The sequence below is a fragment of the Drosophila busckii genome, unplaced genomic scaffold (genome assembly GCF_011750605.1).
Source record: "Drosophila busckii strain San Diego stock center, stock number 13000-0081.31 unplaced genomic scaffold, ASM1175060v1 chrUn_07, whole genome shotgun sequence".
NCBI lineage: Eukaryota > Metazoa > Arthropoda > Insecta > Diptera > Drosophilidae > Drosophila > Drosophila busckii.
Window position 1 is genome coordinate 1101641 of NW_022872723.1, and position 72089 is coordinate 1173729.

A 72089-nucleotide genomic window follows, 5' to 3' on the forward strand; every position below is an offset into this window, starting at 1 on the left:
GAGCCTCCAGCATTGAGTACATATCAGATGTTATATCTATTCTAGCTACAACTTATGTATATGCAATTGAGTTTTGGGGTATACCTTAGATTAATTAGGCATTCTTAGATTCAAGTAGGATTTACATATCATATTGCTAATGAAAGTCTCTCAATGTGAGCCTCGCTCGTTTTGAGTTTTCTTTGTCTCCATTTGGCATTTGCATAAGAAAAATTGGTAGCGTTTTGGATTAAGTTTGAGCGTACCTGTCGTGGAGAAAGGGATAGAGAAGGTCATTGCAGTGCCCCCCCCCCTCTAGACAAGTTCCTGGTGTTATTTTTTTGAGCACATTATCCTGGAATGCGTTACAAGCTATCGACTAGATTTAGATTAATCTGGGGAGAAAGCGCATCTAATCTCAGCCTTTCATGCCCAGATCGTGGAACAGATGCTTCCTTATCACGTCCCCCTCCTCTTCAGCCAGCAACTGAGCAGTCACAGTATTGACCAAGTTAAAGGCGAATGCAAATCCACTAAAGGTCGTCCACACACCCAACGCTAGCCAACGCAACAGTCGCGGTCGAAGACTCCCATCCAGTTGACGGAGAAGCAGCAAGCCCACGCTCAGTCCTGCCAAGGCTCCGGTCATGTGTGCTATGTAGGACACAGAGATCGGTGGCGAAGCTGTTGGCACTAGCCCGACCAAAGCCGTTTGTTGTTGCCTGCTGTAGAGTGCATAACCCATATCGCATGACACTAGAGAACTGGCCGTTAGTGAAGCAAGTAGTGCAGAGACATGAGAGTGGGCTACTTACCAAATATTATGATTGCCAGCATCTGAGCAAGTCTATGTCGTAAATGGCCAAAATTGAGCAGCATATTCGCCAACTGAGCACCCAACAGAGCATAGACGCCTCCACTAGCACCCACCAGATATACCGTGGAGTCCACAACGCTGGTGCCCAGTGATCCGGCCAGCACTCCAGCTACATAGACAACAGCCGTGCGTCCGGAGCCATGCTGAAGCTCTAAAGGTAAGCCATAGAACAGCTGAATGATTATGTTGAAGCCAAGGTGCATCCAATTGGCATGGAGTAGCATGTAGCTAAGGAAGCGCCAGAGCTGCAGGCGGCGATCCGGGCGGTAGATGAGCAGGGAATCTTCCGGCGGTGTTGAGCCCACGCATAAAAACACGACCAGCTGCAATAGGGGAATCAATACAAATCACTCGGCCGACTGGAGCTTCTTATTTATAATCCTGCATATATTATGAGACAACTTAAGCCATCTTACTTTTCGACGTCAATGTCGCGCCATGCTGATAGGGAAAACCAACAAAGCGAAAAGCCAAGCCAAAGAAAAACTCAAAGCAACCCCCAGTCAGAGATGTCAGTCGGAACTGAGTGGAACGAAACGAAAGTTTCAATAGACAGCGACGAGACGACGACGCTACTGTCGCCGGCGCGGCAAGCTGCATTTCTCCCCTTTGCCCTTTCTTCCATATATTTTTGGTGGCTGGCGGCGTCCAGTCTGCGTGTGGCAGACGCGAGCCCAGACAACAGCCGCAATGTCAGTTCCGAAGCGATTGCGAATTGTCAGAGTGTTGGATTCTCTCACGCACTCTCTGTTCGTCTTGTGTTTCACCCAGTGTTGATATATCCTTTACCCGGAAACCAAATGCCATTTGCAAAAACCAATTGCACCTCGTCCCTGTCGTCTGTCGAAGAGCGGCCGGCCGGCCGGCAATTTGTTTGGCTCAAAAGTCTAGGCAGCTCACGCCCAAGTGTGTGCACGTATGAAGGGTACTAAACAGAAACAGAACGGGGCTGAAATATTATAGTCCATTGTTTTTATAGCCTGACTGGGACACCCACTTGGAGTCCAAACGAGCCAGAGCCACCCTTGTCACACTAAGGGCAATAACTTGAGATGCTCAAGACCAGAAAAAGCCGGCAGGGGAGCAGTCAGGCAACAGCTGTTACTGAAGCTGAAACTGGAATCAACTAAGTTTCAGAGGGTCTTAATAAGCGGCATATGGCAAAGACATTGCATATTAAGCAGAGAAAACAATAAACCCTGCTCCAAAGGTAGCCTTAAATAAATCTAATTGCGAACGAATAACTCGGATGCCTTAGGCCACGATCTTGAATTAAGCAAGCTATGGTACTACAGTATATCTGGAAAAAGTAATTGTACTTGATTTGATTTCCAATTACATTATTGGGTTACAATGGATACAGGTATGGCGACCCCAAAGGCATGCCAATGTTTGGCTATGTGGACGAGACGGTGTCATGGCAACTTCGACCTCGGCTATCGGCGGAGTTGTGTGGTCGCACTCAATCAACCCCTGGCCTTGGTTTGCTTGCAATAAATGTGAGTTGGTGAGTCGGAACATAAATAGGGGATGGGACTTACCTCCAGAAGTGAGATGAGTAAAATAAAACAAGGCGGAGGCGAACAGCGCTTAAGTCGACACGCCAACGGTTTCTCAACTGACTGCTTCTTTGTTGTCATCAGTGGGCCGGATGGCGGGTGCAGCGAGGCACATGCTAACGGGTTCTTTGGCATCAGCTGGTCTAGACAAACGACCAGCACTAGACCGCTACGGCACTGGGATGGTGGCATCTGCAGCGTGATCTCGGGCAGCATTGTCAACTCGTTGCCACTTCTATTTTTGTGGCGTCTGCTTTGTAACGGTGCCCCACTTGGCGCCTGTCATGATGTTACGAGGAATTCCGTCGGTCACCCGCCGTGGCCTCTGAAAAGAAACACATACACAGATATATGGTGATTCAGCCCGAGAATAGGAGAGGGGATAAATAGATATGCAGAGCTAGTGCTTGCCAAATTAGCTCAAGGTTGCATGTCCAACAATTTCCACGTTCCGTTGCCTTTGCGACAACTGCAGCGCAATTATTTCTCACAATCACAGCTCGATTTGGCAGTTGTCGGCGCAGCCAAGTCGCCAGTCAGCCAGCACCCAAGTAATTCACCGCAACCCCCTTTCCATGACCGAGGCCATGGAATGTCTCTGGTAATGCCACTAGACGGCAATAAAATTGTCGGAATTTATTTCTTGCCTAGACGCCGCATTTTTCTATAAGCAAATTTATTTCCGCTGCACATTATGACTGGAAAAAAACTCCCAAAAAAAGCAATCTACGAGTCAGCCAGAGCGAATCCCCAAACCTACGTTATGTGCACTTAATCATAATCACTTAGTCATCTTTATACTAATATTACAGCATTAAAAATATTATGATACTTTTAAAGTATTAATCCAATACTTAAAAAAAAATATATATATAATATATATATAAAAATTCGGCCACTACAATTAATTTGTTATATCTTTTAACTGTTTTAAATATTAATAATCCCGAATTATTACAAATATTTCACCAGGATTTTATATACATATAGAATTTATATATATATTTTCCGCACACACTTGAATTATGATACAGAAAGTTAAGTAAAACAATTAATTTATATTTGAAATGGACTATTAGCATTCAATGTCTTTTTAGAAGAGATAACTGAGAATCCAACTCAACTAAATCCAGATGCATTGTAACCCCTTTGAGAATCCTTCATATAAGCCGATACAAAGTTTCAGTACATGCTGTTAGACATAATTGACCTTATGGGCTTTATGGAAAAGAGCTGTCAGTTGAAAGTTAATTGTGCCTCAAATTGAACTTCATGCTGCCCATAAAAGAACTAAATGTGTTTTTATGAGGAGCGGTTTGCCGTTTTCGCTCTGTTCAGTATACGGCAATGCTCTGAGCGTGTAGCACTCTGTAGATAGTGGCGTGCTGGTGCCTCGTGCCTGTCTGTTTTTTCAGTTGTCCTTGGTAATGAGTTTTAATGGTGATTACCTTTTCAGATCTGCCTGTGCTGTTCTCTTCGATTCTCTTCAGGTGCAGCAACAGCATAGGTCGAAGCAAAGTCGATATCCAGCGAACGGGACCTTCTGTGATGGCTCTGCCAGGTGGCTTTGCTTGAAATTGGGACATAGGGCGCATGATACTTTGTTGCAAACGAGTTTTGCGAACGGAAATCCTGCGATCCTTTGCTTGCTTGGACCGGTCTATAAATGTACAGAAGACCAAGCATGGCCAGGGCGTCTTGGCTTGTTTTAATGAAACTCGAACGAGCGCACGCCAAACTGTACAAATATCGACAGGTGCATGTATGTCCTTAATGTCCTTAAACATAATTTCTTGTTTCGTAAGCGATTTGCTTTTGTTCACTTTTTCACAACAGTCCGTTTAATTCGTTTGCTGTAGTATTTATTATTGTTGTTTTGGGTGGTTGGCCTTCGCACGCAACTTGTTTCCTTGCTCAGCTCGTCAGGACACGCACATATCCTTGAAACAACAATACGTAGGCTGGCAGTAAAAGTCAATTGCAACTTGGAAGCTTAACCACACACACACACACGCACACACAGGAAAAGTGTGTCCGCATTAGTGTATTATGCAAGTGGTCGGACTCGCAGGACAAACTCCTTGAGTTGAGTGCCTCCTGCTGCACTCGATTCGGCTTGAAACTAGCTTCTACTTTCTGTTTTTGTTTGCAATGGCAAATATTTAATTTGAATAATGTTGACTATTTGTGTTTGCATTATTTACCCTTCTATATTTAATAATATGTTCATACCTATGTGTGTTTGGATGAGAGAGTTTGTGTGTCAGTGTGTGTATAACCATGGGTGGTATAACCATTCTTTTTCCAATACCTACTGGGTATATACACATATGTACTTTCATACATGCATGGAATTTATTGATCCATGCGTTTTATTTAGTATATATGTGATTATTTTAGTCAAGCAATTATTAATCATATTAAATCGAAAAAATAATTTTTTTAAATATGCATTAAGCTTTGAGATTCTTATAATCTTTATCTTTATATGTAATAAATATGAAATGGTGTACTAGATATCACCATTAATTAGTATGTATATGCATAAGAGAGCGCATAAATCATTCAATTCCTATTAATTTAATTGAGAATTTTGAAACAAAGGCTGATGTTAGTATCCACCACTTCTTTTCAATTTTCTTTATAAAAATATGTACTTCCACACATTACTGTGGGTTGGTTTTTTTAGCTTCTATGATCTCTTCGTAATGCACCCAATTTTTCTATACAATTAAATCGTGAACTGATCGAATTACCTAAACATCTGTTTATTTGTAAAATGTGAAGCTCAAAAAAAATATGTTTGTTTATGCAATATCCACTGAAATGCTATTATCAATAAATTTATGGAAGTCAATTAATGTATCGACAGTTTGAATTAATTCTGAAAAAATATTATAGAAATATGAAAGTTTTTAATAAAAAGTGAAAAAGAGAGAGAGAGATGCAATTCTCTAAAAATTATTGCATTGCGAATGCAGAGAAATTGGTTGAACAATGCAAAGCAAAATTTTAATTACTTGCGCCGCGGGTAGTAACGACTAACCCCGCAGTGAGCGCCATAGACAAAAACCGAGACAGAGAGAGAGAGAGGGAGAAAAAGAGCCAGAAAGCGTAATGTGCATAATTATTATGACTAAGATTAAATGTTAGTTTCAAGAAACTTGTGAAAAGTAAACACACACATAAGAAGTATAGCAAATGAAACTAAAGAGCTGGCAGCACTTCACGACGGCCTTGGAGCGAGTGGGTGGTAATGTGAAGCATTCGGGCGACTGCAAATTATGCATAAAGAAAGTTTCATTACCGACAATAGCATACACAAACAAAACACGTTAGCAACAATGACGAGAAAATTGCTTAAAACTATAAATGAAAAATGCTCGCCGAAAAGGGCAGAGGGAAAGGCAGAGGCGACTGCGACAATCGAAAGATGAAGACGAACCTAAGGTCGAATATTTGTCTGGGAAAGGTTTCACTTTTTATGGTTAAAGCTACTTGCGTAATGATAACATACATACATACGTACATACATACATATGCATAGAAACAAACACATATACATACAATATTAAAATTATATCTGCACTGTTTTCATACACTTTGTCCAATTGAAAAAAGGGTATCATGTCTGTCTTCATGAACAACAGGAACTCTGATTGTGAGACTATAAAAGCAAAAACTCCAAGTTTTATTTGCACTTTGTGCTGTTAAGTATATATGTGAGTGCGTGTGCTTGGAGCGATTACTTGTTATAGTGTATCGAAAATAATAGTCACATTTTTCTTTTCTTTTCAGTTTGCAGCAGCATTAATGAGAGATATAGAGTAGGAAGGCGGACCGATGTTGGGATTGGGATTGGATATGCCGGGCATGGGGGGTTACTTAAACGTCCAAAGACGTCGCTCATTTCACAATGAAATTCCAGCAATTGAAACGAATGCGATTAAAAGCCGCGCGTCATGTGAGAAAGACAAGTGCGGAGCCAAAGCTAGAGAAGCTCATGGCGATGTAGATGAAGATGGAGATGACGATGACGATGGCTGAGCAAATGGAGCATCGCGATAGAGCACTGAGTACAAAGGAGGGGAACGCGAAAGAAAAACAATTGCAGCCCACGCGACGCGACGCTCTTGGCAGCTGCTCAAAGTTCACTTCCATTTGGATTGCATGCCTCGCCACCGTCTCGGAAAAAAACGGGCAAAGTAGGGGAAAGCAGACTGAATCTCTTCTTTTGCCTGCTTTCAATTTAATTGTAATTTCTTTTGTGTTTATTGCGCTTGCCTGCTGCTTACGTTTTAATTTTATTAACTCGTGTTTACTGTGTGAAACAATTGCCCAGACCACAAAACTCTGCTAGTACTCCCCGCCCATCCGCTTTCCCCTGCCCAGCCCTGCACACTAATCATGAAATGTTTGACATAAAACTTAACCTACAAGCAGCTGTTTGTAACTTGTACTTGAATCTGCATCTGTGTATCTGTGCCAGCGATTTCAACAGAAGCTGCTTGACAGCTGATGAACTTCAGATTCAGATAAACGGACCCACTTTCCCAGGTGGTCGCCACACATTCTCCGTGTTGCACAATCAATGCAATGCCAACGCTCTGAATACAGCTTGACAGAAGCCCGAACTTATTTTAAAGCCCCGACTAGAGAGGCTCCCTAACGAATTTATTGAGATTTTTATATCACCTTGTTTTCCGAAAGTATTACTGTCGAATGCTTCTACGACTTCGCGTCAATGCGAAAATCAGTGACAAATAGCCAACACTCCACATCAGCCGTAAGGTGTAATCACCCTGCAGCAGAGGGAGGCTATGGAAATAGGAACAGAGGCACAAGCAATGACATCGACACCTGACCACGCGGCAAGTGTTGTTGGTTATTTGTTGCCGGTAACTGGCTGCCGGCTGTAGGTTGCTAGTGTTACCCAAACAAGTGCAGCACGTAACCATGTTTATTTTACGGTTCAACGATTATTACTAGTAATTGTCTAATGCGACCATAAAAGGGGTACAGACCGCTGCCCGGACTTAGGGGGCGTCAGTGGCTTTTGAACTGGCTAGTGGGCAGGGGCTGCGGACAAATCAAGCGAAAAGAAAAATCGTCAATATGTGCAGACAAACGGCAGACAGGCCAGAGTGGTGGCAACATGGGCAGCCCTAGGTGTTGCTAAATTATTTTTGTTGCCATTGCTACTGATGTGCAGTTGCAACCACCATCGGTTTGCTGAGTATATTTTTAGCTGTTGCTATTGGTGTTGTTGTTGTTTGTGGGGTCTGCACTTGCTATTAATATTTTAAACACGTTCCAAAACTTTTGCCTTTTGCGGCGAGTGTTGGGCGGAGCTGTGCAAGCGGCGCAAGCGGAAGTTCACACGGAAATACTATATGGAGAAAAATAAAAAGAAAATAAAAGCCAGAAATAACGACGTCGATACAAACATTATGTTCACCAAAAAAAAAATATATATAAATATAATAAATAAAGTAAAAAAAATCTAAAATAAATATGAAAATGAATCATGCAACGCGATAACAAAAAGAAAAGACAGTTTCGTTACATGAGTTAGCGGCAGTGGTATCATGTGTAAATCGATGACAATATGAATCCAAAATAACTATTTGGGAATCACAAGCTTTGACCCGAGTAAGTTTGGTTCACCGATCGACTAATGCATCTCACGGCCAAGCAGTGAATCTTGCGTTAGCACATTGCCAATCTGTTTATCTGCATTGCAAATTTCTCTGGTTGATCTAATAAAGCTTAAGAAATTGCAACACGAACATGAACTCGATAATTAACTTCAAAACGCGACTGTATGCAAAAGATACAAATGCATCACACACACATGCTCTGAGAGACAGAGCAATCGTCACTGATTGCCGATGAGCGCGGCAATTTAATGCAAAAGCCGTCAATTAACCCGCTTTCCAAGTGGCTGCCACAACAGCAATAGCAACGTCAGCGCCAGCGCGAGATACAGATACAAAACTATCTCAGATGAGTCGGCAATGAACCACAGCAGCAAACGGTTAAACAGCCATTAACAAGATGCAATGATTTGCACGTAGTTCCGTTAGCTAATTGGTTCATGACAGCAGCAGCCCCGATACCAAACTCCTCTTGCCCCCACCCGCTCCCTCTTTCTCTCTCTCCTTGATATCTTCAGCAAGAAAACACTTTGCTTTACCACCTGTTCGCTTCTTGAGCGTCCTGAATAATTAATTTCTGACTTAGCTCATTGTAAATCAAAAGAATTAATGTAACCTCCTACCTTTCCCTCGATAAGGAACAGCGGCAACAACATCCAAACGCAATTATGCCTTTAAAATGGGTGGCAGAGCGTCGCGTTGGAACCGCCCGATTATGGTATTAAAAAACAGCCAAATCTTTGTCAAACTCACAAAAATGTTGGTCTGAATGGTCTGTGACACAGCAGAATGCAATTGAGGTGAAATTCAAACCCTTTCAAGTGATTTCTGAGGCACTTATTCTAATGAATTTTTCTTCACCTCTAGTTGACAATGTGTTGATCTCGATCGATCAAGCTTAATAAACTAAAGGCTTAAATGCTTAAGACATTTATAATGTTATTCGCGGCTATTGTCGTTTTAGTGCGGTGTAAGGTAAGGTGAGAGACTGTTTGTCGCTTTGGAAAAATGCGGCGGGGTAACAACCCATTAATGAGTTCAATAGCTGCAAAATGTGCAAATGATCCGCAGTCCTTTCCCCTCCCGACCGGTGAGCTGAAGCACATTGAACCGATATTGAAGCGCCGAGCCCGATTAGAGACCTGCCCAGCCACTGGTGTTCATAAGCATATTAGCACTGCTGGCATTTTTCCGCTTGTTGCTGTCGACCCACCGACCACTGACCTAAGCATGGAGAGATCCACATTCATATTCGAAGTGTTAAACATTCACTGCGCCAACAACTATTGTTAGTAGCAGGGTCTTTGACTGAACCGCCTCTTGGACGGCGCCTTACCTCTTCGCTGCCGCTGCACCTTCCAAACACCCCCTTCTCTTCATGAAGTAGCGTGGTAATTATTCGCGCTCAGCTGACTGCGCGAGTCTACAAAGCGTAACTTGTAGCTTGTAGATACACTCACTTATCTCTATCGCCAGCTCTTCCTCTATTGCTATTTCTATATCTTTCTCTTTCTCTGCCCATGCCTATGTCTGTATCTATATTTGTATATGTATCTGTATCTCTGGGCACGCATCTACATATGGAAAGCCCAGTGTTTGTGGCTGATGCCCCACTGTAGCCAAGAGTTAATCACCGTTGCCGTTTAGCTCACTGAACTGAGCTCCTGTTGTTGTTATTGTCATTGTTGTTGTGATTGCTACTCTTATTGTTAGAGCGCGCATAGCTTACATTTTATAAGTTAATTGAGTTAACTGTGAATCGCAGCCAACTGCTCTGCTATCTATGCATCTTTCCTGTACTCATTTGCTAAAGCACATTTGATAAATATGTATAGCAAATATGTGTATAAAAAAATGTGATTAATTTTAAATTGCCGTGGGTATGCTAATCGTCAAGAAGGCAGGCCTGATGGATGTGGTAAGAGTTGTAGGTTTACAGTTATTCTCGTGCTATGTTATGTTCCTCCTATTAAATCTTGTTGTCGCTGACGCATTTGTCACACTGTGCACACTACTTTTTTACCTTGCGCAAACCAGAAATTAAGCATAAGCATCAAATAATGAAGTTATTCGAGAATTCGAGACTTTATACAATTCGAGACTTTATTTAATTTTGAAAAACCCTAACTGATCCATATTTTGTAATTATCTGACTAAATTTGCATTGATGTACATATTTACTTTGCTCATAGACTCTTATAGTTAGATTCTTATATAAACAGACACAATAAAGTCCATATTCTTGATAGCGCTCTCAATGTAAATTGATATAGAAAAGAAGTAAGATAAATGCCAACTTATTTGGAAGTTTCGGATAAACTTCTTAATGTCTTTCAGGATTGAATTCCGATTCGATATTCAAGTTTTAATCTCCAAGAAATAGCGCAAGAGCATCGCCATCGATAGCTAAGTTGTCTTAAAGAGGGACTTCGAAAATTTAAAAAAAAAAGTCTGAAAAATTGCATAGAAAAGATTTAAAAATATGATAAATGAAAAATATTAGAAAAACGGGCTTAGTCTTCTGAAATTGTCGAGATTAGTACCGCCAACATTTTTTGTATGATCAAAAAATAAATTTCAAATATGATGTCTGTGTATTAAAACCTCCTGAATAATCGAATGCAATTTATGTAATTGTTAAACAGTTTGCTAATATCGTTGCTTGGTATCTGCTGAGAGTTGTAAACAAATTAAAACTATCAGAATGCTCATTTGGCCTATAGCTCCGACTTGCTAGAAGTGCGAGTCAGAAACAAAGCGGACTTAGATCTAATCCGGCTCGTGAAGTGAGATAAAACTTGTTTCTGGGGTCGGCGTCGATACATGGATAACCCATAGCGGATTTCAAGTAGTAGCTGTGACGACGCATTGCGTGGGCATGACGTATTTGACTTAATTCTACATAAAAAATAATAAAAATCCACACATGCTTGGTCGCTTGCATATTCAGCAACATTCATGTGTTTGCATTTGATTGTAGTCGTGGCCCTGACGTGGGTGCCGTTTCACTTTTCAATAATGATTTTTTACTTTTTTTTCGCTATTTTCTTGCTTGTTTGCTTCGCTTGGCCTCAACTATTTTAACTATTTGGCAGCTTCGTGTTGAAGCACACATAGATACAATTGTATTTGCAAATGTATTGCCAGCTGCAGCTCTTTCGCTTGGCATTTCTCTGTTTGTTTGGGCAGTGCGTGTGTTAGCTGCTTGGCTACTCTGTTTATCTTGCGTCTACTCGAGCTGCTCGTCTCGTTTGTTTTAGTCGCGCGCACAAAATTTCTTGCCGCGCTGCATCGCTGAATGAAACGCACTTGCTAGTTGGCGGACGGTCGCGGTGGCGGGTGTGGTGTGGAGTGCTCCGCTCAGCGATAAGCGCTAAGCGTTGACTGCGCGGAGTTCCCTTGACTGTGTTGATTCATGTGATTCATAGTTTGCATTCGCATTTCGTATTTCGAGCTTTGCCTTTGTGAATCGCTCGCTGGTTAAGCATATTCTTGCTACAATCTCTGCTGACGTTAACGCTAGCGTTGGTGTCGTAATTTGCCGCACGCTTTGTGTGTGTTTCTCTGCGTGTGAAATATTCACGTGCAGACAAATGAACATACATTCATACATATGCACGAGTATGTACATATGTATGCATACAACCATGAGCATTTCTCGTCTGGTCGGTGAAAAACACTTTTCCTGCCTGCCATTTTTACCCACATTTATTTTCGTTGCATTTCCGCCGCCTTCCAACTACCATGCCCACTCCTCCCCTTCACCGCTCCACCAGAATGTTGTGCCGAGCTCACCTGTGATAAACAGCTAGCTGGCAAGAAAAAACAACGAAATAGCCAGAAAACTAAAAAACAAGATGTTTGCCAGTTTTTATTGTGGGCCCTGCCTACGTTGCTTTATTTTTTGGCGTAAACACTTCCCTAACTTTTATCTAATTCAACAAACTGCAGCTTAAGCAACGACAGCAGCAACATCTTGAACCAATTCACAAGATTCCCAAGACACATTTTCCAGCCATTGTTGATGCCTTCCGCCACTTCGTCTTCGCGCTTTTGTTTCTGGCCTTCTAGTTTTGTTTTTGTTTTTTTTTCTATCTCGCTTTTTCAACGTGTTTTAATTTGTTATGCATTCAACTTTTCACATCGTTTTTCTCTTCTCGTTTTTCGCGACCCTTTTCGCGCTTCTGTCCCCTATCTTCAAACTAACGATATGTTTCAACTTTGATTTCGTCTTGTAGCAACTCCAACTTCTCTCTCAGTGGAGCGTTTTCTCGATGGGGCTAAATTCTTATGCAAGAGTCTGAAATATTTATTAAATTTCTTAAGCATAAAGTGCACTAATTTATTACCTATTTGGTCCTACCAGGCGGAGTCTCGGCACCTTAAACTGAAGCAACTACTCTCTATGAGTCGCCTCGCCCCCACCATCCCCATATTCTGCTCTAACGCACCACCTACTGCAGCTGGGTGGTGACTGAGGAATGTTTACTGATAAGGCCACGTATGTACTACATATCAGCATGCAAATTGGCTGTGATAAAAGAGCAGCTCTAATAACTCATCAGAGATATCCGAAAGAATTCCACCTGATGAGATTAGGCACTTATAAAAGTTCCCCTGGCCCTCCGTCCGATTTTATTATTTGATCAAGTTTCGGCTTGCTGGTAACTAGCTACAATGACCCATTCAAAATTTTGGTATTTGTGTTGCAAATGAGCCATATTTGAGTTCTAGTTTTTAAACGGTTCACACCTCAATGTAAGAAAAAAGAATAAAAACCAAAGCCCAAAAAAGAAACAGAACAACCCATAAACGAAAATAAACAAACCATCTCTTGAGTTAAAAATTCTAAAAGTATATAGAGGCACAGCCGACAATGTAAGACTATACTTTATTTAAATTGCTAATAATTAAATCGCCATCACTTCTTGTATGAGTTGATAAAATCTAATTTCTTATGCAGCCAAAATACATTGCTATATTAACTTGATCAAGACTATGAGCTCTGTTACAATCTTCTTTAACTACACCGTAAGACTATTGTACATTTTTTTTCCAGAGTCCAAAAAGCAAACTTGACATAATTACAAAAAAATATTTACAAAAATTTGTATAAAAATAAAGTGCAGTGCGTACAATTTTTAAAAGCAGCAAACGCAATTATTTTTAAAGTGTTTTTTCTTTTTAATTGTTGTGTTTTCCGCGCACTCTTGGCTATAACAGAAGCAGCTTGCCAGGTTATGTACAGACCAGGGGCGAAACGATGCAGGCCGTGGAAATTCAAGGCAGCGCCGATCAACAGCAGCAAGATCGTGTCGCGACTCTGTCTGACCACAGTCTCTCTGTCTGTTTAACTGTGATGTCATGTTATAAGCCAAAGTTCTTTTGACTTACATATATGTGTGTGTGTGTGTGCGTCTGTGTGTGCTGTGTCTGTGTTGTTATTGCTGCCGTCGCACGCAAAATTTGCATGCACTTTTAGCGGGGCAGACAGATTGGAAAAAACGCTAAACAAGTGAAACACAGGCTGTGATGGCCACGCCCACGCACAAAAAGGTAGTAAGCCTTGTGAATGAATAAATCGAGCGATTAATAAAAATACATAAATAATTTTAAAAAGCAGCTGACAACAACGCAATATGCAAACATTGAGATTCGCGTTCGAAAAGAAAATGAAAACACACACAAAACATCAGCGAGTAAATAAAAATAATTGCTCTTTAGTGAATGAATGAATGACTGAATAAATAAATCAATAAGTCAAACTGTAAACAATTAAAATAGTAAAACAAAGGCACGCAAAATAAATAAAAGTTAACTTGAATTACAATTTTGAATTATGGTTAAGCCTAGTATTCGTGAAATTTACCAATTGATGGAGTAAACTCATTTATTTATAATTAATATGATATGCTAAGAATCAAAACTAATTTGGCTATGAAGAAGTATAGAACAATTATCTCTAAGCTATCAATTAATTTAATACCGGTAAGTGTGTGTGGTACGTAGAAACAAGGTTTCAGGAATAATTTGTTAGTTTCAAATAACTCTTAGAGAATAGAAAAGACTCACATTCGACAAATGAATGAAGTGTTTGTTTAGCAATCACTAACCATAAGTAAGGTTTGATGAACTATTGCAAATAAAAGAAATTTTTCTGCCTAATCGAATATTCTTTTCAATTAGTTTTATTTGAAAAATATTGATCCATACGACTTGCTTTGAATGGTAATCGCGTGGATGCTTGGCTACGAATCGAATCTAGCTTCGATGCTATCTTAGAGCTCTTGATACGTATTTGGAAACCCCTGCGAGCGTGCTGCATCCCACACAATGACCACATTCAAGAAATTCAAGAAATTTGTATTCAAAGCCCATTCAGAGGCAGCCTCCGTTGTAGTTGGCATTGTAGTTGTAGTTAAAGTCGTCGTCGTCAGTCCTTCCTACACAAAAAATATGTATGCGGCCAGCAGCTTTTGAGTATGAAATTTTGGCTGGCAGCAAGTTGAATGAATCAAAACAAAACGCCAAGCACAAAACATAAATAAACTGAATAAGACCAATAGTAATGGCAAGCGCCGAGAAGCTAAGTTGGCAAGTAGCACTTGGATGAACGGCTAAATTGAGAAATGGAGCCGCCCACATTAGGAATTCGAATAAATCGAAACCCCATTGACTGTCTGAAGCCAAAAACAGAGTGTGCAAACAGAGTGAATGTAAACATGAGGAGAACACGGCTTGCTGCAGCTGACATGGCGTATACGCAATGTTGCACAGCACCGCAGAAGGTTCAAACACGGATGTTGCATGGAAACTCAGACAAATGCAGCTGCCGTCTGTTCCACGAGAGGGGGAGAACGGCCCTGATTTGTTGACAGTGCTCTGCAGCGCAGATAAATTTACGACACTTTTGCATCAAACAAACAGAGACAGATGCGTAAGCACTCCAAGCTGCTGATAAATTCATGTGCATATGGGTGGGTGCACTCACCAGCCTTGATGTCGAGTTACTGCCTAGCAGTTAACGCTTCAAATGGAGCTCAGCCCGCTGCGTGGCCTGTCCTCTTTGTGGCTTACTTGATACCGTTAGGCGTCGCGTTTACCGTTTGCCGTTAGCCGTTAGTTTGCTTAGCCGCTCGTTCGCTGCAAAGTGCCGTTCACTACTGAGCTCGTTTTTTATGCGCTCCGATACTTTTATAGATTCGCAATGTGCCCCAGGAGACGGCCACAAGCGGCAAGAGGGCAGGAGGAAGATGAGGGGGTTCAGAGGGCTGGTTTGGTTTCAGCGAAGGGTAGCGCGGTCTTTCGCTGGCTTTCTTGTTTGGCTTACCACGTTCGCTGTTGCCGTGAGCACTGTTGCCACCGTTGGTTGAACCCCTTTTAGCCGGCATTCGGCTGGCCGGCCGGCCACTTAGTCAGTCAGTCAGTCAGTCTGTCTGTTAGCCACCAAACGGCAATAACAAGCAGCAAACGGAAATCACCAACAACCACCCAAAATTCACCAAGAGCCCGACTTCCCCCTTGGTGCTCCTCTCCCAATAGGAGTCCACCTGATAGCAAACTTGTTCGAAGAGGTTTGAAGCACGTTGCCAAGCTAGCTGTTGTTTTGGTCAACACATAAAACACAAAGAGAAAACCGAGATGGAGAGAAAGGAGATAAAGAGAGAGAGAGAGAGAGAGAGAGACCGTCATAAGCCGGTTTCAGCAGCAGGTGCAATTGTCCAGCTTGACAATTAACGAGTTTCATTACTCAGTGGCGTGCAGCTGACTCCTTGACCCCCTTCTATCTAGATTCAATCCACCCCGAGCTTGTGTCAGATTCAAAATCAGAATATGCCGCCTTGGCATTGGGGTCAGGCGCTGCGCTCGCCACATGAGGATAATCGGCGCTATTATCCAATTTAAGCTGGGAAAATAAGTAGCTGGCGGGTTATCGGGTGTCGGCCTCCCAGGCTTGAAAGATTCTCGTCAGCTGCCAAGTGTAAACCCAAGCGCCACCATCAAAAATCTCAATTAAATTCGACAGGCAATTATGTGGTTTGGCATTGCAAAGAGAGGAGAGAGGAAAGGGAAAGCGACACCCTCTCAACCAGCAGCTTGTCAGAGCTAATATTAAAGGTCGCCCAGCTACTTAATTCTGCACTCGAAATCATTTAAATCAAATCTATTGAAATCATTTTCGCGATGCCACCAACAATAGGCACCAATAACTACAACAAAAACAAGCGTTGTAGGCTGCTGCGGTTAACGGCTCTCAGCGAATCGGTGGCCGTCGTTGGCCCTCATCATCTGTCAGCAACAGCAGCGGGAACGTCATCTTTGATGATGTTAATGTTGGTGTTGATTTTGCCGTCGATGTGTACCCTTGCCTGCCCTGGCCCTTTGCCTTCTCTGCATTTACTTCTTATTGACTATTGTTATTTCAATTGTTGTTGTTTGTATTTCTACTGCCGCCGCCGCTGCTGCTACTGCTGCTGATGTTTGCTGATGGATTTGTAGTTTTCGCTTGCGGCAGTCTGTTCCAGGCAACAACTTGATTCGTGTTCCGATAAGTAACAACGCATTAGATTTTCGATTGATAAGCCACATTGCTAGGCTCATTAGTAAGCTGTAATTGAAACTGCAACATCAGTCATTATTTGTTTATGCATATATGCAGGTACATAAGTTGAAAGAGAATTTTTTACAGAGCAAAAAAGCCTTAGAAATTAACAGTTTTTTATATAAATTCACTGTTGATATCTACCAAAAAAAGGATTTTTTGACTCTGTACAGACAAAAACTGAAAAATTACTAAAAGTTACTATTACTTTTATTATGTTTTTAGAATATATATTTGTATCAGGGACCGTATAACTTGTGCTGTAAACATAATTTTATAAAAGTTAGGCGTTTTTGTCCAGATAATTGTTTTATTTTGATTTAAAAATAAACACATAAAATAAATTACAGCAAGTAAAATTAGATAAGACTGGAAAAGAGTAATCCACCTAATTAATGGGATGGTCTTTTCAGACAGGCGATTAATACAACTTTTTCCCTCTGAAGCAGTTTAAAAAAGGACAGCTCACCGGAGAAGAGGCTAAACCAGCAATAAAATTTACAAAAATCCTTTAACTTACAGAACGCTCTCTGTCCGCCGTCGGTATAAACAACTAGAAGACCTATAGAAGCTTATGTACGTGCATCGAATATGCTTTTGACTTTGATATATGCTAACCTATTTTAAACAAATCAAGGAGAACTCTAGCTGGCGAAGCTTGGGACATGAGAAGCTCTCAGTTAAGTTATTCGATGAATCATGATGGAAATGCTGTCCCGAACAATTAAGGTCACAATTTTTTACAGAAAGAAAAAAGCCGCAAAAAGTCTCCTTCCATAAATTCTCACCTCGGTAATCGTCTCTTAATTTGTCAACTCCCACTCAGTGGGATTAAGTCTACAGTGTGTTCCCCGAAAGACTTCGAAAAAAAGTGAATAGTTGTATTAGAAGAGAAAGGTCAGGTAATCACTTTATTAGTCAAGAGCTGTAAATATTTTTCAATGAAAACTGTTTCGGTAAACAGAATTCATTGTGGATGAGTACATGTGTAGGAAAGAACACACAGTTGGGTATAAAAAAGACAGTGGCAATTAACAATTTTCATTCTCACTTTTTCACTCTTACTTTTAATTGCCAAGCCAGCAATAAAAATTAAAATTCAACAACAAAGAGAACAGAAAGCCGAAAACGGTGCAAGATTATTACGTAAACAACAATTACAGAAACAACAATGTAGAAATGAAAAGAGAAGAGGATTTATGCAAAAAGTCGATTGTGTGGCAGACAGGGGTAAGGCAAGAGAGATTGAAGACCTTTGGCGATTTGACGCACAATAGGAGACCCAATAAGATGGGACTCGGCGAGAGGAACGACGGATCGGGGATAACAGCTTGATGCTTGCAAATCAAAACAGATGTGCGACAGGATAACAAAACAACAAGAACAACAGTTGCGCCAGCAGCGAACTTATTCGCAGACACAGACACACCAACAGACACGGACACGGACGAACAGAAAGAAGAGCAGAAAACAGAAAGAAAGAAAGATACATTCTCGTGCCACACAAGGCAACAGACGGCAGGCAACTGACAAAAGGGTAAATGTGCCACTGCAGGTCGAAAGGCAAAGCAAAAGCTAAGGCTGCCGAACAAACGGGAATTTGCAGTGCAGCAGGCAGCTGCAAGGATTTTAGCCAACTAGTTGCCCCAAGGAGTGCGCCGATGCTCACCTGCCACTGCTGTCGCTGTCGCTGCCACATGCCGCATGACTCAAATTACGCTTCCTTTTTGGCAATACAGCGTTTCATAATTTCCCTTCCCCTATCCCAACCCCGTAGCACCGTAGCCTGCTTCCGCTTTCCAATACGACCACGACAATAGAGAGCCAACATGCCACACGCTTCTGCTACTGAGCAGGACAAACAAAAAGAATAGCATAGCTGCAAATATCGCCAATGCCAATGTGCGATTTTATTCGTTATTACTGCTGATTGTGATTTTGATGCTACAAACCAAAGAGTTTATGCTCTATTTGAAACTAAATTTATTTATATAGAAAATGCATTAAATTTTAAATTTACGGTCAATAATTGCATTTCAAGTTCTTTCTTTTTAAATGCTCTGAAATTTGTCACATTTCAAAAGAGTTTCGACTCATTTGTTTCATGGCTCAAAGACGATATTATGTACAAACCTTGTCCCCGCTCTCTTAGACAGTCGCTCTCTTATACAGAATGTAGCAAACAGCTGTTCGAACATCGAACATATGTTGCGTATAAGAGATCCGTCTCAGGCAACATGTTGCGTAGAAGAGAATTTATAAACATTTTTCTTTCAGAAAAGGGAGTATAAGAATGGCCAATTGCATTACAAATAAACAAAGTTAAAATATTTTCATGTTTGGTTTTAAGCTGACAATGATTTTAATCAAACCATAATTAATTATTTTATCTAAAAATACCAGCCCTTTAAATTGAAATAATATTATTTAATTTTTTAAGCCTGAGCGAAAAAACTAAAAATTGGAATAATTGTTTTTTTTTTCATTTCATAAGACCCTACTTTTGATGGGAAACTCTGTTCATATGCAATGATTAGCAGTTTGTCACAAAAAACAACATGAAACTTATTGGTCTAATTATAATAATGAGAAAAAATTTTACAAGTAATCCAAGCCTTGGGTATAAGAGATTGTGAATCATTTTTCTGTTGGTTTGATGCAATTTCATGATCGCACTAAATTAACTTTTAACTGTATAATTCATGCCTAATGTTTCTTCTTTGAATTGTACGCGTAATTCCCAAAGTTCAGTTACTACTACTACTACTAATACTACTACTCAATAGAGGTCGCTCCGGGCTTAAGCCGACCCTAAATCCTTTGGAGTTTATATTTCAGCCATTTAATGTGAATGGCACCACACACACGCACTACATAACGGACTCCAAAGCCCGAGGCTCAATTTGAAACTAGCAAGGCACACATGGAATTGCTTGCAATTGTCCCTTGCCTGTCCCGCTTAGTCAATGCCATTTGGCAAAGCTCATCCAAAAACATCTGCATAAGATTCAAAACTGCAGGCAAGAAACGTGTTACTCTCCGCCCAACCCCCCCACACACACACCACCCACCTCCCTTCCGTGCTCACTACTCACCCTCACGCGCAAGCCACAGAATGAAATTGCAACTATACGAATTGTAACCAAATAGCAGAGAGACCCCCGCATCTCTTACCGGGAGACGGGGAGCGTGGTTAGCCTTTTGGCAGGCAAAGTTTGGCACGCACTCAGTGCCAAATGGGGTTCATATTTTACTTGCTTGACCCAATACTTTCCTGTTCTCCCCTCTGCTATCTAATTGCATGAAAATAGTTGATTCGTTCGTGTGCCAAATGCATATTTAAGCCAGGCAGCATCTCTGACATTGCCACTCAGATTGATCAGGTATAGCGCATTGTGCCACAAGCACTGCCTGCAACTATACTTCTGACTGGATTATTTGTGCCTCCTGTTTTTGGATAATTTAATTACATCAAAATAGCTCAGGGCCATACACGCACTTGGGAACGAGAGTAAAATCGTTGAACATGAGTCTGGGCGTGGCATCGATCAATGCAATGGCGGCATTGACCAAACGCCGACGCTCTTCTAGGTCAAGCTGCGAAACCCGTTCTAAGTTCGACTGGTTTGCTTAGCTGTGATTGGAGGAGGCATCCGAGCCGCGGCTACCTGCTAAGACGTAGCCCGGATCGGGCAGAGACTGCCTGTTGCCTGTTCTCTGTTGTCTGTTGTATTTTGCCTTAGCCAAGGCAGCGCAACCGCAACGTCATTAATAAGGGTTATAGCAAGGAATGGCAACGAATTCGACGCCTAGGGTTACCTTTGTTGTCCTAATGGTTAACACGCCAATGCTAATGAGCCGCAACAAGCAATAGTCAAGCAGCGAGCAACTTGGACTGATTAATTTGTGGGAAAGTAGAAGGGTTCCTATTTTTAATTCCATTTAGGCACATACTATAGTTCATTGTTTGCTTGTTAGTTTGCTGGCCCCAACTAGACACTCGGCCATTCATTAGGCTTATCCCATGCCCACACACCTGCACAAAAGCGAATCGCAGCACAGCAGAAGTATAGTAAGCCGCTTAGAGAAAAGCTAACGCAGCGGCGCTATTCGGCTCACACCAAGCGCTAGCGGAGGGGCGAGGGGTCTTTCATCGGCTGGCTAGACCGCCCGACTTGATTCAGAAAAGTTTTCAATTACATTTTGCACCAGCCACCTGCCGCTGCCACAAATCGCGGCAGCTACAAAGCGGAAGCAGCATTCACTTTCAAAACATACTTAACGTAATCGCTTCGATATGATAATGCCAAGATGCGGCAGCAGCACTTGTCTGGGAGGCGCCGTTGCATCAACAGTAACTACAACATATGCTAATGGCGCGTACCAAACCAAAAACACAAACAAATAAAAAAGCAATACAGAATACAAAAACAACAAAGGGCAAGCAATGAAAGACAACAGCAAGCGGCAATTCATAAAAATTTACATACATTAGGGCGAGTGTTAGGGATCAAACAGCGAAGCAGGGGCAAGCCCAATGAAAATTAGAGTGCGCAGTCGCAGCCGGAAAACAAAGTGGAAACGGAACTGCGTGGCAGGAACCTTTTAACCCAGAGCTGGTGTTGCAGTTGGAATTGAAGACGCATTTGCTTATAAAGTTGGCCATAGATCATCGAAGCACTCTACTGGAGGCGGCACCGTGTTGAGGGGGCGCGGCTTGTGCTCTGATCATAAATCATGGTCACATAATTGACTCGGAATACGACGAAGGAAAGCAAGCGTCGGAATCGGGAAATAGTCGCAGCTACTTGTGTAAATTATAAGTGCCAGGTCACGATAATGCGTCCCAATCATGAGAACCTCAACAATGAAGATTAGGCAAGCCCCATATTAACATACATATATACTACGCCACTTACAGCAGCTGGCCTCACCTATTAGCGTTATAATTCAACTCCTGCGCTATTTTTCTCTAAAGTTGAAGAATTTTCAATGTAACAATATGCTAACTAACTAACGTTACATTCAGTTGGAACTTGTAATAATTTTTTCCATTGTTTTAGGCATTATATATGAATAATAATTTATACAATCTAAGCTTTTTTCAATAAAAAAAAAAGTAATTAAGAACCAGATGAAATAAAATATGACTAATATTTCAAAATTAACCCACTAACTGTCTTACTAAGGGAGGTTGGCGCTACCTAATGTTTTAAAGAAAAAAATCCTGTTTGGATATTCTGAAGTCATGCAATGTAGGTAAAGTCTCAATAGTTAAAAACCATTTAGTGGATTTTTATCGAGTTTTAAAAATTATCTCGGCACTTAAAAATAACATTTAATCGAAGGCTTTTATTATCCGATTTTGTTTTATTTCCTATGACAAATTGTCAGAATTCTGAGCTGATGATCGCCGCTAAGTACTACTCGCGACACAATCTCCAAAAATATACCAATATTTTATTAAATAATAAATAATATATATGTATATACAATATATTTTGACCTGGCATTTTATTTTGAATGTCATACAAATTAATTGTATACATTGTTATGAGCTAGAAGAGTCAAAAGTCAACAAAAAAAGATGAAAAATGAGATATATTATATATATTATTGAACCTCTACATAATAGGTGAGTTTACAAAATCGTAAGAATAAGGCCTCTTAAATAGCGCATTGCAAGCTACTTCCCCTTACGCCAAGGCCTATTATATTTTTAAATAAATAGTGTCCGCATCTATTGAGTCTTCATCAGATCTTTCAAAAACTTGCACAGCAAACTGTTGTTAATTGTCTATTCTGGTTGCGTATGACGAAACAGTCCAACAACCGAAACAACTTAATCGAGCATATGCCATATTGTGATTTCTAAAAAATTCTTCACTAATTCTACTCGCCATTTGCGATCCTGTATCGGCTTGTTCTCTACATCATAACTGTACAGGATGTTCACTATACGCGGTTGTTGTTGTGAAGCAATTGTATCCTGCCATTTACCGTTCTCATTATTAATTGGCATCAATTAATCTATGTTTTACTTGCGTTTCAGCGGGGCCGTATACGCATCGTATTATGCACTCAAATGAACACCCCAAAAGAAAGGTGGAAAGGGAGAAAATAATGTATGGACGTGGACAAAAGAAAAACATAGAGAAAAAAAGAAAAAATGGAGGTGGCAGGTAAAAAATAAAAACAAACAAAAAAGAAATACAATAAAAAAAAAAACACAATAACAAAAAAACAAAATAAAAAAAAGAAAATAACATAAGAAAAAAAACAAAGAAGAAAAAAAAAAAAAAAAAACAAATAACACAGAAAAAAAAAAAAACAAGAAAAAAATATAACATAAAAAACAAAAAAAAAGGAAAAGAAAAAAACACCTTCCCTCCGCATCACCCCACACACACCCACTCCCAGACACTATCCGCTCCAGTAGCCTCCTGCTTACCGCAAGTTAAGTAGAACAATGAATTCAATTGCAAGTTTAAAACAAACATTTAAGAATCTTTGGCGCCAAGGCGACCAATTTGAGTGTGAAATCGGAAATGTTTCCTTACCGCTCGGCGTACGTACGTCAGTCGCAATATGTCGCGTCCAATTGCAATGTGCCCAATGACAAGTTGCTTCCTGCTGCACTGGCCCTGGCTATGCCAGTTGTCGTGTCCCTCTGACGCTCTGTCCGCTTGCCATCGTTCAGCCGCTGTTTTCCGTTAGCAATGCTCGGATTCGCAGGACCTGGCAATAAAATGCATCGCTAGTTGCAGTTGTCGTGTCCTGCGACTTTGACATCGACATCGATATCGATGTCCATGTCTCGTGTTATTTTCTTATTACAAAATATTTTTCCCAATTCAAGTTTGATATTCGCCATTGCCCGTTGCCCGTTGCCATTTGCTTCCTACGGCGATTGTGCTCGTTTTGTCTTTTACTCAATAAAACTTTCTGATTTCCGCTCGAATAGACGAAACTTTTTAATGCGGATGTTCCGCCAGCTGAAGCGTTGAAATAAAAATTGAAAAAGAATAAGAAAACGAAATCAAATCAAACTAAATTGAATCGCTCCAGGGCAAAAGCAAAGCAAAGTTCCTCCGTCCATAAAGTGGAACTCAAATTTAAATGTCGAGTTGGCGAAAAAATAAAAATAAGCACCTGCACCACTGATCCACACCCTCCACGCCCCGGCACAAATTCCATTTTAATTCAATTGGATTAGTTGTACATTGCAACACACGCGAAGTACTATAACAACAAGAATCACTAAAGAGCAATAGACGAAAAAATTATAGGCTAGGACAGCTGAAACTATCGCGTGCAGTGGGAGCCGTGCTTGTCCGACAGTTATGTGTGGCTTCCTTACCGGCGGTTGAGTAAATACCCTATTAATGCGCCCCTACCCGCACCCTCCACCAACCCACAGACACCTAGAATCTGCAGTCAACATTTCTTGGTCTCTTCGTGTAATTAATCCGCTTGTAGCGTGTATTCAAAATAACAAAACATCACAAAATGTCGATGTATGAATGAATGGATGAATGACTGACTGACTGACTGACTGTATGACTAAATGAGTGCATGAATGAACGACTTCCAGTGGCACAAAAAAGTGCAAAGCCGACGCATTAGCGTGATTAAATTGCCAAAGGACTTCCGCTTTTTTAGCTCATGTATTTCTCTGTTAATATAGATTTCGTTCAAAGGGTAAAAAGGGGGTTTTGAAACGCTACTCTGTTAGCATTTTAGCATAACATTCATACGTATCGGAGCTTTACATTGACCTGGCATTTTATGTTGAATGTCATACAAATTAATTGTATACATTGATATGAGCAAGAAGAGTCAAAATTAATAAAAAAAAAAAAAAAAGATAGAGCAATCGTCAGTGCTATAATTTTGTACCTAGCCGTATGTATTTTTAAGTCTAATTGCAATTAGCTAGAAAGTTAATTACCTAAAATCGTGTATAAGCTAATTTTTTGCAACAAGGGCTGCAGGATTGTAAGGATGCGGAAAACATTAGCTAAAAAATTTTAATAGATTACTTTGAATGAGTAGTAGGGCAAAATTACAATTCATTTGCATTTATTATGTTTGCAGATTGGCGAAACATTATTTTAAATGACAAATTCTTCCTGGATCTTTTTAAATTTTCGCACATTTTGAGTCCCCGCACCTACAAAATGCTTAGCTTATTCGATTTCCATACATAATACATTCTAGGTCACACTATGTTGAGTTAAAGCAAAAAGTGGTACATATCTATTACATAACCAAAATTGAATCTTAACATCTGTTAAAAAAAAGTTGATATAATACAAAAACACTTTGGTTCTTTTTATTGTAAGCTGGAATTGTAAGTGGAGAAGAAAGCGCTATTAGGATTGCATTGCCTGCACTTAAGCTGAACACGAGACGCCACACAAATGGGGACATTAACTCCAGGATCAAGTGAATAATGGCGTTGCACTGCGATGATGCCAGGAGCTAAACAGAAACAAAACGACGAGCCAATGTCAACTTACCGAAGTGGTGGACAGATGAAACTGAGACTTATAGTTTGCGCAAGGACAAGGGCAAGCAGCATTCATGCACCGAAAGAATAACTGAGGACGCAGTGCAGCTTGAATCTGATAGGATGTAGCCTTAAAGAGCCCATCATCTCCAGCCATATCCGGCGTGAGCAAGAGCTGCGAGCAGCACAAGTGTTGCCCGTGCATTGGGAGGGGTGGCAAGAGCACTTATGAGCGGGTAATAAGCGATATACGATGCGATAACGACTGAAACGAGCTGAAGCTAAAGTGCGCTAATAATCAAGCTGCATGCTGCCTCCCCATGAGCTCTTCCAGCTCGACAAGTGGAGGATATCGACTGAAGTCGTTCGGCCTTCACCCCTCATTGCATTGGTTGGTAATGTCTTGTCTGCCCGCTTGTTAGTTGTTCTCCAGCTTGAAGCCCAAGCAAATACTTGAGCTGTACTACCTCTTGAGCTGTACACCGCCACCACCTGCCTGCATGTTAACACTGATTGAGTAGCCCACAGCTTTTACATTAAGCAGCTAAAGCGACTTAGCACGAGCCATCACCTAGATAGAAAGGAAGAGAGGAAAGGCATGAGTGAGAGGAAAATATATTAAATGATCCTTAGACAATTCCTATTTCTATTCCTAATCATACATCCCGAGTACGACGATTCGAGCTCGACCAAAATCCTCTTCCAAATATGATCAAATCAAAACACACTCCCTCTCTCCCTACCTTCAACAGCCACTGTCTGGTCAGGACCGATCGTGCATCACCGCATCTTGGCCCTGCCACGCGCACCTTGTGACCAAACGAAAGCGCGCCAAAGCACATTAAAAGGGAACATTGAAATGGAGATGTAGAACATGTGTGCCGAGTGTGTTGTGTGCGCTGACAGGAAGCGCACCTGATTGAGGGGCAAACTCGACACCGGCAATTTTCCTTGACTAAACACCGCTCAAGTATCTCTGCTTCAGATTGCGCGTGCGCAGCAATCGCAAACAAGCCAACACGCAAGAGCGAGACAAAGAGTCGGAAGTGCCGCTCGAGGCACAATGCGACCTTTGGCTGTTTTATTTAGGAATTTAAATGCTCTCAAATAGCTTGGGGCATGGAGCTCGTCAAAGACTTATTGTTCTAAATAAATGCCTCGAACACGATCGCTGTTTTATTTCAAATATATAGAGACAAGTGCCGGGACCACAGGTAGCCAGCCCTGCCAACAAATTGTCGGACTTGTTTTGCAGCCATAAGCTCAATCCACTGAACTGTTAACTGTTAGATAAGTAAGCACAAACACACACCATCTCATTTTGTAGCATCATGTAATTAGATTTTAGTGCCAAGCTCTGCACTTTTTGTGGCTCTTCTTTTGCCTGGGTCTTTGGTAAGCTGCCCAGGTAAACAGTTTGCCCTCTCCTTTTTTTTTGGCTACACCAGTTTCTAATTAGTGCACCACACTAACTCGCTACCATGCGCTTTACAAGCAGAGGCAAGCAGGCCGCAGCAAACTGACCTCATAAATCCCACAAGGTATCCCAAGGACGCGGCAGAGAGCAGAAGGCAGAAAGCAGACAAATTTCTATTAAATTTCAACTTACGAATCAATAAACCAACATTTTCAACACAATTCATCTAACAAACGGGCAAAACACACTCACACACACACACACATTGGGCAGCTGGCATATGCAATTCGACACCGGAACAAGTGGCAGACGTCGCTGAGGTTCTTGCTGAGCAGACCAGGGGCAGGGAGGGTCTTTATTAATGTTGTTGTTGTTGTTGTTGTTAACCTTCTTGGATGCAGTTTATCATGGGCAAATGAAGCGAGTTTGCCACTTCCTCGATGCTCATGCTGTGTGTGCTGCTGCTGTATGTAAAAGACATTAATGGGTCAGAGCACGCGCAGGCTCCTTCACAAGTGGCACAACAATAAACAGGGACCCTGCCGGGGGAAGGCAGGTTGCTATCGGTGCACGGAATTAATTAGTTCACTGATTTTGTGCCACCAACATTAAGGACGCGTTGCTGTTGTAAAACCTTTCGGCCACAGGCGTAGGATAATCGGCGAATGAGAGAAAGAGAGACTGTAGTTTTTTGACTACAGTTACAGTTGAAAGAATTAGATGCATAACTGATAAGATGCAGCGATGCTGCATGCTAAATGCGACAAGCTGAATTCGTCCTTGTTGCAAGGGCAGCCTCGTGCCGCAGCTGCCGGGCTAAGCAAACTAACAGGCGGAAAATAATATTACAAGTCCATAACTCGTGCCAACAGCCAACGCTCGCGTTGCCTCGGCAAACAATGCGAACTAGAATCTGAAAGTGAATCGGTACCGAGAACATAGGACATAGGACAGACAGACAGAAGCAAGGACAGGCACGCTCCTTTTGCAGTCAGTAGCTGTGCCAGATGAACGCTGGCAAATCTCATTAAAAACTGAATCGAAATGGTAATTTGAGTTGAGCTCACAAACAGACAACCGATGCACAGCGTTTGCGATTGCGATTGAATTGATAGCGCGTCCTCCGTCTCTATATACACACACATACATATGCATATGTGTGTGCACAATGCATATGTAAGCCAAGGACTCTGTTTGCCAAGATACCAGCATCTACAGACTCTGCTTAAGGAAGAAGACGCTGAAAAAGGGGGACAGACAGGACGCAAGGTGTGATTTGAGGCTGCTGCAGTTTTTGTTTTCCTCTCGGCTTCACTTGCCGGCAGGTGGTTTCTCTATGCGCGTGTGTTCTCCTGAGAGTGATGGGTGTGCTCCCCTGAAAATCAATATAATACGAATGTAAGCGCATTTCCCTTTGCTATAAATATGACTAATTTGAAAAACTTATAGTTTCAGCATTGTTTAGCATCAGCTACTTAAGAGAGAGATAGAGAAACTAACTACCCTCTATGGCCTAAGCGGTCCCCTCTCAGTATCAATTATAGACTCAAACAAGTAAACGCATTAAGGTTGGACGCAACCAACTTTTATAAACACTTTGTGTGTTATCTCTGTAGCGTCAACAGCGACGTCAGCAAGCGCATATAGAAATTGAAATATGTATATATATATATATATATTGATATATGTATATAGAAAATTGAAATATGCATAACACCTAAGCTATTTATCTGATCGTTCGTTTTCGGCTTCGGGTCAAGAATATGAGTGAGCGTTTTTGTAATTTATTTATTTCCGTTAAATATAGTTGGCATAAGTCGCAGGAAGGAAATTAAACAAAATAAAATAGAAGCGAGTATAGGAGCACATACATACCAACTATGGCTGCTCTAGCTTTTATAGTTTCTGAGAGTCTGTTTTTCAATTGAATCAGTTTGCCTTCCTGTTAAAAAATACTTTATAGGATCTTCAACGCCTCCTTCTCCCTGTTGTATACATTTGCGCAACTTCATATACCCTTTTTTAAGCAAAAACATTCAAATTCCAAGTCCATGTTTTAAAATAAGAAACAAATCAACCGTCTGTTGGTGAATTTACTATGACATTCCTATGTCTTCTTGTATGGGCGGTAATTGTAAAGCTGGTGATTGGTTACTGATGAAATTACAAAGATTTCATAAGTGATGGATATTTTTAAGGGGATATAAACGAAAACGGTATAAACTTATGCCAAATCTCACATTTATTATATTTATGACCCATGTCATTTTAGATATTGTACCCCTCTGCTTTTACCGCATAAATATTAATTTCCTCCCGCAGCTTACCAAGTGCTGTGCTTGAAGTTCAGAAGCCCTCTGGATTAGCATCCACAAGTGCCATTGTTAAATATTTTACAGTGTCAAAATTTTCAGTTTTACAGGGGTTCTACTTTAGATGTGGAGTCCGAGAAATACTTTAGACGGTCTCATAACTTGTGCCTCTGCCTAGTATTTATATGTAAGTTTAGTTTCTTCTAATCTCCTTTACTACTGCTTGCTTTCTAATCTGCCGACATCATTGACTAATCCGTTACCTTTAATATTCTTCTGGGATCCATTTCAACTCACCCGAACATAATTTGGTGGCAAACACTAAATAATCTTTATTCTATTCCATATGTCAGAAAGAATATGTATTTTCACTGCACTCCAGATTGTATGCCCACATATTTTCAATATCTCTATTTGAATATACAAATTTATTATATTTCTAATTGTTGTTTATTTTAATTGCTGTTAAATAACTAGATGTAAAATAACTAAATGCTACTTAGAAATAATTTACATATGCACATTTATTTTTTTCCATCAAACTTTTTTTACAAATGTTACGCAAAATGATTCTTAATTCAAAATTTAAATATTTTTTTAATAAAAATAATTCAATATGAATAGTTTTCAATTAATCGTTAACTTACCTATGGCTAATATAATTAATGAAATAAGATTCTCAATTTTAATATTTTTAGTAGTAATAACTAATAAAATGCAGAATCTAATTTAATAGTAATAACTAAAAATATTTATATTAAAATTGACAATCTAATTTAATTTTCAAAATCATCACGAGCACGGGATTTAAATTGACCCACCACCCAAGACCAAGTCAAACCAACCTGCACCCCAACCCAACTGATGGATAAAAATTTCTCGTGATTTCAATAGCAGTAATTAGCATGCTTCACTCAAGTGTAGTACTTATCGTAAACAAGTTTTCGGTGTCTTTTAGCGCCAGATCTTAAATTGATTTTGATGCCAAAAGCCTTGAGATAAAGCAAGCGAGTGCAGAAAGTTTGCAAACTTGTAAAGGAGCTAAAAAGGACTTTGCTCGAAACGTCACCATTGCAATTGCATGCCAGTGTGTTTAAAACAAAAAGCAGCATAAAAACCTTGGAAATGTAACTAAGCCTGCCACTAAGAAGCAAGCAACAACCTCCTCTCCCAAGCTTCCAAGAAATCACGAAGCGAAAAACTTTTGTGAAGATTCCATGCACATTACCAAGTCCAAATGAATGCCGCTCTTGTTTGTAGTCGTAGTTGTATTTTTGGTCGAAGCCCATGAGGAATTATGCGAGAATTGCGCAAAGTGCAGGTGGCAAAAGGTCTCCCTCAAAGGTAAGCTGCACCCCCTTCAATCTGTCTGTGTCTCCGTCTTTCTATTTGCCCCAAATGCTCGCTAGTCGCGACCTGTGCAACATGGCGAATGCATTTTGAAATTGACGTTGATTTGCGTGGCGCCGCCTTGGCTGTCCATCAAACTGGGTTGGGTGCAGCACCACGCCCTCGTTCTAGTCAAGTAGCAACAGCAGCAGGCAGACGGCCGCAAATTGATGCCTGAGTGAGTGATGCGGCGTATACGCAACGTGTGTAGTTTATTGAAAAACTTGCCTAATTTATGGGGTCGTGGGCTCGAGCGCCAGCTCCACTCCTTGGCCTTTGCATCAAGGAATGCAAATGATGCAAACAATGCCAATAAACAATTTCAAGAAAGTGAACTCCGTAAAGAAAGGCAGAGAGCCTTTTCAAGATTGGATAGACACGGAGAGAGAGAGAGAGAGAGTGAATGGGAGAATGTCACTTAAAAAAACACAACTCAGTTAATGTGAGGGGAGAATCACTTAACGGGGGATAGGTGTGGCAAGGACATTATATTACCGTAATTGAAGTGCTCGCTTTATACGCACTAATTCTTTTGCTTGTATGCGTATGCATGTTTATGCGTGTGCGTATGTGTGCGACCAGCAATTTGCCAATCCATTTGAATGGATTGAATTGGATTGCTCTAATACCGCTCATCCAACACACAGTGGGTGATATTCACAAGTCGACGACATACTGTGGAGCAGGGCATTGCAAACATGACTCGGTAGTTGTTCTGGCGAAACCCAAAGCGAATACAGACAGATGTGCAAGGAGCACGGCAGCGCTTAATGGCGCTGTAATCAAAAGTCATTATGTCGAGTTTTGGAATCAAGGACACGACGCATCGATTACGCATTTAGAAAGAGTCAGAGAGGGAAGGGAAGGCTCGGAGAGAGTGAACGCCTGGTGTTTACCCTGCGTAGTTTTGGTCGTGCCGCCTGCCCACTGGCTGCGAATCAGCTTGCCGTCCATTTGCTTACAATGAGAAATTAAGCGTATTATGGTACTGAACGAACAGTCATCCACATTGTACACTGAGCGGTTGTGTGCTGCAAGAGAAGGGGAGGCAAGCCCTTGTTTTCTTAGTAATTTGTTTACGCCAAAAACGAGCTGGCAAACAAAATCTGTCGCATCATGCACACCAATGCCTTAGCCATGTCAATGTGGCACTCCCTCCCCTCCGCTGTCCACCAGGATAACTGCGACCTCGGCGGAGCCGTCCAACTAAAACAGGGATTAGTCGCAACTGCACGCACACCATGAGATTGCAAGTAGAGCTCCGCGCTGTGGAGTCTCTTGCAAGGTTTTTGGGTTGAGACAGAATAGAGAGGCTAACTGCAGGAAGCATATGCGTTGATCCTGCGTTTATATGCAAGGACACGTGCAACCTTTTTCGAAGCCATTAATGCGTATCTCGATATGGGCTCGCGTTTCTAGATTCATGCTAATTCTCGGAGAGAAGTACTTCTTTGAAATTCACGGCACTACTGTTCAAAGCTATCAATACTTTTTGGCTTTAACAAGAAAAATAAATGATTTCGACTGCTCAACATATTCATATTTCACTGCTAGACTTGTCTTCTGAGAATTAACCGACTGTAATCAGCGGAATTTTCGACCAGTTCGAATCAGTGCTATTCCGATTAAACAATCATTTTCAATTAATTTAACGCACTGAAGTCCTCAGATGCAATCTATAAATTTTCCCGACTACTCGACTACTCGTGTTTATTGTGATTGAGTGGAACGAACATATACATACATTTGTATAAGTAAATAACATATATACTGATGTGAGGCTTATTTGTTTACGTTGCCGAGCATGAGATATAAACTCGTGCAATCGACCAAAAATAGATTTAGCTTCTCATTGACTGCCTAAAATCTTTGAATGCAAATAAACGAGTTGCCAGAGGTGGAGTGGCACGCTATCTATGATGGTGGCGTCGATCAATCTGTGACGTAATCAATGTGCTTGCGTGTAGGCGTGTGCCACTCGCTGGCCCTAACGTCATGCCTGCCAAGAAAAGGTGAAATATCTTCATTTCGAGCCGCCTGCATCACAGGTTAATACCTGTGACGTCCATTCCCAACAGATCTCTCAGCGTGGTCGGCCGGCGGGCGGTCGGCAGCTTCAAGTGCACTAGTCCTAGGCAGTTGAGGCGGAGGTGGCAAGTGAGCGGAATAGATTTTCTCTGCCAGCACATTTATTTGCAAGTACATTTGCTTAGTAGGAATTGCGTGTTGATTTTACCACGCACCCACGCCACAAAAAATAAATTCCCCTCCTTGTGGGGAAGCTGAACATTTCCGATTGTTGTGCTCAACTAATGTTTTATGATTGGCAGTCTATACAGCAAGTATAGGACTATTTGGCTAAAACAAATTCATGGCACACAAGTGCCCATTCGCCCCTTACTCCGAACTCCGCAACCCCCATTTATAGTTTAGGTCTTCTCTAAAGTAAAATTCGTTCGGTTTTATATCATTATTGCATTAAGTCCCTTAAGTTAAAAAATAATAATTGGCAATAGCCAATAAACATTTTTAAGACACATTTCCTATGTGTATGTAATAACATGTATTTTTCCATTGGTATGCTCTAAATATTTTTCATAGATATTTAGTGAAAATATCACATTTTTATCTGTTGCTGATCATACGCGCAAGTTAAATTGAGCAGAAAATGAATCGATATTAATGGATATTTATGTCACTTTCTATGGAGTGCTTTTATATATTTTTAGTTTTTCGATCAACCTTTTTTAATTTTCGACAGTTTGACAATTTATCATACATTTTTTTCATAAGTTTGGATGACTTTGGTATTATCGATACCATTTGGATTTGTCGATAATTCAGTTGTTGCTACAATATGACCAAAATTTCCATTAGGCTAAAGGTAGGAACTGGTGCTTAAACTTCACTAATTATTGCATCCATTATGAAAAATAACTTACCGACTTGACTAAATAAATTAACTTGTACCGACACCGGCAAACTTCACTATAATTTTGACATTTGTACTTGACCAATATGATGCCCAGATATAAGTACATATATCGATATGTCGAACGCTGTCAGTGATCGAAAGTGTTTTATATGAATATTTTTCCATAGATCTGTTTGCATTGCAATTTTGCGCTGCTATATTCCACTATAATTTTATTTATATTTTGTGGATAATTGATTTAAAGAGCATAACACATGCTCAATATAGATATAGAGAGAGAAAGAGAGTGAGAAGCAGAGCATATATATACATATGGACATGTGTTGAATTGCATTTACGCTAAGATATGATGCAGCAATAAATATGTTTTAGCTTTTATATTTGCATATATGCATGGAAATTTAAATTGATAATTATATGGCAGAGACGTATAGATTCAAATATTAATACACGATTTGATATATATTTGTTGAAAATTATATTGTATTTATACTACATAGCATATATATATTCATTTCAATTCGATATATTTATCATATTTTTGGTTAAGCTGCGGATTAAGGATTAACAGGATTAAGAAGATTTCGGCAACACATCTGATTATGTTGTCATAATTTGTTGCTAGGAGCAAATCGTACAATGTGAAAAAAGATTGTCAAAACTTAACTCGGCATTCTAACCAAGTTCTTTCTTGTATTGATGTGTCTTTGGCAACAAATTAAATTTGCAATCACGTTAATTGCCAGTTGAAAATTTCATCAAACTCATAAAATTTAACGCTTATCATGTGTTGGCATCTCTATCTGGGGCTCGAGCATTGTTTGTTTTCATAAACAATATGTACTTTTGAATTATTAATCTTTGGCATGTCTGTGACGCAAAGTAGTAAATTCACTGCCTCAAGTGCGAATAAGAAATTCCATATGCAGCAAACCAGAGCAGCACCAGTAATAAGCCAAAGAAGCTGGAAGGATTGCCCATCAACTGACCGACAGTAAATATGGTATATGGTAAACAGAAGGTTGGACGCACCCAACTTTAAACACACTTTGGCTAGCAAGTGGCAAAACAAAAACATACAGAAAAGCACATTTCGCCCTGGTCGAAAATAAATTAAGATTTGTTTGTGCTGATTTTAAAACAGTTAATATTTCGACGTGGACGTAGGGGGATAAATTTAAAATTGCAAAACGAACTCTGTCTTTGAAATATAATTGAATGCGCAGACAATCTGAATAACGGACTTGGCTATGTAGAAAAGGCTAGGTAGAAAAAAATATATATGATATCATCATATATCCAAATAAGCATAATAGCTTAAGTCTTACAAATATATACATTTCATAGTTGTTATTTGTAATTTAAAATAAAATTTTTTATGTTTATCTAATTCAAAGTGGCTGCCTGAAAGCTGGCTACAGTTTTCTAGGTTGAAAGCTGTTTTTGCTTCGAACGCAATAGATGGCGCTATCGCAATATCTTTTGAAAAATGTTAATTGACGACAGCGCCATCTACTGAGTAAGTATACAAACTTTAAATTCAACGGATTAAGGTTAGGTTGCAGAGGAACATTTCGGGATTTTAAATGGACCACGTACTGCATTTTGAGAAATGGCACTGCAAAATCCCGAACATTTTATCAATATTGAATTCGCCGGAACAACATTGTAGCTTTTTGGTTAGAAATCGGATCATTTACGCTTAGGCGGAAGCTTCACTGATTATTTAAATTATGAATAAGAAGAAAAGGCACATATATCTATGTAGAAATTAATATTGTTGTATTATTATATATTATATATTCTTATATATTAAGTCTTTTATTTTGATTTTGAAATTAATTTGCTCATTCATACTTATTTATAATACTTGTATTAATTTTACTGTATCTAGATTAAATTTGTAACATTTTGTATTAATTTGTTTTCGATGCGATTTTTCGATTTATATCAGAGCTCCCAAAATATGAACATGAAATAAATGATATTTTAATATAAATTAGAAATAAGTAGTCAATATAAATTATAAATATTTGTAAAATACGAGATAAATCTAAATAAAATTAATTTATTCCTTTCCACATTTTGACATGTAGTTTGTTATTTCGCACACATCGCCCACAAACACACTCGATTTATTCGATTGGAAATATTCGTTCTTGTTGTTGATCAATAAACATAAAGGGCCGGGAAAGTTAAAACGTCATCCATGCCACAGATAATCCGACCAGTTACCAACTTAATTCGGTCTTAGAATTAACCATTGAAAAGATCTTACAATCAGGCAGAAAAGATGACCTAATTGCCATTATAACTGATGGCAATGCTAGTAATTTAGCTGGTATTGACCGCGCAGAACTTGTTTTAAATCGTCCGATAGTTATATTGACTCTATTGTTTTACGCATCTTAATAATATATGGTACATGAATATATAGGACAAATGGTAGACTTCGAGATTCGATTACAAGACATTCGAGCCTTTCCTCGATGAGATGAAAGCAAATAGCCTTCGGCTTGCGAAAGACACGAAGTACCTTTCACGTATTGAGAGTGAGTACACGAATATTAAGAGATTTTTCGAAAATCCTGCTTACCAATGCCGTACTTAAACCCATCTGGACCTATGGCTCCCAACAATGGGGAACGCTAGCAATAGCAACATTGATATTGTCCAGAGCACCGTGGCACCGTGGTACGTTCGAAACGAAAACATACAGAAAGATCTAAATATTCAACCAGTCATAGATGTAATAGCTGAACACAAGGTAAAATACTACAGCAAGCTTACTTCGCATCCTAATCCCCTCGCGCGAGGGCTAACAAGCTGTGCAGCCGCTCCGCTCTGCGTCGTAACGACAACCAACCAGCGATAGAATCTAGGAACGTGCAATCCTAAAACAGTTTAGAGAAACTGTTAGATAATGTTTAGTTATAAGATTTTTATACTTATTGTTAGTCTCAATTTAAGAGAAGACTCAATAAAAACAGCAAAGTTTAAAAAACAAAAAAAAAAATTCTTTGGAAAATCTTTCAAAACAATAGCTCAATACAAAGCACAAATTGATGGAATCGAGAATATCGATGGTTTCACTAAGCATTGTTTTAAAGAATGCTAAAAAATGTATGTGGGCCCTGATATTCTCGATTCTACAAATAAAGTATTCATGTATTATCAAAACGTCATAGAGTGCTTGTCGAGAATTAATTATTAACTTTCGACAAGCACTGACGTCTCAATACGCGTATGGTTGTCCTATAAATGTTACTATTAAATTAATTAAGTTTCGTTTTCGTCAACTTGACAAATTAACTTAACTGAAAATCATTAACGTTCGAAAATGGGATTCGAAAATAATCCCCCCACCCTTCGTGTAAAGTGTAGTATTATAGGAAATCTCATCTTATAGTAGCGTTGGCTGATGACAATTGAGGTGAGTGTTAAATTATATTAAATTATATATATGTTATGTCAATAAGAATAATGTTTTGATGGTAATCCGTTTTATACAAATAGTGCTGAATAAAACTTTCACTAAATGATTCCAATTAGAATATTATGTCAGTATGAATAATGGTTCGATTGCAATCCGTTTTATCCAAATAGTGTTGAATAATTCCAATTGCACTGGTCAAAACCAGTGTGGTGAAAAATAAAATAATATAACGGCAGATCACTTGTTTGTATTTGTTGTTTTCAATGTGTGTAAAAATCACGTTTTACTGTAATTCTAATACGCTTCATTTTCAGATGTGAATTTCAGCTGGCAGCATATTAAAATTAATTTATTGATATCCAAGAAGGTTTTTAATTACAAACACCACCTTATGGCCTTCAAGGCACAATAAGTTTTATTTTGAATACATATATAGATTAATTTGTTTTAATTTTTCATTATTAACTTTTTATTTCCTGATGCGGGAAATTCAGAGGTTATTTAAGCACTGATAACTCTTCAGCCGGTATATGATTGACTGATATGACACAGAAACAGATTAGCGAGGATTCTCGCTGGTAGTGCGAAAAATATTAATTTATCGATTATTGAAGCATATGATTAACGGAATTATAAATTGCAATTAAATTAAACAAATAAAAATAGTCGATTAATCAACAAATATCTGTAAAGTCAAAATAACATGTATGTATGTATATGCAAGTGTGCACTGATTCATATGTACATACATACATACTTTTTCAATTAGTAATGAAATTGGCGCAATTTAAACATGCGTACATATGAATCAAGTTCAAAGTTCAATTGTATGAGACTACTTAAAGTATGTAATTATGGAAAATTAATAAAGACAGCCGGTTACCTACGATTTGAAACAACATATGTATATAGCTCCGCCAAACACAGACATAACTCCACTCAGAATATTGTTTCAATAACTATTTATTGATTTGTTTTACTGTAATATAAGCAAATAAAATCGAAAACTCTAATAGAACATTAATTTCAGACAAGTTTTATTCATTATTATGTGTAGTACGAATGGCGACTATGACTATTTGGGCATTTACAACAGAATTTTGTTCTTGATTGATGGCAAACCCTTCTAGATTGCATTATTTCAGCGGCGGAAGCTTTTAATTATAGCTGTTGGTTTATTATTTTATTATTATTAGTAATGTTCAACTAAGGCGTCGACAGCAAATTAGTTTCAAATCTAAGCAATTTACAAGAAAAATAGGTAAAAATTAAATATTAAGGTAATTTATAATTATATCTTTATTCTTTAAAACCTTTAAATATTGCGGAGTGTTAAGCAGACCCACATTTGTTGCAGGATGGGAAAACCCAGAAACCCAATCAGATCTGGATTAAAGTTAATTGTTAATATTTAAGTATTAAGATACACCGCTTAGTAATAAACTCTGAGGTCTCTGTGTTGATAACAGAATTAAAGTTTATTATAATCAGCACAGAGAACTCGAAGGGGCTCATGCAGTAAATAGTTAGTTGTGCAAGTTAAGAGTGTACGGGAACAAAAGTTCGAGTATACCTAACAGGAACCGAGAAATTAAGTTGACCCAACAAATATGAAGAATCAATTTCCCCTTTAATTAATTTAATCATGAACATGACACCAAGCATGATTCGTCGATTAGTTAAAGATGGAAGATTAACTGAAAGTAGTCTACTAGAGTAAGATGGTAGATCAACACCTGGAACCCAGTTAAAGCCACGTAAAGCAAATAATACAAATTTTTTTGAACAGATTCAATACTAATCTGGTGGTTCGAGTATTGTGGAGACCAAATACAAGATCCATATTCCAGAATCGGTCGAACAAGAGATATATAAAGTAGTTAAGTTGTGTAAGGGTCAAATTCTTTAGCCCATCGTTTGATAAAGCCGAGAACTTGAATTGCCTCACTAACAGTTAGAGAAACATACTTGTCAAACTTTACAACGAGAGATTTGGTTAACATAGATTAACCTCCGATAATCTGTTGAGAGGCAATTGACATGTAGTATTTGACGATGTGAGGCGAGTGTCTATGGAATGACATAACGTACATTTAGAGCAATTAGTTTTAATAAATTATATTTTGCACCAAAAAAGCAATCAAGATCAGGTCTGCATAAGTCGCGTGACATGTCTCTAAATGATGACACAGCTACATCATCAGCATACATTCAAAATATTGGAATGCTAAATGACTGAGGAAGATCGTTAATAAATAGGTTAAAGAGCAAAGGACCAAGTGACTACCTTGAGGGACACCCGACGTTACGAATACTGGCTTGGAAACAGCCGACTTGAAAATCACCCCTGAGTTCTGTTAGTTAAGTAACTGGAAATCCATTTCAGAAATTGTTTGGAAGGTCCAATCAAGCTTAACTTTATTAACTAGAAGACGGTTATTACAGATCAAATGCTTTACTAAATCAGTAAAAAACTCAGTCTGCATTTTGTGTGAAAACCTTGGATTACCATTGACGAAAACTCAAGTAGATTGGTGGTAGTAGCACTTATGTTCACAAAACCTGTTGTAAGGAAACATTGAGCTGCTGAAAGCCTTATTTGGAAGTAGAATTTGGTCAAAAAGTTTAGGGCGTAGCAGACCAATTTTGATATACCCTAAGTTTGATTTACATAACTTCTAGGGCCATTTTTATGTAACGGAATAATAAAAGATACCTTCCAGATTGGAGGCAAATAGGAACATTTAACGGACAAGGCAAATAATCTATGTAAAAGTAAATATAGTGGTTACCGCCAAAAATAAGCACTCATATGTTCTTTAACTTTAAATCGATAAGTGTAACGGATATCGAGTAACGAATACTAGTATCGTATGAAAATAGAGTTTAAGTATCGGGTCAATCGGAAATAAGAGGCCAGCGCGAAACGAAGTTTTTTAAGCACGCCAAAGCACATTTCAGTTTTATAATAAAAAATTAATCATTATCAAAAGTCTTGTGTTTTCTTGCCGCTCTAAGAAATCGTAACGCCGTATTGCCAGCCGCCGATCAACAATCTTAAAAAACTTCGTACTTCGAGCTTCAGCCAATTCTTGGAAACGAAGCGTCGTCAAATACATATACACACACAAGTTTTTTTTCCCGCTCAGTCACCGGTACGCAAGCGTGCGTAATAAGCGAGACGGTGGTGAAATTGTGTGCATATTTGATAGACTTGGAGAAGGAAGAAAGAAAGCGTTCGCAACTTGAGGTATTGGCTACTCCGCCACCGGTGCGTATCTTATTCAAAACTACGCAATAAGCGAGGCAGTTGCAAAATATACTTACAAACGCAGACGCTAAAGACGCCATTTTGGAAGCGTCTAGAAGCAAATATGACGCCATGCGGTATTTGCAAAAAAGAAGCCGACGCTAATAAGAACAACAGCAAATGGGTACAGTGCGACCATTGTGAAAGTTGGTTTCACTTTACTTGTGCGGGTGTGGATGACAGCGTGAAGCATCAAAACTGGAGTTGCGCGAACTGTGACAAACAACGCGCTGATATGCACATGGTGCATGCTCCTGTCGGACGAGTGATGCGTTCACCACCACAGCAATATATTTCTACAGAAACACTCGCAAGTCAGGCTGAGGAAGCTAGCTGTTCTATCATAAAGGATCGGATGCAGAGTGGCGCTAGCCGAGAAGGCCAAGACGTCGACCCGCACACGGTGCAAGCTCCGCAGATGACTACTGAGACACACAACAATTTTTCGGTGGCGCAGCAGCAGCTAATGCTCGCCATGCTAGAAGAAAAAAGGATAGCTGAGGAAAAATATATTGAGCAGAAGTACCAACTACTGGCGCGGATGAATTCAGCAGAGCTACCATTGATCCATGAAGTGACGCGCACACCCGGTACAGCTACAAACAGCCTCTCTAGCTCCCAGGTAGCTGCAAGAAATGCTATACCAAAGGATTTGCCAATCTTCAACGGCGATCCAGAGGAATGGCCGATATTCAGTAGCACCTTTGACCACAGTACTGCAGTGGCAGGCTTCTCGGACACCGAAAATATGCTGCGTCTACAAAAATGCTTAAAGGGCAAGGCTCGTGAGCTTGTTAGAGACAAGCTTCTCATACCTAGCATGGTTCCAGAGGTTATAAGTACACTTAAAATGTTTTTTGGTAGACCTGAGCACATATTGGATAGACTGGTGGATAAGGCTCGCAAGCTCCAGCCTCCTAAGGACAAGTTGGAAGCGTTAATTGAGTTTGCATTAGCGGTTCGCAACATTTGCGCTACAATGGAGGCATGTAAACTAGATGCTCACTTAAGCAACCCTATGTTGGCAAAAGAGCTGATCGACAAACTACCGAATCAGCACAAACTCAACTGGGCTATGCGTATCCAATCAACGTCTACACCCATTATAAAGGAACTGAGTGACTGGCTATACCACATAGCAGAGGCAGCGTCAACTGTAGTACCGTCACCAGGACTGAAAACAAGCACAGTCAACGCACATATGGAAATCGCACCTGCAATCGTGAATCCGAGAAGACAAGAAGTCGTATACACTGAGCGGTCAGGCACAGCGCCACAAAGCAAGGACCCTGCAAAGCAACATACGGCATTCAGCTGCATCGCATGTGAATCAACAGAGCACTTTGTAGCTCAGTGCGATGCGTTTCAACGTGCAAACGTAAAAGAGAGATGGGAGACGATAAAATCCAAAAGAGCTTGTTACAGGTGCTTGAAAAATCATCGCAAGGGATGTTTTTCGAAGAAACTTTGTGGCATCGATGGTTGCACGCAACGGCATCATCCATTACTCCACAACAAGGACACAGCTGTTTCGTATCCAGCAAACAATCAAGCCATTGTGGGCACGCACCAAACCGATAACACATCTGATCAGTTCTTCCGTATCGTACCAGTGCACCTCCACGCCGCTGGTAAGAAGATTCAATCGTTTGCTTTCCTGGACGAAGGATCGTCAGTGACTCTGATTGACGAGGCAACATTTGGGATGCTGGGCATTAAAGGAGTACCGACGCCACTATGCTTACAGTGGACCGGCGAAACGACTCGCGAAGAGAGATCATCCGTGCGTGCATCCATACAAATATCAGCCTTGAATAGCAACAAACAATATTGGCTAAACAACGTACACACCGTGCGCAACATTGCGCTACCAAAGCAAAGCATAAACGCAAGGGAACTCGGGAAACAATATTCATATTTAAAGACGTTGCCGTTGCACTCATATCACGATGCCGTACCAACCATACTCATTGGTTTGGACAACTGGAAGATTGCTGTTCCACGAAAGATACGCGAGGGCCAGCAGAGCGACCCAATTGCGTCGAAATGTTTGCTTGGCTGGAGTGTGCAAGGAAACAAGTACGGGAGGAGCTTTGTTACACTGCATCATTGCGAGTGCGGGTGGCAGGAGCTACATGACGTTGTAAAAGAGAGTTTTAGCTTGGACTCAGTCAAGGCACACCAATTGCAATCTAGCGACGACCAAAGAGCTCTAGAGATTCTCGACAAGGCCTGCGTTAAAGTGGACGACCGGTTTGAAGTTGGACTTCTATGGCGTAACGATGACATAGTGCTGCCAGAAAGCTACTCTACTGCTGTTAATCGCATCAACTGCCTGAAGAGGAAAATCACCAAGGAACCTGAATTGTATGACAAGATTGATACACAGATTCAAAACTTGCTACACAAAGGGTACGCTAGGCAACTCACAGCCGCTGAGATTGACGCAAAGTGCGAAAGGATCTGGTATTTACCAATCTTCATAGCGTTAAATCCAAATAAGCCAGGCAAAATTAGACTCGTATGGGACGCAGCAGCAAAGTCACACGGTGCCTCATTAAATGACTTCTTGTTGACTGGCCCTGATCTTCTGAAGCCATTGGTTGAAGTGCTGCTATCATTCCGAGTTGGCAGATTTGCCGTCTGCGGAGATATCGCCGAAATGTTTCACCGAATAAACGTTCGAGCCGAAGACATGCATGCTCAACGTTTTCTCTGGTACGAGAAGGACACAAATCAGCTAAAAGCTTACGTTATGCAAGCGATGACATTTGGTATAAGCTGCGCGCCTTGTATTGCACACTACGTACGCAACAAGAATGCTGAGCCCTACAAGGAACAGTACCCACGAGCCTATGAAGCAATAAAAGAAGCCCACTATGTCGACGACTACATCGATAGCACTAATAGTGAACAGGAGGCCGTCAAGATCGCAACGCAAGTTCGCACGATTCATAAAGCTGGCGGATTTCAGATACGCAATTGGGTCTCGAACTCAGCTAAAGTGCTACAACAGCTCGGCGACGCTAACATGGCAAGCCCAAAATTCGTACAGTTTGGAGCCACCGAGAAGGTCTTAGGTATGTATTGGGAGCCCAGTACTGATGTCTTTAAGTACGTTCTCAGATTCGCACGCTTACGACGAGACGTGATAACAGAGGATTCTATTCCAACCAAACGTGAAGCCCTACAGGTCTTAATGTCAATCTTCGACCCACTTGGACTGATGTGCTGCTATACCGTCGGCCTCAAAATCCTTCTACAACGCGTGTGGAGAGACAAAGTTGCTTGGGATCAAGAACTACCAGACTCGCTCGTCGAAGATTGGCTACGTTGGAAGCGCCTACTACCACAAGTGCAGATAGTCGAAGTTCCAAGGTGCTATTCAGAAAACATGACGAAGGCAACCCGAGTGGAGCTACACACGTTTGTCGACGCCAGCGAATTCGCTTATGCAGCAGCAAGTTACCTACGTATTTGCTATGACGACTCTATCGATTGTATTCTTGCAGCGGCCAAAAGCAAAGTGGCCCCTCTCAAGCCAGTTTCCATACCACGTATGGAATTACAAGCAGCAGTCCTCGGTGTACGCTTGGCCAACAAGGTCCGTAGCAGTCGAAGACTTAAAATTGACAGTGTCACGTACTGGAGTGACTCAAAAACGGTTCTACAATGGTTGAAGATGGATCCGAGATCGTTCCAGCAATTTGTAATGCATCGAGTCGGAGAAATCCTGGAGAGTACTGACGTTGTACAATGGCGATGGGTACAGACGAAACTCAACGTGGCTGATGCAGCGACTAAAGTCAATAGTTCGATTACATGGGAAAACTGGTTGAAGGGTCCTGACTTCTTACGTTTGCCCGATCATCATTGGCCAGTTTTCGAACCCGGATGGCAGAACACATCAACATCGGAGCTACGCAAGCACCTGCACATCACCAGATGCGTTCCAAGCGTGAACATAGATGTCGAATACTTTTCGCAGTGGCGCCGGCTGTACAGAGCAGTCGCAACCTTTTTGCTGTACATGGATCGATTGCAAGCCCAAGTTCGAAAGCAAGCCCAACCGCAAGTTGTGACTACAGACTTGGTGCTAAAAGCAAAAAACGTACTGTACAAGCAAGCACAAGCCTCAGCGTACTCAAAAGAAATTGAATCATTATCTGCTGGCGTGCCAATTTTAAAGCGAAGCTGTCTTCATGGTCTTAACGCATACATCAACACGGATGGACTTCTATGTGTACACGGAAGATTGGACTTCATAAACGCCAAAGATGCCATCATATTGCCACGAGGGAGCTACATAACCGTCTTGCTTGTGAAGCACTACCACGAGAGGCAGCATCACTTGAGTCACGAAACGACAATCAACGAGATAAAGGGAACGTATCATATACCGCGCCTACGAGTATTGTACAAGCTAGTGCGACAAAACTGCCAAATGTGTAAGATAGTCAACACTTTACCTGAAGCACCACAGATGGCCATGATCCCGGCCGCACGTTTGGCTAGCTTCTCCAAGCCATTCACCTACACAGGCCTTGACTACTTTGGGCCAATACTGGTGAACGTGGGACGGCGGAAGGAAAAAAGGTGGGGAGCGCTCTTCACATGTCTGACATTGCGAGCAGTGCATATAGAGATTGCGCACAGCTTGGACACAAACTCCTGCATCATGTGCATACGAAACTTCATGGCACGTCGAGGGACTCCAGCGGAATTCTACTCTGACAATGGGACAAATTTCCGGGCAACAGAGAAGGCTGTGAGAGAAGAAATAGTTAAACTTGACTTCAACCAGATCGTCGTAAAGTATGACGGCATCAAATGGAGATTCAACCCGCCAGGGGCGCCGCATATGGGCGGTGCATGGGAACGCTTGGTGCGCAGTACTAAGGCAGTACTCAAAGCCATATGTCCATCATATTCATTCAACGATGAGAGTCTACGCACAGCTCTGATGGAAGTGGAATACATCATCAACTCTCGACCGCTGACCTTCGTGAGTCTGGATACGGCGGATGACGTCGCCCTCACCCCAAACCACCTGCTGCTTGGCGCGTCTGACGGCTACAAGCCCGTTTGCAAGAACGACCTGGACATAAGGCAGAAGTGGAACCAAACGCAAATGTTTGCGGACAAATTTTGGCAACGCTGGATAATAGAGTACACGCCCATGCTCACCAGACGCGTCAAATGGTTCGAGCCGTGTAAACCCATCGCAGTCGGAAGCATCGTCATCATCGTGGATGAAAACTTGCCCAGGAACCTGTGGCTCAGAGGTCGCGTCATTGGAACGATAATGGCCAAGGACGGTCAAGTAAGACGAGCTACAGTTCAAACTGCTAGTGGAGTGCTTGAACGGCCAGCAACTAAGATTGCAGTACTGGATGTCGGCATAGATTTTTGTAAACAACCATAGAGGTTATTTACAAGGGGGGGGATGTTACCGCCAAAAATAAGCACTCATATGTTCTTTAACTTTAAATCGATAAGTGTAACGGATATCGAGTAACGAATACTAGTATCGTATGAAAATAGAGTTTAAGTATCGGGTCAATCGGAAATAAGAGGCCAGCGCGAAACGAAGTTTTTTAAGCACGCCAAAGCACATTTCAGTTTTATAATAAAAAATTAATCATTATCAAAAGTCTTGTGTTTTCTTGCCGCTCTAAGAAATCGTAACGCCGTATTGCCAGCCGCCGATCAACAATCTTAAAAAACTTCGTACTTCGAGCTTCAGCCAATTCTTGGAAACGAAGCGTCGTCAAATACATATACACACACAAGTTTTTTTTCCCGCTCAGTCACCGGTAGATTTGTTGATTTATAGGGTAGTGTGTTATAGGAAAGTTGTTTAGTGACTGAATAGGTTTTTGAAAAAAGTCCTGCAAATAGATCGCTACGCCTGATCATGTCATTGCATAGTATTTCATAAGAAACATAGTTAGGTATGGAAGACGATTTACGTTTAGAATTTACAAAATTATAAAACTGTTTAGGATCCTGAGCAAACTGAAGCCGACAGCGACATAAATAATTGTTGTAAAGTTGAGAATTTAACAAGTTAAAATTGGATTTAGCAGTAGAATAGCGCAAAAAATCAATACTATTCCCTGTACGTTTGTATCTTTTAAAATAACGCGATTTTATATTTTTTAAGCCCGCTAACTCTCTAGTAAACCATAAAGGCTTTTTAGACCTACCAGGTTGCCTACGAGGAACGGATTGTTCAAAAAAGCTATTTAAGGCGTTATAAAAAAGAGACAAAGCAATTTCTAAGTTATTGCTGGCAAAACAGTTAGACCAGTCATGATTTATAATAAGATTATTTAATATTAAAGTTGGCCTTTCTAAAACAACGAGGCTTAGCCGCTGCTGTAGGCTGCACGGTTTGCTCAAGAGCCAGAGCCGGTAGCTCTATAAGTAATTTTAAAGTTGGGTGAAATACATCTTCGGGAAGCACAATCGGATCTATTCTGCTAACTGCGCTAGCTGAATGATCCGATACAAATATAAGATCAAGAAATCGGTTGTTACAATTAGGAACATTATTTATTTCATAAAGTGAAAGATCCAGTAAATTATTTATGAACTCGTTGGAGCTAGTAGGAACTACCAAGTTATCCATAGTGGACCAAGATATTTCTGGTAAATTAAAGTCTCCTATGTTACCTGTTAGCAAGTGCCTGGGCACCTATCGACACTTTAACTAAATGATAAATAATAACTTACTAACGACACAGTAAAAGACATACACAGAACGTCCACAAAAACACAGCTTTCAGTTGTACAAATTTAGTTGGTATCTTTATTTATAATATTAACCTCTTTCATCGAACAATAACTTTTATATATTAGTATTATTCCAAAAAAAAATCGGCTTTGAGACTAAAGTGCGCTGTTTACATTTTTTTTTATTGCGAGCTCTACTTTTAAGTTGCTCACGCTGCAAAACCACATGATAATAATTAATAATGTCTATAATAGTTAAAACAAAAGAAAAACAAGAATACACTTAAATAGCTAGACCAAATATGAACAAGTGGACAAATTAAAGTTGGGCGCCAGCAACTTTTAAATACAGATTGACTAGGGCTTTGCAGCAAACACACGCATGCTCTCATGAACACACACACACAAAACAGAGGACGCGTCACAGCTGGTCGCTGTAGCGTCAGCAGCGACGCCGCCTCTGCGTCGTCGGCATCGTCGTTTGTATGGCGCGTCAGCACGTGCATTCCGCTGTAAATAATTCCTAAGTTATTTATCCGATCTTTTCAGAATTCCGATTTTCACAATCGGTCGAAAACATGACTAGGCAATTTTGTGATTTATTCCAGATTTTAAAAGATTTTTGTACTGTCTTATATTTATCGTTTTTTTCGATTTGCGGGGGATGGAATGGCGTGGGGGGGGGAGGGGGATAGCCGTAGTGTCCTGGGTAAGGGCCCCTACATTACAAATTGGTTGCTCTTAGCTCTTTATAGTTGTGAGAAAACACGCACTCATACAGGGACGGAACGGACATGTCAATACGACTCAGCTCGTTCGAGCTGATCAGAATATATATATATATGGGGTCTGCCACATTGAGCAACTTCATAATACCCTTTCTCCATTTTTTACAAAAATGTCAAAGTGTATAAAAAGTGTTGATTCATTAAAGGCTAAATTTTGATTTTGATTTTTTATACACTGACATTTTTATAAAAAATGGAAATGGGTACCATGAAGTTGTATGTAACAGAGAAAAGGAGGCGTGGCAGAAACCCTTTATATATTATTCGACAGCAGGAAAAACTGAACCGATATAGCCATGTCCGTCTGTTGTATAAGCAACTAGAACTCAGATACTATAAGAGCTGGGGTAACAAAAAATTTAAATTGTATAAAAAAAAAGAAGTTTGCATTAAAAATTTGAATATATTTGTGGATTAATATCATACATATCACAACTAGTGTTTATATTATTTTAGCTTTCTCTTAAAGCTAATACCCATAAAAATACTTGAAATAAATCATATAAATATTCAAAATAAGATACGTTATCATAGGCACCTAATCCATATCGCTCTTATCAAAGACAAAAATAGATGGTTTTTATTATCATTGATTACCTCGTTAATTTAAAAACAAATTATAATCAGATATATTATATATATTTCGACAAGGAAAATTCGTACAATAATATTGTTTACATTTTAATTATTTGCATTACATAGATGTCAGATATTTCAAATGATATCTGAGGTTTTCTTATTCTTATTAACTTAGGAATTCTTCACATTTTAATTTTTAATATAGACAGTTGGGGTGTATTCAACTTTTTTATGCACTTTGAATAGTTTCTGAATTTCGGCATCAATCAAGAACACGACAGTTTGTTTTTTTTTTAGATTTTCAAAGTGTATATTTCCGCTTAATAATCGTGTCAATCGTTTTGTTCGATTTGCATGGGAGGTGGTAGGAAATAAAAATTAAAAATAAAGCAATTCGGCTGAGATCACCTACATACAAAATTTGGTTGTTCTAGCTCTTTTGCTAAGAATCAGTTGCGCAAAAATCCAGACGGACATGGCTATATCATCTCAGTTTGTGTTGCTTATCAAGAATATACATATGTATATACTTTATGGGATCTGCCACGCCTTCTCCTCCCTGTTACATACATTTGCACAAATTCTTAATACCCTTTTCCTTTTTTTTTTATAACAAATCTCAAAGTGTATAAGAAATAAAAATATATGTATATACGTGAGTGCTCAATGTTGTGAGTTTTGTATTTATTTTAACATACAATAATATTGTGGATAATACTCGCAACTTAGGTGCGCTATTTTCATCTCGTTCGCACTTATACATTTTTAAAGCGATAGTCGCAACTAAACAGTTTTAGAACGTTGCTCACGTTTGAAGTGCATTGGACTGCAGTTGAAATTTCTAAGACCAAATGGACGTATTTGAAATTAAAACTCATTTGTTGCCTTATTTACATCTCGTTCGCACTTGTACATTTCTGGTATTGCACTGCTTCCCCGATATTATTCAAAGGTAACGGAAAAACAGCAAATCAACAATCAAATCATTTTTAAACGGGTACGGTGTAGGTGTGCGCTTCGTCAGCAATAGTTACCAAAAACCATCTCTTAAACAAACGACATCGACGGAATCATAATTTGGGGCATATACACATACTGTATAGGCATATTTTAAATATATAATAAAAAAAACTGTTTTCAATTATTTGCATTCGCGTAAGCTACACAAACAATAAATCGATCGCATCGCTTCGTTTTCGCCATTTATGTGTTAATACAAGCCAACAACAAGATTCTGAGCTTGACACTGATATTGTCGCCGTGAATTGTTTAGTGTGTACAACTTTTGCTTTGTATAAATTAGTATTACTACCTGACTAGACGAGTCAAGCTAAAATACACGGAATAACTTCAACAACATCAATGGCAACTTGCACGACTACGCAACTGTAGAAAGTTTTTGTTATTATTATTAAGAAAACAGCCAACCGAAAATCACCAAAAAACCTTAATTAAATAAAGCTGAAAAATATATACATAAACTGAAAAGAGAGGTATACAGAGAGATACATAAATATATATTATCAATCTGAGCATTTCTGAGTACGTTTTCTGTGTACGTCGGTGAAGTAAATAAAATAGTTAGCGTTATTCACAATCGTAGTGTAAATAAATAAACGAAATGTCCGGCCCACTGCCCGAAATAAGCGCAGAGCAACGCAACACACTGGAACAGGTGAGGGAACCTATACATTGGTATCAAAAACTTGTTCTGAATTAGGGAATTTAAGGATACATATACATACATATATATCGCATATGAATAATGTTTTTTCTTGTTTTACTTGCATAATGTATTAATTGGCTTAAGTTGCGGTAAAAGATGATTAATTGCGCATTGAAATGCGTTCACAGAATTGAGTAATCAACCTTTCGAGGGACGTGAAATTATTCAGGCATAACAGCATGGAAATTATCTAGATTGCGTCAATTTGTAAACATTGCTTTGTCACACAGTGCATATCTACAGACGATGCTCCGACTTGTTCAACAACTTGTTCTGGCCATTGCCTTTTGTGTTTGAAGCTGCTGTTTATGATTGGCTGATTTTATTTTTGGTTCATAGGTGCTTTTTGCTCCTTCAAATTTGTATCCAGCTAAATCTGCATACAGCTAAGACGCCCATGGCCACGCCACCTGCACCAGCCGTAAAGTTTGCCAATAATCAGAAATGAGCAGCAAAAGCTTGCATCGTTAGAACTTAAAATTTGTTCCAATTTAACGCTTTTCGTATTGGCGACTGCATTCATTTTGGAGATGATAGCCCCCGACAGCCCAACCTCATACCTGTTAATACAGTGTGATCTGCTTTAAGTATCATTATTTGAGTAGTAATTATATAAATGACTTTCATAGCAAAGCAATTACAGTTACGAGACCCACAATTAGCTTATCATAATCACACGCAAAAATGATCGTTTTTGCGCGACCCTTAAACCAAAATACAATGACGAGTAATCACAACATCCAAATGATTTACAAATACATATGTAGATACATACATACTTATACATACATGTATGTATTTATGTAGCGGTTAATGAAATGAGTTGGCTTTTAGCACAATTCCATGCAAAACTGGTTTCTTGCTATGGACAGACCCACTAAGCATTCAGCAAGCCAGCAAATTAAACATTAAATACTTAAAAATATATATATGTATATATAAAGACTTGGAGGTCAACATTAATTCCGTTGTCAATATTTAAAAGAACTTTGTCCTAGGCAACAAACCGCCATACGCGACTTATAATAAACGACAGTTAAGAAAGCCATGAATATTCATAATACATATATTATCAACTTAGAATGAATACAATAATGTTAAAATACTAGGTAACCTTTAAAAGGAAATTAATTGAAAATACTTGTGATTTGGTGTTGCATCGCTAATGGATAAGCAAAATTTTTGAAGTCCAACAACAAAACGAAACGAACTTCAAATTAATAAAAAAAAAAATTAGAAACAGTCTGGCCAGTAGTTCAAGAAAAAACAGCGCTGTCGACCAACGGCCTCGTTATTGAATTTCAAGTGCTTTGTGTGGTCTGCGCTTTAGCCAAGCTTACCTGATTTAAGCCGAGTGATTGCCAACTGCTTAGACGGTTTTGTTAATAAACGTGACTCAGCCAGCACGTTTACTAATTAGCCCTGACTTGGCAAAACGCTCAATTAAGTAAGCACAAATATCTGTATTAAGGCTAAGTAATAATATTGGAAGCTGGTCGAGAAATAGTATGTAATTCAACCCAGGTTGAAGTATTCACAATATTAAAACGCCAAGATTTACAGTTATTAAGACAAATGCGCAAACACTTTATTGATAACAATATCACATTACAATCAGACTCTTGAAGCAGCCAATATAATCCATGATAATTGTTAATTGGTAGATTAGAAAACATCAGTAAATTGACTCTAGTCAAATGGATTAAATGCAACTTTTGTAACAATTTCCGATTGCAGTTCCGAAAGCGGATGAACGATGCTCTCAGCGACAATGATGATGATTATTTCCTGCTACGTTGGCTCAGAGGTGGAATATTCTTTAGTCAATATAACTTCATGTACTTTAATTTACATCTGTAATTTACAGCTCGCAAATGGAACCTGGATGCGTCAGAGAAAATGTTACGAGCGGTTAGTACAAGAAGCCAAGCAATGGTTAACAATAATTGCAAGGATTCGATTTTTTTGTGTAGTGTATTAAGACCCGGGCTATGTGGAATGTCGATAACATCGAGAAGTGGGATGTGCCCAGGGCTTTGCGAGAGTACCTTCCATATGGTCTAATGGGTTACGATAATGAAGGATCGCCAGGTAAGTAATTCAAAAACATTTGTCTTTCAATTAATATGGTATTATTCTCTAAGTGATTGTCTGTCCGTTCTACAACTACGATATCTGGGGCATGATGCATTGTGTGACGCGGTTTGAATTCCAAAAGTATCTTGTGCTGCTGCTGGAGCGATTCATGAAAATCGCCTACGAGCAAAGTCTTGTGCACGGTTGGAAGGCACGCCAGCTGGTTGTCTTCTTCGACTGTGAGTCCATGAACCTAAAGCAATTCGCGTGGCGTCCAGCGGCTGAGTGCGTCATCTCATCTGTGAAGCAGTACGAGGCCAACTTCCCAGAGCTGCTCAAAATGTGCTACATCATCAATGCGCCCAAACTATTTTCAGTTGCATTTAACATAGTGAAGAAATTTCTGGATGAGAACACCACCAGCAAGATCCATATATACAAATCAGGCGTGGACAAGTGGCAGCACCACCTCTTCTCCCACGTAGACAAATGCGCAAACACTTTATTGATAACAATATCACATTACAATCAGACTCTTGAAGCAGCCAATATAATCCATGATAATTGTTAATTGGTAGATTAGAAAACATCAGTAAATTGACTCTAGTCAAATGGATTAAATGCAACTTTTGTAACAATTTCCGATTGCAGTTCCGAAAGCGGATGAACGATGCTCTCAGCGACAATGATGATGATTATTTCCTGCTACGTTGGCTCAGAGGTGGAATATTCTTTAGTCAATATAACTTCATGTACTTTAATTTACATCTGTAATTTACAGCTCGCAAATGGAACCTGGATGCGTCAGAGAAAATGTTACGAGCGGTTAGTACAAGAAGCCAAGCAATGGTTAACAATAATTGCAAGGATTCGATTTTTTTGTGTAGTGTATTAAGACCCGGGCTATGTGGAATGTCGATAACATCGAGAAGTGGGATGTGCCCAGGGCTTTGCGAGAGTACCTTCCATATGGTCTAATGGGTTACGATAATGAAGGATCGCCAGGTAAGTAATTCAAAAACATTTGTCTTTCAATTAATATGGTATTATTCTCTAAGTGATTGTCTGTCCGTTCTACAACTACGATATCTGGGGCATGATGCATTGTGTGACGCGGTTTGAATTCCAAAAGTATCTTGTGCTGCTGCTGGAGCGATTCATGAAAATCGCCTACGAGCAAAGTCTTGTGCACGGTTGGAAGGCACGCCAGCTGGTTGTCTTCTTCGACTGTGAGTCCATGAACCTAAAGCAATTCGCGTGGCGTCCAGCGGCTGAGTGCGTCATCTCATCTGTGAAGCAGTACGAGGCCAACTTCCCAGAGCTGCTCAAAATGTGCTACATCATCAATGCGCCCAAACTATTTTCAGTTGCATTTAACATAGTGAAGAAATTTCTGGATGAGAACACCACCAGCAAGATCCATATATACAAATCAGGCGTGGACAAGTGGCAGCACCACCTCTTCTCCCACGTAGACAAGAAAAACTTCCCAAAGTCTTGGGGAGGTGAGCTGGTCGACAAGAATGGTGATCCCCAATGTAAGTCAATGATGATCTGGGGCGGAAAGTTGCCCGAGGAGCTCTACGTTGATCAGAGCAATCAGCAAAGTGACAAAAACTTCACTGAGACTCAGGTGCCCAAGGGAGATAAATTAAAGCTGAGTTTTAAAGTGAACGATGATCAGCTGTCGCAGAAATTGCTTTCGTGGAACTTCCGCACATTCGACTACGACATCAAGTTTGGAATTTACAGCATGGACGAAAAGACAGGCGAGAAACGAAGTGAAGTGCCTTTGGGTACTGTGTACTCCAACGAAATGGACGAAGCTGGGTTTATCTCCACGCGATCCAACACAACCTGTAAGTAGCCAACATCAGATAAATAGGCCCAAATAATAGTTTGTTATACTGTGCCATAGATACCGTCGTGTTTGATAACTCAGCAAGTTATTTGCGCAGTAAGAAGCTGCGCTATTGGGTAGACCTTATCTCCGAAGAGGAAGAAGGCATCAGCGAACTCACCACCCAGATGGAGAACACACAAATAGTGCCAAAGTAATGATGAAGCCAAAAAAAAAAACTGTTCAAGCCTACACTGAGCTCGGCGTGGCCGAAACACACAGCTATAGGCTTGAATCAACAATAACAACCATACAAACTAACCTCGGTGCAATCAGTCACTTATTTAGATAATTTGCCCTTAAATGTGGTGACAACTCGCGTTGCTAAGAACCCATGTGATAAAAAGGACAACTACTTATTATTAACGTAGTATATTGGATACATTTACAGTTAGTTACATTTTGTGCTTTATTTTGAGTAACTACTTAGCGCACTTTTGTACAATAGTTTTTATTGTTATGTGGATTATGGATTCTGATTTCTTGATATTGTCTTACGATTTGCAGTTTAATCGTAAGTTTATATAAAAACTTTTTTTTGCATAATCAATAAATAAATGGATGATATATGGGCATACTTCATTTGCACCTTTTCTTTTATGTTGGTCGCAATTGCGCCAGAATACCGCCTCATGGCTGCTGTGAGGAGGCGCGGCGCTTGCGCCTTCATCACTGCGGACCGTGTCCAACCTGCGGCTGCAGCTGTTGCATGGGTATCATGGCGTTCGGGCTGGAACCAACCACACCAACACCCACACCCACGCCCACCCCAACTCCTACGGGACCAATGGCCTGATTAGGTGGCGGCGGTGGTAGATCCGCAGTGAGCTGCAGATTAGTTAACAGATCAGTAACAGCTGGAAATAGTGAGCATTGATTTTGCTGCCCTCCAAAGTCCGCAAAGCGTCGTAGAAGCGTGCTAGCGGCGGCCATCATAGGCGACTGCACCTGCTCGCGCCGCTCCGCCACCTGCGTTAGATTGGTGGCAATGTCATGCACAATGGGCAGCACCAATGAGGGGCTGTCCTTCCAGTCCTTGCCGTTGTATGGTATGCGCGTGATATGCAAAAAGAAGAGAATTTTCATTCGGCCCAGCACAACGGAGGCATTGCCAATGGGCACTATGGGTACTGCCGAGGGCGGCATGCGCATACACATCTGAACGGTCCACTTGAGTTGCTCGCCACCCAGCTCGGGCTTCATTTCTAAGCGCATGATCTGCACAAAGTCCTTGAGTACGTGCACGGGCAGATTTAGCAAGCGGCAGATACTGTGCAGCGCGTTGGGTCGATACGGCGGTGCCGCCACACGAGTGTCAAAGTACTGCTCAATGACGAGCAGATCGTCAGGGTTGAGAGGGAAGGTCGGCTTATCAGGCGTTGGTGGCAACTGGGTGACTTTTAAATGCAGCGACTGCATGTGCAGCTGATTGAGCATCACCTGGCACTGCAGGCCATCCACTTTAAAAAGAACAACACCTGGCTCCGTCGAATTGAGTGCCGTTAATGTCTCTTCGCTCTGGATATTGCGATGCAGCTGCCGGCGCATGTAAACGCAACCCAGAAAGCGCTCTAAAGGGCTCATGTCTGTTACATTGATATCCTTGTTTGGATGCGGACTGGGCCGGCACAATGTCTCCAATGCTTCGTGGGTTAGAAGGGTGGGAACGGCGCCCGCCCAAGGGCGATTAATCGAACCGCGAGTGCCGATTGCTGTACCTCCTACACCAGCACCTCCTCCACCGGTGCTTTTATGCTCAGGACTCTGCCCCGGCCTGGGCGAGGGACGTGGCATACTCGGTGATCCGGGCCAATTGTTGTTTGCGGGTGACATGGCCGTGAAGGGTGAGTCCTGATGGCTTTGCATGTACAGCGTATTTGGTCCTGGACTGTGCACCATATGTGGACTTGGCTGTGGGTTCAGCGGTGATGACGGCATCAATCCGCCTGGCGACGGATGCGGCAAGTGTGGAGCGGGCGGTGAAGTCAAATTGAAATTACCATGATTCTGGCCTCCGCTGCCTCCACCACCGCCGGCACTTGGATGCGGACTGGCCGGTGTGTGAGGATTTGAGCTTGAAGGTGGAGTGTGCGGCGCTGGAAAACGCAGTCCACTATCTCGGGGCGATTGAGGACCACGCATGCCCGCACCCAGAAAGGGCGAAGAGCCTCCTGCGCTAACGCCCGCCACACTACTTGGGCCACCAAAATTGTCTTCTAGACCCATTGGCGACAGTGGATTGTCATCCTCATGTGGCCCACGACCTCTATACACGGCAGATTCATCCACATACTTTGATAGAAAAGCTTTGAGGCCCTGAATAGGGGTGAACTCTTCGATGACGTTGCGCTCAAAGCGACTGCTGGCTCCATCGCGTATAGACACAAGTCGGTTGGCGCGAAAACGAAGCTCTAGGCAGTAAACCGCCTGATAGGTAAGTCGCATCAGACAAGGTGACTGTGGCAACATACAAAATGACAATACTGGTACTTGCGGGCGCTGGAAAGCAAAAAAAAAAGTTACTTTATAGTTGTAGTTGCTGGCCGATAAGATTGAGTAAATTGACATACAGGAATGCCCAGAAGGGGCAGCACAGGCAGCTTAGCAATGGAGCTCATAGGATTATAGGTCTCGTGGAGTATGTGAGCAATGGCCGTGAGGCTATGCTGTTGGTTTAGATGCTGAGCCAGCTGATCGCGCATCATGGAGTGTGCGTTAACTGCCGAAATACCGCCCACAAACGTCAGACGCAGTCCGTGCGACTGTACAGACCAGTAAATATTGCAAGTGACCTCCTTCTTTGGACCATAGCCCAGCAGCAAATTCACGTAGCTGTAGGACTTTACCACCAGCATATCCCCTAGACTCAGTCGCTCTGCAAGTGCTTCAGATCGTTAATAAAAAAATTTAACTAATACTTTGCCACTTACTGTTGCGCAAATGCTCGGCAAAGTCGTAAACAAGAGTGTACAGATAGACAATCTTAGACCAGTCGTTAAGCAGTTCTTCGACCGTCTTGTTGAAATCATGGTTGGCCTGTTCGTAGGTCAGGTAAACAGTTCGCCTGCTACCTTGCTCTTTTTGATGTGTGCTTTGCAGTGGCGTACTATAAAATACGAACTCCACAACCCAGATGCGAACCTGGCTGTTTTTATTTGTCTGCGAACGCACTGAAATGGACAACACACGCTTCATGAGATCATCCCACACATGTTGTTCGATTTTAGGCATCGATGAGAAGTTGCTAGCTGGCGGCATTTGCTTTTGCTCCGCATTGGATGCGTTGGTCAGATGATGGTTATTTCCGGGTTGAGGCAATGCCAGAATCTTAAGCACCAGTGAAGTGGCATTCGCCTCTACCTGTAGACCGCTATGCGGTATGCGGTGCTTGGATAGCGTCTGCGCTAAATTGAGGAAGGGTATCTTCTCATCACACATAGCTACCACATGCGCCAGCTCCGGTATGAAGTAGGCTGGAAAAATTGTCTTTTGCTGCTTGGCTGGTGGTGCTAGGATATCACCACTCGATTTGCGTTTGTGAGGGGAAATCTCTGCTGGAAACCGATAATTATCAACTGTAGGAATAGTAAAAATAAAAACGGATTAAGCTCACCATCAACTTCAGTGCCAGGTCCATGTGTCGCCACAAATGTGTCAAACTCAATAAGACGCATCAGTTTTGTGTAGAATTTGGGAATCTCTGAGGGGGGTTGGGAAACGACAGACACCAACTGTTTAGCAGAGTCGTCTGGAACGTCGCTTTCATCCTTCTGATAGACGACAAAACCTAAATGAAATGTGTATTCCATTTCGTTAGGCATTAGCGGTTTTTCCTTTAACTGAACAACCAAAATAATATTCGGATGGCGGTGCAGCTTCACATAGATCTTGTGTCTACCGGATTGTAACAGTTCCTGCTCTGGTAGCGTGAGAAAAGGCAGTGTTTCTGTGGCTGTCGCGGGCAGATGTTGCAACGTTTTCTCACAACGTCGATGAGTAATCCAGAAGCGTAATTCCGAAAGCAATGCCGGCAATTTACTACGATCGCCGTTCAAGCAGTCCTGCATTTCATCGGTGATTGGACAGTCCAGGTGTTTGGGCACGTGGCATCGGAACATGCCCGTGTGTGTGTCAATTGTTATGTGGATCTGCTCTGCCCGGAGGCATGGCGAGAGCACTGGTACTGTCAGAATTGCAGGCGTGCCCTGCAAATTAACTGAAAGCAAAATTACAAGTAATAATAACTTTGAAATATATCTAGAATTTGAAATATTTACACTCACAGTCAACATCTTTAAGCAACGCTTGGAATTCGAGTTTTAAGTCGCTTAATCGAGAAACCGATCGTATGTAGACAGTGTGCACAATTAGACGCTCCATGGAGAGATGCTCGGATCGTACAGCGCGATCGGCAACCTCAGCGGATTCTTTGGCGCCCAGTGAGGGTACATGAACAACGGCCAAGGGGCGACCTATTTCACTGGGATCTGACTGAACAGTGAGACGATAGCCAAGCTCTGACTTAAGGTCTCGCCAATAAGATACCGTTAGCTTGACGCCCGGCAAATACTCCTCCACATTAACATTGTTGTCGTCCAGACGCTCATAATTAAGGCGCAGCGTTTGTGTGTATAGTACTTCAAGCTGTAGTGACTGACAGAAGTAATGCAGGCAATTGTACACCTCGCTTAATGCATTAGGATTTTCCACAAGACGCGCCTGAATAAGCTGGTGTATGTAGTTGACCTGCAGTGAATGCACCAACGACTTACCATCTAAAAAAGGAAAAAAAAATGTTATTTAACATTTTTGACAAATTTATGTCATCGAACACACCGCCCGTCTCCTTATCCTCGACGAGTATGTCTATGTCTAATAGGCGCCAGGGCACATTTGGACTGTCGCCCATAACAGTCAGAGCCACACTAAACTCATGCTTCACTTCAAAAGTAACGCGTCCATTACGTATGCGAAATTCTCTCATTTGTGGCAGCAACTTTCCAGTCACCAAGCGATGCTGAATGACTTGATTGAGCCGCAACAGTGTCTGCTTCTTTTCTGCTGGCGTTATGGCGTCCGGCGGCACAATGCGCTCGCGTATGCAGGTGGGCAGCCGGTTATACGTCCCTGTGGTTAGCACTTCGACGGCAGCGGGAATGTGAAAGTTTGGCAAACGTGCACGCACTAGAGTCTCCCGAGACATGCGGGCTAGCATGTCTGCCGTCTCTACGAAAAGCATATTTTGTTTGTCCAGAAAACTCATGATCTGCGAGCTCTTGTCCACCTTGGACACCGAGTTACCCCATTTAACAAGCGCGTTTAAGCGTGTGAACAAATGTCGCGTGCGAGCCGCATACGCATAGATTTCCACCTTGCGCTCCATATCCGTCTTACGCGGCAGCCTATATATATATTCATAGTAAAATATATGTATATTTTCTTTACAAATATTGTGGTACTCACAATTCAGCCAACACCATTAGCTCATGGTAGGTACGTTGGATGATAAAATCGATAAGCACCGACATGGACATAGTGTTTATACGTGGACCACCCTCCTGGCCGGCTGGCAAGTAACCAGCATTAGCACCGGGCATTTGCTCCAGTGGCAACGGAGTAGGCGCCATGTTTTTTGAGACTAAACAGAAAATGGCAAGGGGTGTTAAAAAATAAAACGCTCGGCGTCTGCGAAAAAATATTTTTTGATCTTTCTTATCGCTGATATAAATTGTGCATAGTTTTTCGAATTTAGCAATGGTTTTTACGGGAATTCTTATAATTTTCAGTTGTTGTTAATGAAAACGTTCACATTTTCTCATTCTGTTTCGATAAATGCAGTGTTGCAAAATTGTAAATCCAGAAGTATTAAATTTTTTCTCAATTTAAATACTTAAATATACCAAAATTAAAATACTACTGAAATCGATATTGTTAGGCAAGGAAAAATTTGGTTTATAAATTCACAAGTCGAGCGACACATATTTATTTAATATTATATTATAAACTATCGATTGAGATAATTTTACATGTATGCCGATATATCTAAGGAAGCGCTGGCAGAATAGCTTATTTCAGGCTAGATTTAACTTTTTTTTTTTCATTTTTGATGGAGTAGATTAGGTGGAATGAAACGTAAAAAACAAAATTAAATCTTTTTATATAATTGCATAAAAATGCATAAACGTCTTTCCAGACTCATTTGGGCACGAATGTTAACAAAGGAATGGCTAAAACTTCTGACATATATAACTTTCTTTTATTAATAATGTTTTTACAACGAATCGATTTTTGGTCAAAGGTTAACAAACGCACTCTGCTGTATATTTCCGAAATTATTTATCCGATCGTTTTAAAATTTTCGGCATCGGTCGAGAACATTTACGTACATATGTATAGCTTGTCTTGCTGCTCAAGAATATACATACATATGTACACACATACATACAAACATATGTTCATACATACAGACCGAATCGCTCAACACACTATTAAAAATTTTGGGTAACAATTTTTTTTTGAATACTTACAACTTTTTAATAATTTATTAAAAATTTATATTATTTATATAACTTTATAAGAAAATACAAATTATTTACCTAGATGGCTTGGTTTATTAGCAATTAACTATATAAATTGATTAGAGAGGTGTCATATTCAACTGGCAAGCAGTGTACTTCTCTTTTATGTACTTTTGCAGAACTTCATAATACCTTTTCCCATTTTTTACATTGTTTTAATGTCAAACTGTAAAAAAAAACTTATAAAGCTAATTAACATGCAGAAAAACAGTGGATTGGCTTAAATTGCCAAATTATTTTTTTTATCTTATTTTTTTTTATTTTATGTATTATAATCAAACTAAAACATCATTATCGTATGTTGACACTGTATGTACATACATATGCATTTGTACTTACATACATATGTATTTATAGATTCGAAAGTAATATTTGGGAGCTTGCCATTTATTCGCGCAGATCTTGTGATAGAGAACTCAGAATGGAGTTCCGAAAAAAACTATTATGTGGAAGAAGTGTTAGGAAGAAAATAAATATAAATATAGAAGAAAATAAGATAAACTTCAAAGAAATTTTATATTCATGGTCATCCAAAAAGTAAATGGCAAAGACAAAATAATGCATGCTAAAATTTTTGAAGCCCTTCAGTACTCTTAAGAATAAATGGTATTTTTGTTTATGTTATTTACAATTGATTGATGTTTGGTATTGTATTTTTGTTTAATGGGATAAATTAAACAAAATTACCTTAGTTCATTATTAAGTTTAGAACTTAAATTCAAAATGTATTTTGTTTTATTTAATTCATTTCGTTAAAAGCAGTTTTATTATTATTTTCACATATTGTTTTTGTATTTATCAAGCCATCATCATCATCATCAACTTTTAGTGAAAAGTTAGTTTAAGGAGTTAAAAAATAAATATTTAAGTACACTACGGTCAAATGATAGATAGTGCCACAGCGTGTCAGAGGAAAACAGAGTTGTTTTTTTCAAATTTCGAGTTATGGCACAGCAGTGCCATATAATATCAGTTTTGACAAATTGTTTTAAGAATTCGGAATTCGGAGAAACAGCCCAGAATGTAAATGCTAGTGTTTTTTTATGGGCATTTATTGTAATTATTAAATATACCTACATTTAAATACCACTGAAATCGATACCGTGTCGATTGTCGTATTAATATCATAAATATGATATACATATGTACAATATTGCTCGTAAAGAAGTAATATAGTATGCTTAGTATGGAAATACAAAACAAATAAACTTAGAGCTGAAAGTCATTATTCTCATCTAATACAGACGTACATTTTGGACTGTATTATTGTATCATGTTTTATAATAGTCACGACGAAAATTCGTATGTTTTCTTCGTTAAATTACCGGCTATTAACCACCAATTCGCTATTGGTTGTAAAAACTTACGACAAGCGACTATCGGCTATATCCTTGACCTAGGTAATTCGAATTCACATAAGATAACCATCAATTGAAGTAAAATTTAATTTAATTTATCAAAAGCTAAGGATGTGGGTGACAAAGCGAAATATAGCTTTCCAGGAGAACCAATTATTTACTGTGCGAACATTGGAAAAATTATAGCAGATGATATATCCCTCTCATTTTGTATATCCAAAGGGTACAGTTTCGAAGTTTACGACAGCTTGAAAGAAATTAGCAAAATACCAGTTAAGGAAAGAAAATCTGACCCCGTTGTGTGCTCGTGTAAAGGCTCAGAATGTGATTTGACAAAAAATAATTTTATAAGTTAATTTAAAATAATTATATAGTACGATTTTTTCTGATAAGTGTAAACACGGGATGCCAATCTTAATGAATTATCATATTGAAATAAAAGATAAATTTATACTCTACGCATAATGAATGATAATTATGAGGCAGAAACACAATGACAAAGTGATATATTTATTATACAAAAACTCAATTAAAAATATTTAGGATGCTAAGCTCAAATTTGTTAAATTAATTTAAACGGTGATGTCGTGTGTGTGCGTTTTTATGTAGTATGTATGAATGGCTTTATCTTTTTAATAATTTTTAGTTTAGTTTTAGTTTAGCTCATACATATTTACAGAAAAAAAATTTTTTTTTAACTGGAAAGATACTCATGCAGTAGAGGGTTAAGGATTATTGCTTATACCATCCCCTTTTTCATATAACTATTAAAAGCTAACAATCTCTAATTTTAATTTAAGTGATATTTTACGCTAACTCGAACTTTGATTAGGTGCAAGTAATTTAAAATTTCGAGACAACCTACCCTAATCATATTATTTTATTAATTTGCATATTCTGACAATTTGATTTTCTGACAATCAATGTTTTAATGTGTGCACAATGTTTTGTTTTTCTAGCTATTGCTGGTAAAAATAAAGAAAACAACATTTCCGCTTTTGTTTCTATGAATTTTGACACGGCATGGCTGTAGCTACAGCGGCAGCAGGTTGTCTTTAACGCGTAGAAAGAGACTTGTGTGACTGCTGCTTGCTGCAGTTCCCCTTTTGAGTGTGAGTTTTCCATGATGCAAAACTCAAGTGGCACATGCCAACACACTCCCACCCTCGTTCCCGCTTCAACGAAAAGCGCCAGCCACCTATGGAATCGTCGGTTGCTTCTCTTGCACTTCAAATTCAAATTTACTCTGCGACTTCCCCTTTCCCCATATTACTAGCCCCTATCCATCCAAATCCCAATTCACTAGTGTATTAAAACTTGGTTGTGGTGCAGGGCCAGCCAGCCCTACGACTGTTGTGTTTCATCGGTATAAAAATAGAACTTTATGATGTTTTCGTTCCGAACCGGAGTGTATCCCTGATTCAACGCAGGAATTATAAGCACATCCGGCCCAGCGCAAGCTCAAGAGCGACCACTTTACAGACTTTGAGTTCTTCAAGTTCCTTCACAGCTCGTGGCTCGAATCCCTGTAAACAGGATGCTGTTCCTCAATTGGGTGATAAAGTCGGAGGAAACTAGTATTTGATAATGATATAAGCAAAAAAGTAATTGTTTGACCGCGGAATGGATTCGACTTTGTTTGAATAACAAAGCAAGCGAACTCCAAACAATTCAAGAGAGATTAACATATAATTTATGAAATCAAAAACATTGTTTTCGAAAAGGCGAAACACGAAATGTTTTTATTGTCTTTGTCTTTGCTTTGTTTTGTTTTATTTTAAAGTAAATAATTGGAAATGGGGTAAGCACTACTGTCAGTTGCCTGGAATTCATTGCAGCCTCCGCAGCCGCGTTTTACCTACGCAAAGAACCGTTGCTTCCAACGATCTACCAGTTAAAAATAAATCCCAATAATGCCACCGATGTGTTGCAAGCTTACCATCTGCATTTCACAAGAACAACAGACCTTCACAGCAACTGCGCAGCAAGTGAGACCCCCGACCACCGACTCACGACCCCAAGCCACCAAGCTGCAAGCGGTATGAGATTGACTGCAGCAACAGGACCAAAATAGATTTATGGCTGCCAGTAGCGTCAATTGCAAGAAATGCAGTGTTCTTCAGCACGCTCTCACTCTTTAGCTGCCACTTCCTTCCTTTGTGCCCTGCTTGTTTATTAATTGCCGTGATTAAAGACGACGACGCTGCCGCAAATGTCTATAGCACATGTCACATTGTTTACCCCTGAAAACAGCCAACCGCCCACAGCCCCTGGATCACCCCCTTTCGTCAATATCGCTATTTCGCTGGTACGAACTCTTCATTGCGATTGTGATGCATTGCAATGGCCTATCTTGGCCCTAGCATTCAAATTACATTTCCATGTTGCTGGCGCCAGACCAACCAATGCAAACAACTTAAATCGAGCTGTATTGGATGTATATATGTATGTATATACTACATACACATCTATAATGTGTATACAATAGCTACTGCTTCTGTGTGTAGCATCTTCATGTGTAGTCGTTCAATTTCTTTGTTTCCATTGTGTGGGTCCAAAAAGTGTGAATATAGCTATCTGTTCAAGGAAAGAAGAAAAAACTCTATGCACTTGATCGAATATAGAAACAAAAAGTACGAGCCAAAGCAATATTTGCATTCGACATTTTTGGCAAAGAAAAATGGAAAAGAATCATAGAGTGGTATTACGAACTCCAGTCCATCCGTCCATAGGAGTATCTAGTGGTAATTGAGAAATTCTGGAACCCTAACTATAAGACGCCCTTGACCCTAAGCAATTTAAGCTTAACTCTCCTCAGTTACTTAAATATTTGACTATGAGTATAACCTTTGTATTCCTGAATATCAGTTAAATACAGCAATATATTAAATTAGTACCTATACTCCTCCAAAAGATTGACTGCTAAATTTTGTCAGAATAATTCAAAACTTGCACGAAAATTGGATTCGATTTGAAAATTTGCATTCTACTCTTTAAACTCTAGAAAATGTATTTATTTAAATATAAGTACTTATACAACTATATAAAAGTACTCAAAATTAGTCATTGAATAAAATTTGAATAAAATTCCTTATTTTTAACGAATATCTGTCGTATGCTCTAGCTCTATATGCGTATTCAATATTTGAATGACATCGAAGTACTGCTGATTATTTTATGTGAGCCAAAACATAATCCACTTTGTACTAGAACAAAATCAAGGCGATGTACATTTGTTTTTACATATAAATCATATTTCTGTGTATGTAATATAGACTCTCTCATAGATTATATTCTAAAATGTTCAGAGTTGTCCGACAACACCTGTGATGAATCCATTGGCTTGCAAGGGGACAGCTTTTTTTATATTTTTTTTCGCTTTATGGGGAGGGGTAATAGTGCTGTGTACCGGCAGTGGCAGGTGAGCGAGTCTATTTTGGATGGCCAACACCAACATCATCACAACGAGCGTATGCTTAAGGCAGCGTTTTTAAAATGCCAAATTACCCGACTGCGTCAGCATCGCCGTCATTGATCTAAGAATTTCAAATTCAACCGGCTAAAGATTCAGCTCCGACGCTCTCTGCACAGGTCGCAGAAGCGACGTGGGGCAGCACTCAGTGAGGTTTTTGACACTGACTGTGTGTGTGTGTCTCTACGCAATGGTCCTTTTCAGAGTACCACGCAAATTTGTTTTCCCTTTTGGTAAATATGCACGCAATCAGCAGCGGCAGAGAGGGCGACAGAGAGAGAGAGAGAAAGAGAGAGAGAGAGAGAGAGAGAGAGAGAGAGAGAGAGAGAGAGAGAGAAAATAACGAAAACATTATTTTTCGATTTATTTTTAAACCGCACACACTTGTTCCAATGGGGTGCGCTCTCGCAGCAGCGATTTTGCTCGATCCTCGGAAAACAGCTGCTGGCTGTCGGTTGGCAGCGACGCAAGTGGAGACTTAGGTGCGATCACCTCCTCGGTGTAGCGTGGCGTTGCGTCGCGTTCCGTTACGTCGGCAGAGATTCAATGTAAAAACTGTAAGTGGTCTGCCATGGAAAGTTCAGTTCTTTCTGAGATCTCGCTGCGTTCGTATTGAGAGCGCGCGCTCGGTGCAGCCAAAAAATAGATTGACTCGCTTGCGTACCGCAATTGTTGAGGATCGCCTTAGCAGACGGGCCCAATTCACTTGTGCATTATTCTCCTATACATACATACTTACATATATGTATGTATGTATACGTATATGTTCTTTCGTTTTGTATTTTGTAGATATTTCTGTTATCGCTTTTATTGTGTGACAAAATTCGTGAAAGACCGTCTAGCGATGGCAACTTAACCGACGACGTAATGAACCTTCCGGCAAGTGGCGAGGGAGTATAGTGCGTTGTGGATACATCATTAAATGCGGATCGTGATTGAATCATCGGCAATATTGAGTCTCAACGACTAGTTAATCTTCTGGATTGTTTTAATTTTGGGTGAGCTTAAAGAGTTTATTAAATCCGAACAGCCAATTGCTTATCAATTGTTACATCATTGTGATTCGAATGCAGAACCCAGCCTCTCACAAGTCATGGCGCAAAGATGCAAGATCCAAATAATTATTATTTTTAAATTATCGCCCTGACAACGACAAACAAAGTGAGATCTCTCGACGTGCCACACTTGTTAAATTAATATTATTATATCTTTGATATTTTGACATTTACGTGAGAAATGTGTTTTGGGTTTTATTTTTGTTTCTCTTCCTGTGCATGCATTTGTTTTTGATTTGGCAATAATTGGCGAAATAGATGATGATGCCCTACAGCAACAGAGTGCCGAAGAACCGTTGACAGCTTATTTGCGCCCATCCCTGCGTTTCTTGTGCTCTCTTTCTTTTTCTTTATGAATAGTTGAGTTTAAGGTCAGTTGTTTTTCACTGCCAGCCAGCAAGTATTTTTCATTTTAGGTTTTTCTGATTTCTTTCTGATTTTGCATTTGGACAGATAGATATCAAAATTTGTAGTGTCGACTACTCACAATAACAACAACAACTCAACAATCCTTTGTCTTTGACTCCGTTCTATCTATGTATATCCCGTTTTTAATTAGCAGAGGTAAACAGACCCCATAGAGTCTACAATGAGACCAGGCGACGATTGAGCAGGGCCGCCCGCAAAGTCGGTGCAGTAAACAAATTATTGAAAAATCTCAGCATAAAAATCATCAAATGCAAACAACGCAATTGAAAATCGCTTCTGCAGAACGGATCTGTTGCATAAACATGTTGAGGTTGTGTGTGCATCCTGCTTATAACATTTGCTGCTACTTGTGGCATTGACACTTGGTCGACGCACCAGGCGCCGCAGTCTGCCATTTGTTTTGTCTGAGAGATGTGCGTTTTTCAAGTTTGAACTAAAATGTAAACTTTTCATTCCTCCGTCCAGTCCTGCCTCTGTTCTTCTGCACTGCACACTCGGTGCAATAGTTCCCTGCCCCGCGCTACGGGCTACAATTTAAAAATAGTCGAACTGAGAGCCCAAGCACGCAGCCACGCCTACCTATTCGCCTCCGCCATAGCCTACCCAATACTGCATACCCCACCGCTGCCATTAACATTTCTGTTCTTTGTGTACATTAACAGGACTTTGAACTCTCTTCGGCTGATCGTATTGCGCAGATTTCTACCTTAAATATACAAAAAGCATTTTCATGTCCATTGTGAGCAGCGTTTACAGAATGGATGGCTCATGAAATCTGACAAAAGAACAAAAAAAAGTATTTGAATTGCTCACAGTTATCATATGGAACTATTGAAATATTGAACGAGAGTACTTGTCGAACTGGAATTTGAGAATGATCACTAATAAGTAATAATACTATTTACAATATACAACCGTAACACACATGTAGATTGTTAATTAAGTACAAGAATTAGCAATCTACATGTGTTAGGTTCAGAATACTTAGTAATCGTATTTTAATTAAATACTACAAACGAACAATATTTTCTACGTTTCCCTCCCTCTCTTCTGCCCACTTAAAGGCCCATGCCAATTAGCATTTGCAGTGCTGCGAATATTTCTTCCTACTCTTTGAGTTGTCATCTGCAATTACCGATCTGAAATCGGGCCACGGGCCAGCGAATAATTAATTAACGGCCTGTCATAGAAACATGCGATTTTTGGACATTTAGGATTCTGACATATGTATATTGTATGTATAAATTACACAGCATGCTCGCACACATACTTACAATATACTATATGCGTCCTATACGTGAGGAGTCTCTAGAAGCGTTAGACATACATACATGAGCGCGATTGACCGACCCCACTTGTCAGCTGTTTCGTATAAGCACATGATAATACTTCTGTGGAAAAAGATATTGCAGATACACCAAAGTGAAAGGCACAAATAATTTTGAAATTTTCTCATGAATATTATTGGTCGAATTAAAATTAGCAGCTTTTCTCGGGAACCCACAGGTATGGAAATTTTCGCTTATTAAATGCAATAATTAACACATGGACCCACGCCGTCAGCCAGGTGGTTCCGTATGTGAGTGTGCAAGACCACAGAGGAGTGTATGTCTGGTGAAATTCGCATGGGACTCGCATTTATCATAGACATTATTTTTGAGTTGATTTTTATATATACAAACCCATATATATTTGTGGACCTATAAGTATTAGCATTCATCATGGTGCCCCCAGCGCCGCATTCCATTCCATATTTCTATAACCACAAACATCTTGATGTACTCTATATGAATCGATTCGAATTTGTTTTGATCACCAGTTCAACAGCAAGAGTAGCAGCTACAACAATAATCAAGAGAATTGGCCGAACAGAATGCGCAACAGGTTGCAAAAGCTCTGGGGGCGCTGCGTTTAGATGAAAATGCCTAAGCACCATTCGAATTTCCCTCCTCGCGGGAGAGGAGGGCGCCGAATCACGCACGACTGGCCTTAGGCCGACAACAAACAAACGAATAAAACGGAAAACTAAGAAACTATCGAGGAAAAAAAAACAAAACAAACAAAGCAATGGTCACGAGCACTCTCACCCTCACCTCCATCCCAGACCTGCTCACATGACCTCCGCAACGCCAGCACTGATGTGTGTCTGTTTGTAGATCTTCCCATCCAGCTCATCCACTTCTGATGGGGTAGTTAAAATAATCCATTAATGTAGCATGTTTTGTAATCACTATCCGAATCATTTGATTGCACCTGCGAAGATAAAATATTCACAATGAGCATTAACAATTTGGCCACTAGAAAGACTTCACATTTTTTATTACTTTTTAGAATTGTGGAGCCTCGCGAGTAGAATAATTTCCAGCGGCGCCTACGCAATTATTTTGATTGGAAATAAAAGTGGCAATCGCATTACAGTTGTGAGTATGAGGAAGGTGTAAAATAATATTTAAAATATTATATATATATTTTCCTACAGACGAACAGCAGTATGTACTGTATTTGTGTCCATTAGTCAGTATGCCCTATTTTGTTTATACATATCTGGAAATTAGTGAAGACTTAAAGCACAGAGATTCGCATGGACGAATTGTATCTTGTTATTGATCTGAAACAATCAAGTTGACGTAGAGACATTTTGAAATTTAGGTCATCTATATTGGGCGTTTAGTATTTACGACACCTGCCTGAGGGTAGTAGTGGTACTTGCTGGGGTTGAGTAATGTTGTCGTTAGGGGAGGCAAATACGTGCGAGATTAATCAATGCCAAGACAACATGCACAAATTTTGCGCATTGCGACGTGAATTTATTTCACAAGCCACATGTGCAGCAAGCAAAGATCGAGGGGGCAGCAACAGCCAACAAGTGCGAATGCCGGTGCTGCTGTAGCCACTTCTGACGTTAATCATACGCCCCGTGTGGCAAAGACAGTGACAGCAGCAACCCCAAGCATTCGACAAGGTGACGATTATGATGCAGACTACTTTGCTGGCTTGGTCTGGCCTCTTGGCTCGTCCTTAATTATACATTGATGTACAGTCGCATAAATAAAGCAACCTATTTATACGTCTCAGTACTCAGTATCTGAAAATTTTGTGTTAGTTTTGTCTGTTGCGAAGCGCAAATATAAATAATATTTACACATAATCTCTTAGGTGCGTTGTTTATTTGCGTTTCACTTGTGGTTGTCATTATTGGGGGCTAATGACGCATCTGTTGCGCATTTAGCAGGTTGCCTCCCCTTCCTATCACATACGTTATTCCTCTCGCACCAAAGCCCACTCAATTGCCAAAAGTCAATGCTGATGTAGCATTTTGCATTCGCAGGCGAAACTTGGCGGTCATGACAAAGGACCAGCAGGCAACCCCAATACCCGAGGAGCTCTACAACCTTACCAAACTGGCTGATGTGACACTGGCGGCTGGACCGCTCAGCACCAGCAGACCAGATGTCAATGGAACATTTTACGCCTCGTCGGACGATGAATCTACCTATAACTCTTACAGCCACAAGGTGTTCGATCGCAGGAAACAGCGACGTTGCACTATCTCCGACTCAAACTCAAACTCCAGCCAGTCAAGCACTCAGTCACAGGCCAGCGAAGAGCCGAGCAGGGCTGTCTTGCAGCTCACACCGCCGCCAGGCAGCTCCAGCAGCAGTCTTCTAGACGATGAGCACATTTGCCCAGAGTGCGGCAAGAAGTACTCCACTTCTTCGAATCTCGCTCGCCATAGACAAACCCACAGGTGAGTAGATAGGCCCCATCCACGCCTCCTCGATCCTTTTTAGCAGCCAAGTTATTCTAACATAGCTCTCCCACCAGGTCAATAATGGACAAGAAGGCGCGCCACTGTCCCTATTGTGAAAAGGTGTACGTGTCGATGCCGGCGTTCTCAATGCATGTGCGCACCCACAATCAGGGATGCGAGTGCCAGTACTGCGGGAAATGCTTCTCCCGCCCCTGGCTGCTGCAGGGACACATACGCACCCACACCGGCGAGAAGCCTTTCAAGTGCAGCGTCTGCAGCAAGGCCTTCGCCGACAAATCCAATCTGCGTGCCCACATACAGACGCACTCCAATACCAAGCCCCACACCTGCGCTCGCTGCGGTAAGGCCTTTGCTCTAAAGTCCTATTTGTACAAGCATGAAGAGTCGTCCTGCATGAAAAATCGCAGCGAAGCAGCCGCAGCCACCATACTCCCTTCGCAAGCTGATGCACCGTCCAGGCAGCAGGAGCAGACGGAAGCTAATGTACACATTACAGCATCCGGTGCTGCTGATTCGGCCAAGTCCAAGCTTCTGCAAAAGGTCAAAGAGCGCCGGCAAGCTCAAGCACAGGTACAAGCGCAAGCAGATGCACAGGCACAAGCACAGTCAGAAGCGGCCCTTGGTTTTGGGTATGCTGGTTCGCCTTTGGTGGTAAACGCCTTCGGCCAACTGAATAGTTCCGAGTACTACGAGAGCTTCAAGCGCAACGCAGCCATTCAGAGCACCATCTTGCCGCATCCAAATGCCGTCTATCAGGAGCATCTGCTGCCCTATCCGCACTTTTCACAAGTCAACACACCCACACACACTGTTGAGTCAGTCCAGGAGCAGCCAGTCGACTTCTCGCCCAAAAACAACTTTTCACACTCGGCCAAGACGAGTCCCTTCGAGCTGGCCGGCAATTATGCGATAGTCGCTTAGCTGCTTGCCCACAACCGCCACGCCCAGTCTGACTGTAAAAGACAATACAACCCCAATTAAAAAAAAGAAAAAAAAAACTACAAATAACCAAAAGCCTGAAGTCAGAAGCCAGAAACCCATTTTTGCATTCGTATTAGGAGCTTACTGTAGTAAACAAATATGTGATAAATATGAAAAAGAGCTAAAGAAGTAATATTAGAGAGTAGTGAATTCCAAAACAATCAAAAATTCTCAATTTTGAAATCACATATGTACATATACACTTAGTATGCATACAGGTACCACAAACAGGTATGCAAACGATCGTGCGATTAGGCGATCTTCAGTTAGCTGTAACGAGGACTTAGACTTGCGAAATATGTCAACAGTATTCTTTTAGGCACTACTTAAAAGCACATTACATACGAATACGATATAGATACATGCCCACACATATACAGACTTATATTAACAACAGCTGATTAGTCAGTGATTAGATTATGTACCTTGATCAGCCTTAACTTACATACACATATGCATGTACCAGTATATATATTTTTAACAGATATTCTTAATAATTTAAAAGTTTTTTGCTTTCGTCTTAAGGCAATTGCAATTTCCTGCTGTTCTGCACGGAAGCCATCAACGAGCGAATCTCTAGTCTTTATCTTTAAGAATGCACACGCCATACCACCCACCTCGCACTTGGTGGGGGCTGTTGCACTCGTGCATA

The 72089-nt window shown here is 40.4% G+C and overlaps 4 protein-coding genes across 11 annotated transcripts in view; 2 read left to right on the plus strand and 2 right to left on the minus strand.

The window, feature by feature from the left end:
• Positions 1–290: 290 nt before the first annotated feature.
• Positions 291–15222, minus strand: LOC108598710 (protein rhomboid). Of its 3 annotated transcripts, none has more exons than XM_017985436.2 (4): positions 15064–15222; positions 2398–2740; positions 795–1179; positions 291–735 (listed from the first exon to the last, which is right to left on the minus strand). In XM_017985436.2, the coding sequence occupies exons 2-4, from the start codon at positions 2629–2631 to the stop codon at positions 398–400; spliced, it is 957 nt and encodes a 318-aa protein (XP_017840925.2). In that variant the 5' UTR covers positions 2632–2740; positions 15064–15222; the 3' UTR covers positions 291–397. The 3 variants fall into 3 exon arrangements, with proteins under 3 accessions (XP_017840925.2, XP_033150627.1, XP_017840926.2); XM_033294736.1 differs by lacking the exon at positions 15064–15222 and adding an exon at positions 3864–3945; XM_017985437.2 differs by having other exon boundaries at positions 667–743.
• Positions 15223–49061: 33839 nt separating this feature from the next.
• Positions 49062–54460, plus strand: LOC108600410 (SEC14-like protein 2). Its single transcript, XM_033294712.1, has 7 exons — positions 49062–49765; positions 51554–51623; positions 51684–51727; positions 51790–51907; positions 51961–52358; positions 53349–53751; positions 53811–54460. The coding sequence occupies exons 1-7, from the start codon at positions 49712–49714 to the stop codon at positions 53948–53950; spliced, it is 1227 nt and encodes a 408-aa protein (XP_033150603.1). The 5' UTR covers positions 49062–49711; the 3' UTR covers positions 53951–54460.
• LOC108600409 (mediator of RNA polymerase II transcription subunit 14) lies at positions 54438–59528 on the minus strand. Of its 3 annotated transcripts, none has more exons than XM_017987967.2 (7): positions 59256–59528; positions 58629–59194; positions 58076–58567; positions 57406–58008; positions 56723–57346; positions 56363–56667; positions 54438–56291 (listed from the first exon to the last, which is right to left on the minus strand). In XM_017987967.2, exons 1-7 carry the CDS (start codon positions 59417–59419, stop codon positions 54462–54464), a joined length of 4584 nt encoding a protein of 1527 aa, XP_017843456.1. In that variant the 5' UTR covers positions 59420–59528; the 3' UTR covers positions 54438–54461. The 3 variants fall into 3 exon arrangements, with proteins under 3 accessions (XP_017843456.1, XP_017843455.1, XP_017843454.1); XM_017987966.2 differs by having other exon boundaries at positions 56723–57343; positions 58070–58567; XM_017987965.2 differs by having other exon boundaries at positions 58070–58567.
• A 6249-nt stretch (positions 59529–65777) lies between these two features.
• Positions 65778–72089, plus strand: part of LOC108600690 (transcriptional repressor scratch 1) — a 7391-nt gene continuing 1079 nt past the window's right edge. Inside the window, exons 1-4 of one of the 4 annotated variants that reach the window (XM_017988402.2) lie at positions 65778–66198; positions 69016–69104; positions 70013–70432; positions 70498–71590. In XM_017988402.2, coding sequence (XP_017843891.2) covers positions 70029–70432; positions 70498–71377 — 1284 coding nt within the window. In that variant the 5' untranslated portion in view covers positions 65778–66198; positions 69016–69104; positions 70013–70028 and the 3' untranslated portion in view covers positions 71378–71590. Of the gene's footprint in view, positions 66199–67556; positions 67573–69015; positions 69105–70012; positions 70433–70497; positions 71591–72089 lie in introns of those variants that run through there. The other 3 variants (XM_017988401.2, XM_017988403.1, XM_017988400.2) reach the window with 3 other exon arrangements.

Excerpts from the sequence above, each read along its gene's own strand:
- LOC108598710 (XM_017985436.2), bottom strand. The coding sequence starts at position 2,631 with ATGCTGCCCGAGATCACGCTGCAGATGCCACCATCCCAGTGCCGTAGC. Across the intron at positions 1,180-2,397 it reads TACTCATCTCACTTCTGGAG|CTGGTCGTGTTTTTATGCGT; the intron begins GTAAGTCCCATC and ends CCCCTATTGCAG. Across the intron at positions 736-794 it reads GCTGGCAATCATAATATTTG|TGTCATGCGATATGGGTTAT; the intron begins GTAAGTAGCCCA and ends CCAGTTCTCTAG.
- LOC108600410 (XM_033294712.1), top strand. The coding sequence starts at position 49,712 with ATGTCCGGCCCACTGCCCGAAATAAGCGCAGAGCAACGCAACACACTG. Across the intron at positions 51,624-51,683 it reads CCTGCTACGTTGGCTCAGAG|CTCGCAAATGGAACCTGGAT; the intron begins GTGGAATATTCT and ends TGTAATTTACAG. Across the intron at positions 52,359-53,348 it reads GCGTGGACAAGTGGCAGCAC|CACCTCTTCTCCCACGTAGA; the intron begins CACCTCTTCTCC and ends AAGTGGCAGCAC.
- LOC108600409 (XM_017987965.2), bottom strand. The coding sequence starts at position 59,419 with ATGGCGCCTACTCCGTTGCCACTGGAGCAAATGCCCGGTGCTAATGCT. Across the intron at positions 56,668-56,722 it reads TGCCGAGCATTTGCGCAACA|AGCGACTGAGTCTAGGGGAT; the intron begins GTAAGTGGCAAA and ends AAGCACTTGCAG. Across the intron at positions 56,292-56,362 it reads TGCCCCTTCTGGGCATTCCT|CGCCCGCAAGTACCAGTATT; the intron begins GTATGTCAATTT and ends TTTGCTTTCCAG.